Source organism: Ambystoma mexicanum, chromosome 5p (assembly GCF_040938575.1).
Source record: "Ambystoma mexicanum isolate Mex_15411 chromosome 5p, UKY_AmexF1_1, whole genome shotgun sequence".
Taxonomy (NCBI): Eukaryota; Metazoa; Chordata; class Amphibia; order Caudata; family Ambystomatidae; genus Ambystoma; species Ambystoma mexicanum.
In genome coordinates this window covers 1,073,799,949-1,073,872,037 of record NC_090930.1, presented here as the reverse complement: position 1 = coordinate 1,073,872,037, position 72,089 = coordinate 1,073,799,949, and the positions used below count along the sequence as shown (strand labels likewise).

Genomic DNA, 72,089 nt, shown 5'->3' with positions numbered 1-72,089 from the left:
TTGGGTCCCGCAGGGGTCAAGCCCGGCAACGCGGTCGCCGCGCGCGACCGCAGTATACTGAGTGGGAGCAAGACATGACTGCCAATTCAGAACGGCAGGGGGCAGCAATGGAGAACATCGCTGAGAGCATGGAGCGTGTGGCCCGATCTGTGCTCCCCCCTGCTAGGCAGGTGCTTCTCCAGCAGCAGGCGGCACGGTCCACGGCCGCTCGCTCAGGCTGGGCATGGTGGCCTCAGTCAGGGCACGCCAGGCTGAAATGTCGTCTCTGCGTCAAGCAATTGCTGCTCACTCAGAGGCGCACATGGATGCCCTGAGGGAGGAGTATGCTTCCCTCAAATCCACTCTGGGTGTCCTTATGATGTCCCAGAGGCAGCGGGCAGAGGAGAGGTTTGGACAGCTTGAGCGTACCATCTCGGCTGTGCTACAGGCTTGCCAGGAAGTGCAGCGGTTGTCCAGCCAGGCCTTGCAGGAGGAACTCCGTGTTACACGTGCTACCTTGCAAGAGGAAGCACGTGTATCACGTGAGGTTCTGCATGCAGACCTACGTCACATTGCCACACAGAACCAGGCTCACCCATCCGGCAGACTTGCTGCCGACGAGGGGCAAGCTGTGGCTAGGCGTGGCCAGGCTACTGTGCCACGTCCTCCTTTCCAGGATGAGCCAGACTCGGACGACCATATATCTCCCACATAGGTCGGGCTGTGCAGGCGTTGAGCCCATGGAGGTTTTTTTTTTGGCTCAGCCTCATCGCATGTGGGTGTTGAGCAGCACCCTGTACCTCCCCCCTCCTGGGTGCCTCCCCTCCCCCCCTTGTCGTATGTGGCCATTTTAGTTTAGTTAGTAAAGTTTCTGTTTGATAGTTAGTTTAATTAGGTAATGTAGGTTTTTCATAGTTAGTGTAATTAGTTAATATAGTTTAAAATTGCTTGTCTATTGTGGTTTCATGTGACGGTGCGGTGCTTTGTGGCTTTTGAAGGCATCCACGGTCTGTTCCAGCTGGGCACTTCAGGCTTGTCTTGTGTATGTGTTTGCTGCTTGGGGTCCTTGACTCACATATGCCACTCCTGCCTCCCTTATCCATGGGTTCGCAAGGATGGTTCGGTGTGACAACCTATTACACAAGGGCTTTGGACTGTCATATCTGTGGCATGTCTGGTGCTGTGTGACTTGTGTTGACCCCCCTAGTGGGGATGATTGCGGTGTTATTGTCCACTGTTCAGCTTTTGCTAGATGGGGTGTTTCATGATTAATGTGTACATTCATTGCTATGCATTGTGTAGTATGTTTCTTATCTTTACTGTACACGTGCTTGTTGCAATTCATGCCGTAGATAGTGTGTTCCACACTTTGGATGTGAATGACGGACTTATGGTGTGATTTCTGATGTAAGTCTCTGACATGGTCCAGTAATGAGATGCCTGAAGAGACACACACAGATGACTTTAAAGCATTAATGATGTGTTTCATGCACTTTCTGCAGGGGGATGAGCCTCCAGAGCACCTTTGCCAGCAGACATGGCCCATTGGACGTCTGAATTCTGGACACGTTTGTTGGTGCCCACATGCACATGTGTGCACAAGCAGAGGCACAGGGATTGCAGACCTACGTTCTAGAACTGCTGACATGTTCCAAGAAACTCCAGGCAAGGTGAGCAGCACAGGGGGGCCACAACACAGCAAAGCTTGCACCATGCGAGTTGCATATGCAGGCTTAGTCACAGCACTGAGGGTGAGCTTGGACGAATATTGGTGTTGAAGCACACAATGCAGCTCAGATGTGTTGGTGGACTGATGGCTGTTGATTGTAAGGTTGTCTGGGACACCTGCAGGGGCAGTGGCACATACCCTCCGGTACACCAAGGTCCATTGAGGCACTTGTATCAACCATGTAGCCTTCTGAGACATGGAAAGGGGCAACTCAAAGGGACATAGAGCAAGGGACATACTCGGGTGCAGTGCATTTCATTTCCATGTACATTTTGATACATGCACTGCCAACTTTGTTTCAGTCATTGTGGAACACTACTTGTTCTGAAGTCATGCCTTGATATATGGGTCTATCTGCTTACCCAGGGAACATTGCATGTTGTGTGAATTGTGACACATTGGTGTTCCATTTGCCACGCACCCACCGGCGGCTGACTTACTGCATTGACTGTGTATGACCCATCACAGGGGTAATGTTATATATGGGTACGAAGCATCTACGCCAGATTGTCTGTTTGTAGAGTAGTTTGTTGCTATGGGGCATGTTTGGTGGTGTGGTTTTGTGTTATGGGCACATACAGATTATTAACTGTGGCTCTCTTTGCAGTTCTCCTGTAACCGGACCTGAGAGTGCGCAGACAGGAGGCCAGCACTCAAAACCAGAGCTAAGTGTCTTGTTGTTTTTCTTTCAAACTGCTCTGCACAGGCCTGCTGGGGGGTGCACTAATGCATGGATGAATGTGTAATTCAATTTGGTATGTTTGTTTTCTCCTAATCACCCTGAATCCTATCCAATTTTAAACCCTGTACCCTCTACCCGGTGTTCCTGCTTCCCGTACCTATCCAAGCAACGTTCCCTAACCCTCTTTCCCCGCTGGGGTTGCGGATGCCTGTGTAAGCCCCAAACTTGCAGGCGCCAAAACCCTAGAGGGGGTGGTTGGTTTGTGCCACTCCTAAGCCTGGACTACAGAAGGCCATGACAATGATGTCCAAGTTTGTTCGGATTGTGTATGTGTTCATGCAGGTAGTACATTTTCGTGCATTCCCTACTTTCATGTGTCATTCCTCCTCCCCTCTCCTGCCACTCATTCCAGTTATCCAGTGTGCCAACACCTGTCCCGACTGCATATCCCTGACGCTCCTTCCCCACCAGGGTCTCAGAGACCTGTGTGAGTTTGACCTTGCAGGCACCCGGGACACGGTGGGGGTGGTTGTTTCGTGACACTCCCGCGCCTGTACACGGGACCTGTGACAGTACACATCCGTTCATGGTGCATCATTCTATGTTATGTACCACACATGGTTCACATCCTGTTGTGACATTGTTTTACTGTGCTACCTTGGTTGTTACATCATTGTGGTAGTACTTGGCCTTTGTGAGGTACTGCTACGTCAAGTCATCTACTGGAGGGTGTTCTGGTTCGTTTTTCTGGCTTGGATTTTGTGATTTTGCAAATGAGGGTGGACTCTGAGGGTGCAGGCACCTTTTTACACACAAGGTGGGAGATGGTGATGAAGGGGAAGGGTGATCCTGTGGCCAGGTGAAATTGAGGGTTGAAGGCTCCATGACCCAGGTGCAGTTGTTCAGTGGGTCATGGTCATTTGTGAGGGGGGGGGGGTTGTTGTTGATAGTTGCCTTGCCCTGCAGTGTGATGGGAACCCTGACATTGTAATGGTGGTATCCTATGTACATGTTGTGTTCTGCTGATCAATGCCTGTTCATGTGTTGTGTTTACCTTTCAGGTGTGAGGGGATAGTTGTGGTTTGATATGCTGGGGTGTGCACATGGTGAATGTTCACATGTGATGTGTAGAGGACACTGATGGTCACTTGATTGCATATGCATATGTCGAGTGCATGTCCTTACTGACCCACACACTTGCATTATGATGCACTACATGTACAACCACCCTTGCATATCCACGTGTACACTCTGTTTGCCTTCTGGTGCCCAGTGTGTCCCTGCAGCACATGTTCTGTGACCAATTATGGATCCTGTACATGCCTAATTTGCTTTTTGATGTGGTCTGTCGCTTAGATGTGATGCTCAGGGTGTGCATCACACACAATGGCTGTTCACTGTGCTGTGCGCTGAGCAGTGTGTTGCAGGAGTTGGACACAGCACACAGAAGCTGCAGTGTTGATTTTGCAATGCACAATGTGTATGTAGACAGGCATTCATTGTTATGTTACGTCTACAACTTTTGTAATGCATTTGGAAATGACTTATTTTGGGTGGGAGGTTGTTGGTCAGTCATTTCATCTGATTCCATGTCAGGCATCATTGTCTGATGCCACTGTTCATTTTTGACATGGCAATGTGTACCTTATTGGTACTGTGTTGGTGTATGGGTATTGCTTGCCATGTCATGTTGTGGTTTGGGAGGGTTTGAGTGACATAACAGTGATGGCCATGGCCTATTTTGCAGGTGTGTGTGATTCACACCTTGCATGTCAGGGTCATCCGCTTCTCAAAGTAACTAGCTGGGGGTAGATCTCTCTCCGCGGCAGAGGCCTCCCTCTGGAACAGCCTTCCTGCCTCACTGGAACTTGAGGAGAACCATCTCCGGTTCCGGAAGCACCTCAAGACCTTCCTCTTTGCTTCTGCTTTCTCTCTGCCTCTCGCTTGCAAAATTCTTCACTGGAACTGCACTGGATCTGCAACTGGGCCACTCTCACCGACCTCGGTCCCTGGCCCAGCCACTCTCCACTTGCACTGCCTCCCTGGCAACCCCTGCACTGCGGGACTGTCTCTCTATCCCTACAGCCCCCCCTTCCCAGCACTTGTCTGCACTTACCTTTGCAGTTGCCACCAGCTGGCCTATTTATTTGTTTTTTAGTCTACTTACCCTGTACTGCACTCCCCCCCTCCCCTTCCCCTTGCTGTTTTCCCTTCCCCCTACCCCTGCACTTGCACAATCTAAATGACACCTGGCCTAGTAGTATCGTTGTCTGTCTTCCCTTGTTCCCCCCTCCCTGCCTCATCGCACCTTGAAATACTTGTGTATAGGCACGTTACAAATGCCATATCATGTCATGTCATATTTGTGCCTTTTGGTCACACAGGATAGCTTGTGTTTAAGTAGCTAGGGATGCAGACAATGTGGCACTTCCATGGCAACTATCTCAGGGTGGTAGGGTTGTGACAGTTGACTGTCTCTTTGTCATCATCGATTGTCACCTGGTATGTGCCAGGCCTGTGTGCACTCCGCAGGGGTGGGAGTTTAGGTGAAAAATGTGGCCACAAGCTGGGTCCGGGCTTCCTCGCCACGTGCCCTGTCCCCTCCCATGGGCAGCGCCTGTGTCTGTGGTTGGGGATGTGGGGGCACCACCATGTCCACCGGTACGCCCTGCCGTGTTGCAACATTGTGCAGGACACATGCTGCCACAATGATCCTGCACACTACTGGGGGTGCATAGAGTAGCTGCCCGCCAGAGCGGTGAAGGGAGCGGAAACGTGACTTGAGCACTCCGAATGTGCGCTCCACTATGGCCCTGGTTGCAATATGGGCGGCGTTGTATCTTACCTGGGGTGGTGTGGTGGGGTTTCGGATTGGCGTCATCATGTGGTTGCTCAGAGGGTAGGCACTGTCCCCTGGGGAGGTGTAAATGGTTGTCATTATTGGGGTTTGTGTATTTGTGTATGTGTGTGTGTGACATGCATGCATGTGCAAGGGCATTTGTACTCACCTAGGAGCCATGTGTCGCCATGCTGCCCAGCTTCCAGGGCCCTGCTCAGGGCGGACATTCTGTATATGAAACTTTCATGGGTGGAGCCAGGGTAATTTGCATAGACAGAGTTGATGATTCGCTTTGCATCGCATACCACCTGTACATTGATGGAATGCCAGTGCTTGCGGTTTCGGTAGATGTGCTCAGTGGCCCTAGGTGGACGTAGGGCCACATGGGTGCAATCTATGGCACCAAGCACTTTGGGGAAGTGTGCCACCCTGAAAAAATCCAGGACAATTGCCTGCCTTTCTGCAGGTGTTCTGGGCAAGTATATGTGCCTGCAGACTGAGGGACACGCTGTCATGATTGCCAGTACCTGGTGTAGGCAGCGTGACTGCGTGGCCTGTGAGACCCCCCCCACTATAGCAGTAGTCCGCTGAAATGACCCAGTGGCCAAAAAATGCAGGACATTGAGCACCTTCTCCAAGGGGCTCAATGCTTGGGAGCAAAGGGTGGGGGATGTAAGGTCATCTTCCCACTCCCTGACCAGGTCTAGGATGATATGGGGTGGAAACCTATACCTGCCGTAGACCTGGTCGTCAGGCATCCCAAAAAGGCTTGTCCGTGGTGCGAAAATGCGTGCCCTGGCTATTCTCCTCCTCCTGCGGTGTCCCACGATCAGTGCTGCGACAAATGGGGCATTCATCGTAGCTGTATATACGTGTTTGTTGTTTGCGCGCACTTTTATACTGTGCGCGGGGACGCTTCCGCCTGCCTTCGTGTGGCGGACGCGTTGACGCCTGTGTGCGTCTTTTGCTGTGCGCGGGTTTCCCATATTCGAATCCATGAATACGGGTTGTTCGCGTGCGTGTGGGCGTTCCGTGTAGTTCCCTGCAGTACATCCCCAGTTACGCCTTCTTTTTCACACGTTATTCCCCATTCCACGTGTTACTCCCACTGTTCCGCCCACTTTGGTTGTGTGCGCCGCGCTATGTGCGCTTTTGCTGTGCGTGTAGCGCATGCCGTGTGTGCCTGCGTGCGCCATGGCAGGATTTGGCGCACAGACAGCGGGAAACACGCGCTGCGTCTTCCTTGAATCGCACGCGTGCGCGTGCGCTGGGTTTCTCACGCTTGCGCCATCTTGCGCCTGCTTGCGCTGGGATTTTCGGCACACGTTTGCTCCATGAATCGACCCCTGAATCTGTTGCCTCACGAAGGCTCATTATCAAAAACAGTACTGCAACACATGACAACATATTTGCATGCTACATACATGGGGAAGAAGCTACAAAAAAGGTTAGCTGTTTTAGAACTATGTATCAAAGTGAGAAAGAAGACCCGTCTGAGAAGGGGTGGATGCTGAATCAGCATAAAGTGGACTGTGGACTGTGATACAGAACGTCCAGGGTTTGAATCAAAGAGAGAAAGAGTAAAGGGTGTTTAGAATAGAATAACCTATGTGTTTGACCAAAAATAACACACAGGGGTTAAATGAAGAGGTGGAGTGGCACAAAATACAATAAGTACAGCCAGTTAAATGGTCAAACTGCCTGTTTCCATCAAAACATTATGATAAGGAATTTAAACCATTATCTCGAACTGGTGAGTTTTTTTAGGAGAGAACTTCAAGTTTTTTATGATGGCAGCCTTTGATAAATGACCACATATATGACCACATATATATAAAAAGATTTGAATAAGGCACAATGAATGGTCCACCTAGTCTCTTATATATGTATAGCCAAAATATCGGATGCAGTTGTATGTTCCTCCTCAAGATGGCCACTGTTTCTTTTTGTTACCAGATTCAGTGCCTCATATGTATATTTTTTAACGCTAAACAAGGATAAGAACTTCAGCACTATGAGAAGTTAAAACACACTTCTAAGGTAATCTTGCCCGGAGTTTCAATGGATAACACCCATATCGCCACGATATTAGTAATATTAATTAGGGGTATGTTTTTGTACCTTCTATTAAAAGATATCAAGATATGAGCATAAGAATCTTTATACTATTTTTAATAAGAAGGAACACCAAAACTGTTTTATAGTTCTCTGATGGGAGCTGTACTCCTGTGGATGAACAGTAAAACAGCTCTATTTCAAGATGGCCCTTGGGTTAGAAATAGCCCATGCACATTAGGTTTGGGGGCTTACCACATGATGATCACATGTATCTTGGGATTCCATTTCATATTCCAAAGGGGATTCAATCCACCATGACCAATGTTATTGGTGTGGGTAGAGGCTAATTTAGGCACAATATACAGTACCTGTAGGTAAGCAGAAAGCTGTATCACGAATTTGAAAATAATGGGTGTGTGTATATAAGCACGACGGTGTTTGAGGCTACTAGTTTGTATGGAATAGAAAGGAGGGTTAATGAGTTTCTCTAATGGTTTTAAGCATTGAAAGCCCAGAACACGCCCAATGATACCTAAAGACCAATACAGTCTACTATCAGAAAGTTTGTGTAATGGGAGCCGTGCAAAGTGACATAAAACAAATCTGTGAGTGAGTGAATCTTTAAGAATTATGGCAGCCTGTGTTGGACATGAAAAGTTGTGGACTATAAGAGTAGATATGGTTTCTAAATACACATATTGTGTATTTTCACAGATGGTGATGTGGACTAACGGAGAGGCGGCAATGTATATGCAGAATCCAGGAGAAACTGCCAAACCTTTTTGCGAGCAAGGGTTGGTTAAGGTATAATCTGCCCCATACATTTATAGCACTATGGCTATTCAAATGTTGGTTTCTGCAGTTGTGAACTGAACACATCTCTCAAGAGGAAGCCGTGGCCACAAAAATGTTTTCAATCAAAAATATATGTGAAATAAATGATTGTATTCCACTGTGGTTTGTGACTAGAAATATAACTCCTGAAGAATGTTCACCACCTAGTGGGCATATGAACATAAACATTTTGAACATGAGGTCGTAGAGTGTTCAAAGTACCTATTATCCAAACTTTGATCGGTTGATTTGTTATTTGGAAAATACATACTACTAACTGAATGTTTTAGTCACAGTAGCACTTTAGCTTTAGAGATAAATAACTGTTGCAATTTGCACAATCACTTTCAATGTCTGCATATGATCTGTTAACTTTGTGATTTATATATGTTTCTGAATTTTTGATAATTAAATAAAACTTTTTACGATTAAAGTTTAGAAAAAATATATATTGGTGTAACCCACATGTTAATGGGATGTTTGTTTGAGGAGCGTGTGACATTTTATGACTGCAATTTTCCTAAACGTACTTGACCTATCTCTTTCTGTGGAAAGGGGAGTAGAACAGCAGGGTGAAGGTGAATAATATTCATTATGCAAAGTATATAATAGGCCAATTAAGGCCAGGGCTTCTCCATTCTGAATGTAGTGGCACAGCAGCAACAGGGCAAAAAGAAGTACTAATCCCACTAAAGATGGGGCTTGTAAAATGAACAAGGGGATACTTTGGGCACAAAAGCAAAATGAGGTAGGAAGTACTAACTGGAAGGAAGAAAATAAGCCAAGCTGAAGTTGAACTACTGAAAGATTCAAGGGGATTCTAATGACTGAAGAGAATGACTTGGCCAAACTAATATATTACCCTAGAAACCTCTTTCACCAGTGTCCTAAAGCCAACTCTGAAGAAACATATAATTCCTTGTTAAACAAACTGTATGATATGATATGATATTTTAACAAGTGTTTTAGAGCATGACCAAGCAAAGGGAGGGAAACAAGGGAGAACAAAAACAATGATCTTACTAGTCCCAGTGACATTAAGAACGTGCAAGTGCATGGAAAAGTGAAAAGTGATGTCATCTTTGATGTCCTGAGTGTTAATCTTAGCAATGCACAGTGGTGGCACGAGTTATGGTTGCTTAGCTTATCATAACTGGCGAATTTCAGGTTTTTTTCAGTTTTACTTGGAACAATAACGTCCCTTTAACAACGTTTTTTTACTGAATTTCAAAGGTTTTTAGTAGCGGAAATTAACCATAATGTCCCTTTAACAACGTTTTTTTACTGAATTTCGTAGGTTTTTAGTAGCACAACTTAACAATAAGCTCCCTTTATCAACGTTTTTTTACTGAATATACATTTTCATAGTGTGAATTTGATAGATCTTTACTAGGATTCCCTTACTTTATATACATGTAACATAGAATATACCTAACCTCCCGCTAATGATTTTGATGTCCGCGGACTGTGCGTATATCCGTGATTAGACTAAAATGGAATATACCAAAACAAAAAAGATATGCCTCCAACATAATTACCTCACAGAAACTGCACAGCTAGGAGCAATAGCAGACCTACACAACAGTAAGAACACAGCTTACCAGAAACTAGTAAGTAAACGTAATTTTTCTTATATATTTCTAAACCTTTTGTATTAGGTACACTAAAAGTAATATATTTTTGTTTTTTACACAGAAATGTCCAGTACTATGGAATTGCTTGAGGAAAATTTCCCACGTGAGGAAATGTCTCAAGACAGTAATACTAATGGTAGACACTTCTCTTTATGAACAAATTAATAATCATTACTTTATGTGCACTTAACATATATATATATTTGTTTTTAACAGACCATACAAACATTGAAAATATTACACCAAAAGACACATTGAAAATACTCTGCAGCGCAGGGAACAAAAAATTGACATGCTGATGGAAAATTTAAATCTTTTGAAACATTTTGTGGAGGACCACATACAATAAAAAATTAAATACCATTGTCCCACATGTACCTGTTCCCCCTCTCCATGTCCCAGTTAACTATCCCCAAACCCTCACCACCAAGAAAAACGTTATGATGAGACTTCTATCCCTTCATCTCCTCCCATCCATCCTCTCCAAACCCCCGGTTCCCCTGTATTTGTGTCAGTTTCTGCTTCCCCCTCTCTTTCAGACATTTTGTATCTGTATATAATAAAAAAAATATCATGTGTCTTTTAATTCAATCCATTGTGTCTTATTTTTTTTAAAAAAAGTCAGTTGGGGTGTCCGCGTGTCTGGAATGTCCGTAATTAGCAAAATGGGGGTGTCCTAATGACACTATACCTGTCCGTACCGTTCGCAAGCAAGATGGAACTGTTCTTAGAACACACTCGGTGTCCTGGATGTCCGTAAGTGAACAAAATGGAGATGTCCGAAGGACACTATACCTGTACGTACCATTCGCAAGCAAGATGGAACTGTTCTCGGAACACGCGCGGTGTCCGGGAAGTCGGTAATTAAACAAAATGGAGGTGTCCTAAGGACACGATACCTGTCCGTACAGTCTGTAGAACATCTACGCCCATGCGCACCACACCCATACATCCTGCAAACACTGTTCCTGTCCGTAACTGTCCTTCTCACTTGTTTTGCACTTTTAATTTGTTTGAGGACCCAAACACTGTCCGTAGAACACCCGTGCACATGCGCATGACCGTTCCCGTGCATTTGGTGTCTTGCGGACACCCGTTCCCTTTGGGGACATGTTCCCGACGTCATCATGTGACTGATTTGCGGACACTGTCCGGTTCCCGAACATTTTAAAAGAACTTTTTCAGACAATCCAAATTATTTTACAGTAAACATTCACCATTGCACATGTCCCAGACAATGACCCTGGCTTTCCATATACTTTTTGGAACGTTTTGGACCTCTTGGGGGTTTGCAATCTGTCCGCGAAGCGCACCCCTCCACCCCTATAAAAGGCCACACCCCAGAGCTGATCTTCATTGTGCTTCTGGCTATTGCAGATTGACTTTTGCTGCCTTTGCTGCTCTTTTTGAGATTATCTCATCAACCCTGATGGCATCCATGGCTGCTGTTGCTACATCTCCCTCAGCACCACCACCACCTCCCCAAGGGCCTGCAGAGGGGAACAGGCGTGAGGATGTAGATGACGAGGATGAAGAGGATGAGGTAGAGGAAGTCCCTACTACCAGCAGTCGCCGGGAGTCTTGGGTGTGGCGGTTGTTTACCATTCATGGTAACGTACCAAAAGCACGTACGAACAAGGTCACCTGCAACCAGTGCAAAATGGTGCTTAGTCATGGGAGGCGTGGTTCGTACAGCTTTGATAAGACATCCATGAAGCGACACCCCATAGTCATTCCACAGTGGGGCCGTTCGCAAGGTTGTACCTTGTGATGAACGTAGTAGGTTGAGTTCCTCTGCCACATGCTCTGTTTCCACTCCTCTCACCACAAGAGCCACTCCTGTGGGAGAGCGCATCCCTCCAGCTGCCTCACAGGCCATTCACGATGCTGTTGACCTTTACATTTCGAGGGTCACAATATTGTGTATGTACTGCGATGCAGTACTCTGCAGGGGGGAGAGTCTTCGAAGTGCTTTCAAGACTGCGGTCAGGGAGCACCAGAAGACCTGCTACCTACCTAAGTAAGGCCCACCCTACATCTTCCTCTCTCCACCTGCCCTTTCTTATCCTCATGGTTGGTGTCCCTTCATTACCCTCCTTTCCCCTCCTCTCCTAGTGTGTCATGTGTAAAAAACAAAAAAAATATAAAAGAACAAAAATAAAAAAGGCTCTTTTACAGAGCCACCTTTCACAGTTTAAAAATAGAAGTGGCAAATAAACAGTGCAGGGCCCTGTGCATTTTTTAGACGTATGCGGACAGTTCTAGGACATATAAAGATTTAGGGTGCTGCCCTAGCAAAACCAATGCACTTTTCTCTGGGAGGAAGTGGTTGCTCTGAAAAGAGCCTTTTGGTGGTGTTTTTGTGTGTTTGAAAAACTTGAAATCGTCAACATCTACCGCAAAATAGATGACTGTAATTCCAAAAAAGGTTGCAATGCATTTTGTACATTTCTCAGAAAAATCTGATTGCCGGCATAAGTAAGATGGACTCCATCTCTGCGAAAAATGTATGTGCTATGAAACATAATATTTTCATTGTGAATAGAGGACATGCCAACATCTGTTAAAAAGGCACAAACAGCCTTATTGACATTGCTCCTCGCTTTCTCCATTTGTGGACCAAATGAAGAAGAACGCAGCCACATTTGCTTTTGCGCAATACGAGAAAAAATTACTTCGGAATTTGGAAACATGTCCATGGCCTTCCAAAGTCCTTCTTTCATTGAAAATTGCAATGAAATTCCAGACACATGTCCTAAACTGTTCCCTCCACAATGAATTATAATTATGTCTAGATGATGCTCTGTCTCTAAAGTAGCACAGAGAGGTACCAAGTCCAGCCACTTTATTCCACACACTCCATGCCAGTGCACTTCCACATGAGGGAATCCAAGATCTGCAGCTACTCCACAGCGTTCTGCATGCACCTCCAACCAATGCATCTATGAGTCTCCCAAAATCCAGATAATCTGATTTCGGAAACACACAGCCATACGTATCTGTTCTTCTCTCAGGAAAAAGACATTCTGACAAACTCTCTCCTTACACAACACACTTAGTAAACTTTACTGACCAATCATTTGCTCTGCTCATTCTCATTTGCATGCCTCTCCACCCCAAAATCCCTGTTTGTAATACGTGCTGTCCGCGGACTACCGCCATGTCGGCAGACATCTCGAAAATCTGAGCCTGGTGAATGTAAATTTAAATAGTGTTCCCCATTTCACCTTTGAGGTTGGCTCTGAAAAGAGCTGTTTTTTTATTTTTTTGCAGATGCTTGACAGACACCTGTTATTTAGTATTTTTTTTTCTTCTTACTTTACTACTAAAATCTTCAAATAACCTTCTCCAAAGCAACCCTTATATTCCAAAACAGCATAGTATTTCCCAAAAAAGATAAGGAAATGTCATCTTCTTTAAAATAAACAGCATTACTGGAATCAATATTCTCATTATTACAGAAAAACATACCAGCTCTAAGCATGAAAGCACACATGCCTCGGTTGATTGCACACCTACCAATGCTTTGCTGAGGACAAAAAACAGAACTATTGTCCCATATTGCACTAGGTAGTAATCCAGAAAAAAATAATTTGGCATTTGAAAGGATGTTCATTACTGCTTGAAAGTGTTCCAAATCTGCCAACAAAGTAGGGGCACTGACATAGCCCAAATGGAAAGCACCAAAACTACCATATGAAGACTATTCATCCTGCCCATATCTTCACAAACTTGTACAATTCCCTTTACATTGCAATCAGGCACAGTGCTCCACACCACCTCCACTCCTTTAATACACACAGTCTGTTTCAACACAAATCCACAACCTCAACATCTGATTGGCTGATGCTTGCAGTCCCCTTTCCATGCTGGATTAGCTGGAAAACCCCGGATGTGGCACGCCTTATCCGCGAACAGCCGCGTGTGCGTGGTGCGCGTAACTCTTAGACAGCCCTTCTACCATTTCCACTTCACTCTCTGTGCCATTCCCTCATGGGATACAGCTAAGTAGTCACACAACCATCCACCAATCACATCCAAGACCTCTACATCTAACACCATCATCAGAGTCCAGCACTTTAAATGTACTGTTGATCACTCTGAGTACAAGTCTCATATCATTGGAAAGCACCTACTACAAAACTACTGTACAAGTCTCCAATATTTCTAATTACAGCTGCATGCATATCCACATGCATGAATACAAACTACAGGTATGCATATTTTATTCACAGTACATGTACAACTCTTATGAATGCCACTAAACCTGTATAACCTATAAAATGAACGTATTGCAATTTTTCCCATGTGCTATAATCAACTGTCACTTCCAAAACTATCTGCTATCTACAACACTGCTTTCATACACTTAATATTCTTCTCATTTGCAAACCATGTTGAACTAACATATATATCTAAATAAAATAAAAGGATGCACATAGTCAAATGAAATGCATGCCTACACTATGTTCAGATATCAAACAAGAATACTACTACAAAAACATAAAAGTCAACGTCTAAATTAACATCAGTGCTATAAACACACAAAATTACTAACTTCTTTCTTTTACAATTGCAGTGAAGACCACTCTCCTGAAAATCAGCAGCATCTGAACTACAAACAACATATCCGAAGAAACCTGCTCATTCCATAAAAAAGAGTAATTACAATACTACCTTAATATTCTTACTGTTACTCAAACACACTCTGTGGTTCATTCATGTAACTTGTGCACCAAAAAAACAGAGATTTCTGAACCATTCTGCCCACAAATCCCCATTCATTAAACAGGTATTAGCAGGCAGAATGGCACACACATCCCTGTTTTCGGAACATAAATAGCATAACTCAACCCCTAGGATGTTAGTATTACAAAACAAAGAATTGTTTTAATTTTATACCATTAGATTTACTATTAGTGCTTCTCCTCACCACTAGCTCGCTTTCTACTGTCATCTGAACCGCAGTAAAGTAACACACAAATAGAAGAATAGCCTTCCCAACTAATTGTAGCTGCCAATGCACAATCACACACCCCCACATACATCTTTACCATCATACTCAGACACTCATGCACACAGCACACATACATTGCAGAACGGCCCAACCCATGCCTTCTTTTTTTTTCAACATTCCCCAAAGAATGCCTACCAAAAAGCAAGTCCCTAGAAAGCAACGCAGAAAAAGAGCAAATGAAATTAAAACTGTCCAAAATAAGCATGCATCTCTAGCAGAGTTTGTACAACAAATTCAAACAAAACAGCTAATACAGTCATTTAGCGAAACAAAACAAGCTTCCAGTACAGAAACTTTGCCTCCTATATCAAAATGTAAAATTAAACAGAAAATGATTAACAAGAATTCAGCTACCACTACTGCTAAAACTGCTCTTATAAATCTTGATATACTAGCAAGTAACCCTAACAAAAAAAGTATTTTAGCAAAAATGTTCAGCCACAGAGTCCTTCAGAATCTTATAAAAAGAGGAGACAAATCATGCACAACCCTTAAAACCTATCGTAGAAAATGTATCTTAGAAGCTTTGATAGACAGTGCAATCCTTCTCAAAAGAAAGTTATTTATTTTAGTGTTAAACAGAATGAAACCACTAACAAAACTAACTACTAAATTACAAAAAAAGACATCTCAATAAACGGAATGTCATCATATAATGTCAACAAAATAACTTCTTAAATATCTGTGGAGGTGAATAGAGTCACACCACGAGCACAGAACCATATTTTAATAAAGAAGCATACAAACACAACCAAACAAACACAATTGCCATACATAGCAGTGGACGAGGTTATGAAAAACGTAATAATAACATAATGCAACAAGAAATACTGCTTACAAAAATATCCCCAAAAAACTCAGGATTACCTCTGCATTCGACTGAACCAGAACGTCCAGTATACAAATGGACATGCACGTCAATGTGTACCATTCCCAGAAAAACTTTCAAATCAGTACGTGAACGACAAAGACAAAATCAAAATGAAACTGCTGCAAAATATGGATACCTGTCCAGAGCGCAAATACACAGGACTACAAGGACATTCATTAGCCTGCATTTCAGGACCTATTTGCAAAAGCACCTTCCATCATATCAAAATGATATCAACACATCATTCAACTATAAGACATCTAGTCTATAAACTGTACTATGCTAAAAGTCCTGCTTTAGCACTAGCCAATTTAAATAACAATCTTCTACATGGTACAGACAAAGACCTGCTCGAAGAAATCGAGCCTATCCAGAAAAAATATTTTGGAAGTGAAAGCCACTTACAAAATGCAATAGCGTTACAACAGACTAGCAACAATTGTACACATGGCAACCTTCTACTACACACATACAAAAAACAAATACTAAAATTTAAAAGTACATCTGCTGAAGTACCAAACCATGTGTGTGTGTGTTGCCGCAGGACTTTTTATAAAACTAACACAAAAACTATAGAGGTAACATACAAAATATGAGACAACGAAGATTCCAAATGGTTTGAATTAGCTCTCTAAAAACAAATACGAAATAACTGGACCATTAATAATTTGCAGTTACTGCACTACAAAACTTGTCAACAGCCAAACTCCTTCACGTGCTATCACAAATAACTTGGAATTGTTCCCACTACCAAAACCCCCGCAACAACTCAATTTATATGAGAGCATCATAATTCAAACAGTGCACCCATTTCAAGCAATAATATGCCTTCAACCAAAAACAGCTAAATTACCTCCCTCTGAATTGGTGAAAGGCATTCATGGCAAAGTAGTTTATTTACCATTAGATCTCAAAGAAAATGTGCACACTCTGGGAGTGCAACGTCCAATAGAGCAATCTTCAATTGTCTTAGTAAATGGTGTACCTACAAAAGACAAAATAATTTGGCAACAACTCGTAGACTTACATAAATTTAGAAAAGCCTTGCAATATCCAAAAGACAATAATGAATACTACAAAGAAATAAATATTGAAGCAAACTTAAGGGAAACAACTGAAATAATTCAAGAGTCACCAGAAACTGGTCAATTTGAACTTCTAGATCCTGCTACAGTATCCAAAATTTTAGACCATTATACAATTCATCCATTACACTCTAATGACACCATAGATGATGCACTAGAAACGTACCAAACGCGACAAACCAAAGGATCACCAACAGCATATGGGAGAAAAGTACAGAAGCACATGCTTTTCCTCTACTCTTTCCTACTGGCAAAGGAGGAAGGTACGATGATAGACCTATTCAGATAACAGCATCAGAATACCGTTCATTACGAATGTATTCTGAAGATCCCAGATTTAGACAAAATGTGGAATACATATTCCACCTACTCTTTGAAAGTGAGCTAGCAATTCTATGTTACGGAGTTGCACACACATTGAAATCAGGAACCCACTTTCAAAATATGTCAGCTACGCAATCAATACAAAAAGTGCAAGAAAAAGATGAGATTTTACAATCAAGCATTACAAATCTGTTAGCAAACATGCGTGGTACGAAAGAGTACTGGTTCCAACGTCACGGAGATGTACGTTGTATGATAATAAACATTGTCCCACCCACTTGGTTTGTTACATTAAGTTGTGCAGAATATGCATGGGAAGAGTTTCATGATTTCCTACACATATCAAACAAAACAAAACTAACATAGATATACTAACACCTGGAGAACTTTGCTCTGTAGATCCTGTTAATATTTCAAGATGTTTCATTGCCATGCTACACTTTATTTGTAATAAAACTGTTCCTCCCCTTGGAAAAGTGCAACACTTCCTTTGGAGAAAAGAATACCAAGCCAGAGGAGCACCACATATCCACATGCTTTTATGGATTAAAGATGCTCCTAAATTTGGTCAAGACAGTGATGCCACCTTTTTACAGTTCATCAAAAAATATGTCACTTGTGAAATTCCATCGGAAGCAAAAATCTATCTTCATGCACAAATTGTACAATTTCAAAGACACAAATGTGGCAAATATTGTCGTTGCAAATACAAAAACAAAGGGAAATACTACACCAAATGCCACTTTGGTTGCCTAGACCAGTTACAGAAACAGGTGAAGTGAACAACTTCATGTCTTCAGTTAGACATAGTGTTAAAGGTAAATCACCTAAGAACAAATATTACATAAAATGAACAGAAGAAGCAAAATATATCAATGATTACAATGCAATCATTGCCCTCTTATGGAATGCAAACATAGATGTGCAGTGCAATTCAGACAATTCCACTGCAGTTGCACGATATGCTCTCTCATAGAGAATGTGGCTCCTGTGAAGCTGCAGATCGTTTAACCGGTACTGCTTTGTATGGATAATCTGAAAATATAGTATGGCTAAGTCTTGGTCCTGCTAAATCTAGAAAAAGAGTTCTCAAATCATACGACGACATAGAAACAATAGCCAAAAATGAACCAAACAGCCAAGACACTTTGAAAAACAATTTACTAGACACATACTACCCAAACAGGAGTACCACTTTGGAAACCATGTGTCTATACCACATAACCCAAAACTTCACATACAAAAATAATATAGAACCCGATAAAAAAAGGTAGATATAGAGTGACAAATTGTGAAGGAAGCTTAGTGAAACTTACCAAACCAAGCTTAATTAATCATATCAAATTGTCATTAAAAACTCCTCAACATAAATAACTATATTACATGTCCCTGCTACAACTTTTTAAACCATAGAGAAAAGAAGAAGAGATACTAGAAAACTATGACTCCTATGAAAATGCTTTCAAAGCAAATGAAAGCACTATCACTGAGTAAACTTTACACAGTACAAAACAATGTTGCACAATGAACAGCAACACGAAGAAGAACTCCAGGCCCAACTAGATAAGGACACTCCTGACAGTAGTCAACCTTCTGTAACAGGAAGCCAAGAACCACTGGGACAGCCACTAATAGCAAATGAGGCAGAATTAGCTATGACAGAAGTAGAGAACACCATGTGTCACTATGAAGAAGATACAGAAGACTTAACTGTACTACAATCAAAATTGAACAAAGAGCAGCGTACCATTTTTCAAGAAGTAACAAAACAAATTGCACACGGTGTACATCATGAAAATATAGAATGTACCTGCCAACATTACAAACCTATACTACTATACATCAGTGGTCAAGCTGGTTCAGGAAAAACATTCTTAATCAAAATCATCAGCAAGTTCCTTCAACAATTGACAAACAACAAACTGTCAGCTGTTGTAACTGCCCCCACAGGTTTAGTTGCCTACAACATAGGCGATGTCACTTTACACCGATTACTACTCCTTCCAGTAGAACACCAAAACAAATTAGGCTATTACAACCTTTCTGCAGAAGCTGCAATGGAACTACGCAGAGTGTTAAAACAAATGAAAATGCTACTAATAGATGAAGTGAGCATGGTCTCCAACCTAATGCTGGCTTTGATTCATCTCAGATTACAAGAAGTACATAAAACATACTACAAAGAGCTCTTTGGAGGTAAACACATTATTGTTTTTGGAGGTCTTCTTCAATTGACACCAGTGAAAGGTGAACCTATTTTTAAAACCTTAGGACACAAACTCTGCCGTAAAACTGTTGGCAGCATAGGAAATGTCAACCTTTGGCAGCATTTCCAATACAGAGAATTAACAGAAAACATGTGCCAATCTGCAGACATCACTTACGCCAACATTTTAAAAAGTATTAGAGTTGGTGTACTATCTGAAGAAGCACAAGCAATATTAAAAACCCGGCACATCCATGCACTTTATGGCCATAACTCATGTGCTACTGATGTCATGGAACAATTAGCACACAATAATGTCAATTGTATGTCCTTAATGCCAACTCTTGCAAGCTGTTCCAAATCCAATGAAACAATGTTGAAAAAAGAAATGCAACCAATAATTGAAATTTGCTCCACAGACAAACTGGACGTACATGGTATGACACTACCCATGTGTCAACAAGTCACAACAAGACTAAATACCTTAGAAAATTCTATCTCCAACACAGCTGGTTTGGAGAAAATATTAAAATTATCCTTAAACTGTAGAGTAATGCTTCAACGTAACCTTGACGTGGAGCAAGGACTAGTTAATGGAGCACTGGGTACAGTTGTTGGCTTTCAAACATACCCATGTGACAACAACATTCAGTTTGTCAATATTCTCTTTGACAAACTTTCAGAAGTAAAAAGGATAGGGCACTCAACAGCTCGATTCCTTCTTTTCAAAGACAGGTGTGTACGTAGAGAGCAATTTTCTCTAACTCTAGCATACAAAGTCACCATTGACAAATCATAAGGACTTACCCTAGATAAAGCATTGATAGATATTGGGAACACAGTCTTTAAAGAAGGCATGAGCTACGTAGCACTTTCAAGCTTACATACACTTGACGGTCTATTTCTAATCAACTTTGATGCAAGTAAAGTAAACACTGATATTCCTTGCATTTTAGAATACAATAGACTACGTTCACTATACACCCCCATCTAAAAACATATCCTGTTCCATAAAAAGGAAAACGTTGTAAAAGAAAACTACTTCAAACAGAAATGCAACATGATCTCACTGCAAATCCTCCAACGACAGTAAAAGAAGCTAATACTTCAAATATTACCACAACCAAAGAATAATCTATTACTCAAAGTAACTCAGGTACTTCTTCAAAGAAACAACACACACTCCAAAAAAATGACTTGCACACAGAACTATCTGGTCAATTCAAATGTTCAAATATAACTGGTGTAAATTGCTATGCAAATGTAGCAATCAATATTCTATTTCAATTGCCACCAATTGTTGACAACATTTACTTACACAGTACAGACCAATTGTGTTTGCAAATGTTAGTGCTTCATAAAAACGCAACCAACAATCCTGACAACACATATAGTGTTCATGGAATAAGACAAGAGTTGGACTACTGTGCTGGAAGGGTGAAATTCACTATAAACTCACAAGAAGATCCACAAGAATTTCAAATGTTCTTACTACAAGTACTGTAAAACAAAAACATTCCTAGAAATGAAATGTTCCATATTTCATACATATGGAAACATCCATGCACTCTCTGCAACAATGTGGCACAGGAACAAATCCCTAATGAGCGCTTTCTGTGTGTATCCATACCTAATTGTGAATCCGTTCCATTTCAGCAATGTGTACAAAATGCGAACCATGGCGGATTATGTACTACCTGCAATTCAGATAATCGCTCCACCTTACTAATACAAACACATGGTAAATACGTAATACTAATGCTTCTACATTACAATGCAGATGGTACCAAAAACAACTGCAAGCTGACTGGATTCACACATGGTCAAGTATCACTTGGTAAGAAAACCTTCACAAAAATAGGTATAATCAACCACGCAGGAGCCACAACCAATGCAGGTCACTACACTGCATATATAAAAAAGAAATGTGCATGGTTTGAATGTAATGATAGTACCAATACTCTAAAGCAGAGATTACCAGCAAATCTTACAAATGCTTATTTAATCTTCTTAAAACCAAAATGTAATAACTAATCTGTAATTTAACATTAACAAAACTTCAATTAGAAAACTATAAACAGTTAGAATACGCCAAGAGGTATCTAACTGCCCCAAGATGCTATAACAACCAAACAGATAAATCAATACCACTAAATTATAAGAAGAAATAAACAGTTAGAATACGCCAACAGGTATCCAACTGCCCCAAGATTCTGCAACAGCCAAACAGATAAATCAAAACCACTAAATTATAAGAAGAAATAAACAGTTAGAATACGCCAACATGTATCTAACTGCTCCAAAAATCTGCAACAAGCCAACAGATAGATCAGCAGCTTGAGAATATGAATAAAAAAACTATAACCAGTTCAAATTCAACAACAGGTATCCAACAATCTGCAACAAGCTAAAAGATAAAACATTAGCCAGAAACAACAAGTGAACACTGAAATCAAACAAACAAATATACTGTAGCATACCAAAAAAATGTTTTTTTAATCAAACATGGATTTTCTTTCCCACAGACCCAATGATTTAAAAAACAAACACAGAAACTGGGAAAATTGCACAGTACACTGGTTTGTAAATATGAGGGTCGAAAAAAAGCTGAAAAGTATATTATGCAATGTAATAAGTCTTTATGAAATACCTACACTAACATGATCTTTTCTTTTATCACAGAAATTGAAAAAGAATATCTGCTCCAGTTACCCAACTCATGAAAAAAATATATCCAATCACAAAAAATCAAACAGTAAGTATGTTCTAATAGAACGCATAAATACTGCTGCATAACAGAACCATTGAAGCAAACATCTAACCATACACCACAATACAAAGTGTTTACTTCCATGGATATGTTATACTGCAGTGCTTGTTACCAAACTCTACAATCTTAATGACATGACGTAGCCAAAACTTCACATACAAACAATACAAATCAAACAGTACACAAACTGTAGTTTTGCACATATTTGATAGATATTTGATTCTGTGGGTGTGATCTATGGGTGTGATATGGTGTGTTGGTTGTGGCCAGGGCCTAGAGTCTTGGGTGCATGGCCTACGGCCTTTAGCCATGCACCCAAGATTCTAGGTCCTGCCCACAACCACCGCAGCATATCACACCCATAGATCACACCCATAGAATCAAACATCTTAACTATACCATGTGGGCATTTCTTATGTCTGCGGACATCGCGCGTGTCCTTAGAACAGTTTCAACTTGCCTGCGGACAGTACGGACGGGAATACCGTCCTTAGGATACCACCATTTTGGTTAATTACGGACATCCCGGACACCAAATGTGTTCTAAGAACAGTTTCATTTTGCTTGCGTACAGCACGGACAGGTATAGTGTCCTTAGGACACCCCCATTTTGGATAATTACGGATATCCCGGACACTGCACGTGTTCTTAGAACAGTTTCAACTTGCCTCCGGACAGTACGGACAGGAATAGTGTTAGGACACCCCCTATTTTAAATGATTACGGACATCCCAGACAGGGCAGCTGTCCGCGGACAAGACGAACACAACGGTGGTGCCTGCCACCTTAATAAATACAGCATTTGACCCATCTCTTACTCCCCCACCCTCCCCAAACACTCTTACACACCAACACACTTGCCAAAGCTGTATTTCGCCCCTGTTTGTCCACGCGCTGTCCGCAGATGTCCGCGGATCCAAGATGGCGGGCGCATCGGAACAATCTGACGCACTTCACGCTCTTCACCATCCAACCTACGAACCCGTCACATGTCCGCAGACATGACGTGAGCCGATCAGCCAATCGTTTTCCTGTCCGCGGAGCGAACAGGGAAGTGTGTCTGCGGAGCGGACATCGATATCACTAACTTTGTTAGACCTACTTTTTGGTCGTTTTAAAAAAAACTACTTGATGGATTGTCACGAAATTTACAAAAGCCCCCTTTCGGGACCAAGCCGCTGCTTCTGCATCAAATTTGGTGAAAATCCGTCCAGCGGTTTGTGCTGTAGGCGTGCGCAAAGTTTTTTCCCCATTCAGTCTATGGGAAAAAAAGACATTTTGGGAACCCCCCTATAACTTTGCCCACCCTGGACCAAACCTAACCAAACTTTGAAAGTGAGCCATATACTTTTTTTGCAAAGTTTGGTGAGGGAGAGCAAAGTTATAAGCCCCCCAAAAAGTGCTCTTCCTATGGGATTAGCAACTTAACCATAACTACACAGCCACTACCGTGCCGTTTGATGAATCTGCACAAATGTTTGGAAAAAGATTTTAGACCCAGATTTTAATGTTTTTGCAAAGTTTGGTAAGATTTAGTCAAGAGAGGCCCAAATTAGAGTGGGGTTTGAACATTTTTTTCGATGGCTTATAACTTTGTTGTCGTTTGATGAATTTGCACACATTTTTCAGAAACATTATAGACCTAACTTTGAATGTTTGTGGAAAGTCTAAATAGATTTTGTTAAGTGGAGGCTAACTGATATGACTATTTTATGTATGTACATTTTGACACTTTTGAAAAAATAAAACATTGACGGATTTGTAGCAAACTCGTGCAAGGGGTATTAGCATGGACCTGAAAACATGGTTTTGCAAATGAGTCTGTGTTTGCATTTTTTAAAAAGGGTCATAATGTAGGTACAACACATAGTGATATACTTTTGGAGACTGAGGTATAGCCTGTGCACATGGGCAGTGGCCAGATTGTCTGAGTTATGGCCAAAGACAACGACCTGGACAATGAGCTGGACAATCTGGCTACTGGCCATGACCATTGGGGACTGGCAACAGGCATGGACACTATGGACCGGCTATGTGTTAAAGTTCTTTGAAATCGGGATAGGTTGCAATGTGAAAACAAATTCTGCTTGCGGATTCAGCCCGTTGTGCTGAGCATCATCAAGGACCTCAAAGCATGGTTGTGCAAATCCGCCCTGTATTTTATTTTTTCTAAAGTGTTAAAATGTAAGTACAGAAAATAGTGATATAACCTTGGTGCCTAGGCAATGGGCCTGGGCCTGAGCAAGGACAAATGTATACTCTGATTTGCTTACTGGGGCAGGTGGCATGGCCAAAGCCCTAGTTTTTAATGGGAAAGAATATTCTGCTTGTGTCTATAGCTTGAAATGTTGGAGTGGAGTTGCGCGAGGAGTATGAGCAAGGACCTGACAGCATGCTTTTGCAAATTTGTCTTGTACTTTATTTTTCCAAAGTGTCTAAATGTAAGTATAAAAAGGAGCGATATAACTTTACTGCATGGACAGTGGGCGTGGCTCTCGGCAAGGACAAATTCCTACTTTGATTTACTTATTGGGGCATGAGGAAAAGAAGCCTGCAAAATATATTTGGGGTTGTTTCGTGGATCAAAGAGTGCTTGCAAAGCGTGGGGGAGTGGACAAAAGTTGATATAAAGCTCTTTTTATGAGTGAACAAAAAGGTGATGGTGTATGTGCTGTGAATTGTTGTGTTGGTAGATGTTATTGGGATTGGGGGCGGGCATGGTGGTCTGATTTGGTTTTGTTATTTGAATGTGTATTGTAAACTTATATGGTTTAATTGTATTGTGGTGGTTTTGACCAGGGGCCAGATGCTAGGAGGTATGGCCATAGGCCATGCCCCCAAGAATCTGGCCACTGGCCACATACCCTATAGTAATATGTGTATAGTTATTATCGGTAGTAATTAGGGGAGTATTCAGTATTTGTAATAGGATGTAATTATGTAATTTAAGTGTATATGGTATTTTTGATTGTAGTACAATTGAGGATAGTGCTTATTGATCTGTCCTCTGCCTTTGACATAGCGAACAGTTTTATGTTTATTGAACGCCTCCATGATACCTTTGGGTTCACAGACCGGCCACTGGACTGGCTGACCTCTTTCCTGACTCTAACTCAATATACTTCTAATGATGCACCGGACACTTCATAGATTAGTGTATTCCTCGATTTATTCTGATCACTTTTAAGCCCTTCTAGGTTCACACCTGTTTCGGCTCCATGGCCTTTATCAAAACCGGGCTACATTATAAAATAATACATACAAAACCAATATTGTATAAAAATAGCAACTACCATTGGCATTTAAAGAATGCCTCTTTAGGTGTTGTACATAATTGGAAATATTTAGGATTTGTAATAAATGGAAGGATTAATATTGCAAAAAGAAATGTTCGAGTCTCAGAGGTGTATAGCCTTACATATGACTTATGTAGCCGAAATGGAAAAATAGATAATGAATATGGTTGACTATCTTTAGTACCTTTGACAAAGTACTATACAACTAAAATTATCCCATGTTTATTATTTGGTGTGGAATCAGCCAAAATATGACTAGATAGTAATGGCATACAATAGAGGCAAAACCTTGGAGTTTACCTATTTGTGTCCCAAAGAAGGTTGTCCATTACTAATTTGGATTTATGTCACTAACAGCAATTATTGATTGGAAAACATTGGGGGTCATTACGACCCAGGCGCAAAGGGATACCGGGCACCGGTAATGACACTGGTGCCAGTATTCCCATTGCGCCCTATTCCGAGGTCCCTTTGCGGGTCTTTCCTTAACGCCTGGTTTTAGAAGACGTTAAGGACGGGACACGCAAAGGGATACCGGGGTCAATAATGGTACCGTAATTTACCGTAATTGCCGCCTTCCCCCTTCCCATTGAGCCCCATGGGGCTGCAAAGGTCAGAATAGACCGGTAAGCCTCCATACCACCAAGCCGGTGGCGGTACCGGTATTGGTGGTAGTCATGGCGCTAATAGCGCCATGACTAGCACCAACCTCGGAATGAGGGCCATTGTCTCTAGATAGACACATTTTAGACCCTCACAAAAATGTGTTATTCATGGATTTAAAAGAGATGAGTGAAAACAAAAATCGTCACGTCGTAAACAAATCTCTACTGTCTGGTCAGGCACCATTAATCGAGTTGGAGATATCGCTAGAAAATGTGATATTAAATCCTTTTAAGATTAAGAAGAAAGTGTGGACACATGACTGGGTGAATACCAGGAAAAGAATCACTAAGTAAACATTGTTTCTGTATATATGGAAGAGAAATGCTTGAACATAGAGCTACATACTTAATTTATTTCCCAGATATAAAATGGGTTAAAGGTTAATGAGCATGCGCTTAAATGTGTTCCCTACCATGGAAATTAGTGCCACTAGATTGAAAATGGCAAATGGTGAATTGCTCTTGACTTTATTTTAAGAGGGAACAATTAGAGACATTTGAAAAAAATGTAATTGATTTGCAAGTATCAAGAGAACATTATTTTCATAATTTTGCTCCTGAGATAACATTACTAACAGCTCCTGTTTTTTGGACAAAGATGTTAAATTTAAATCAAATCTTTTTAATAATTGCAGCACTTAAAAATATAATTACTTTTGGTAATAAGGAAGGAAACATTAACTAAACTAACAATATGTTTTATTATATCACTGATTTTAATATTGTATTGAGAAATCGACTGTGATTAACTTTAATGTGAAGAGATCAGAGTGTTTTTGATAGTATGTTTTTATTTTCTGTGGGATTTTGTTTTCATGCTCTATTTAATATAATAGATACATGTATGTTTGAGTATGATTAAATTGATATATTTTGTATGTATTGTGTAAGGTTTTGTTTAACCAAAGCACAATCAAAAAATATATTTTTAGAAGAGAAGGAAGTGGTGGGAGAGAGGGATATGGTGAACCTTATTTGGGGGAAAGCATGGTATCATGGGTAATTTAAAGATTATGGTGGTGTAATCAGAGAGAGGCTAAACCGTCAGTTTAGCAAGAGTCGTTTGCAAAGCCAAGAAAATTATTGTGGGCAAGGAGAAAGTCTTTGTAGGCAGACAGATGAGTAGAGGAATGATATTTAGGTCGCAGAATAGGTAAAGATGAATAGTTACCTTCAGCTGTTGGATGCAGGGGAGATCCATGGTTGAAGGCAGGGTTAGGAGAGGTGAAAGAACAAGAATTATAGTAACAGTCAAAGGAGGTAGCAAGTGTGTTATGGATCTCTATAAAGGCAGGTTCATATAGTGGCCAAGTAAAGGGGGTAGGACATGAAGGGAATACTTAGATCTCCTTCACTAAGGTGACATACAATCAGGTTTGAACTACCCTTTGGCGATTGATGGAGTTGTGGTTTAGGAATGTGGTTTGGAAGAAAGATGAAACTTCAAAGCGGAATATAGTGGCATCAATGATGCATAGGTAGAGTGTATTTATCACGATTGTAGTGAGTTGATGTTTGTTTTGAAATTGTACCATTAACAATGTTATGTTTTTGTGTATATACCTTTCTGTGTTTTACACACAGGATAATGATGAGTCATAGAAAATGTATTGTGACTATATAATTAATTAATATTCCGTTCTACTTGATTAATAATAATAACAACAATATTGCATTACCAACTTTTTAGTATCATATTATGCTTGTGTTTTTTTGTGTTGTTACAGCACATCAGTACCCTCATTCTTAACTGCTCAGATATATCCAACATCCCAGGGTTGTCCCGGGAGGATAGCTTAATGGCAACGTGCGCGCCTTGGAAGCAAGACGACACAAAGCAACACAGGTTCGATCCCCGGGTCCGCGCTTAGAAACCTCTGGGTGTTTAAGCGTGTTATAAATACACAACTAAGACAACAAAAAAAAACTATTACGCAACTGAAAAAACAAACAATTCCTGTAACAGCGCCTCGATGCCTGCGGGCTGTGTGAGCGCTTTAAAAATGAAACAAAAAAAAAACAAATGGGTCAATTCTCATTCAGCAACAGCCATGGGAGCCTCCCAAACAGTGGATAGATTTGAAAGAGGCTTTTCTTCATTACATGACCACGTTAGTGGCCATGTAGTTATGGTTAAGTTGGTGTTTCCATAGGAAGAGCACTTTTTGGGCAGCTTATAACTTTGCTCCCCCTGGACGAATCCTCACCAAAATTTGCAAAAAAAGTATATGGCCCACTCAGCAAAGTTTGGTGAGGATTCGTCCAGGGGGGGCAAAGTTATAGGGGGGGGTTCCAAAACTTTTTTTTTCCCATAGACTGAATGGGGAAAAATATTTGCTCGCGCCTACAGCCCAAACCATTGGATGGATTTTCACCAAATTTGGACCAGGAGTACCGGCTTGGTCCCGAAAGTGTGCTTTTGCAGATTTGGTGAAAATCCGTCCAGTATTTTTTTTAAAAAATGACCAAAAAGTAGGTCATAAAAAATTAGTGATATCTGTATTCGGTCTGCGGACACACTTCCCTATTCGCTCCGCGGACAGTGTCCTGATTGGCCAATCAGTTTATGTGGTGTCCGCGGAAAGGCGATGTGTTCGCTGATTGGATGATGTGGAGCGTGAAGCGCGTCAGATTTTCAGTAGCGCCCGCCATCTTGGATTCACGGACGTCCGCGGACAGCGCAGTGAAACTTGTTTCAAAATTTGTATTTAGTAGAGTGTGTTGGTGTGTAGGAGTGTTTGGGGAGGGTGGGAGAGTATGAGATAGGTTGAAAGTTGTGTTTTTATGTGGTAGACGTTCTTGTTGTGTTCGATTTGTCTGCAGACATCACTGGTGTTCTGAAATGTTCTAAATAAACTGAATGGGTGGGTGTTCTTAGGACTCAATATGTGTCCGTTTTGTTTGCAAGCAAGCTGAAACTGTTCTAAGAACACTCGAGGTGTCCGGAAATGTTCGTAAATAAACAAAATGGGGGTGTCCTGAGGACGCTGTCCGTATTGTTCTTGTGAAGTTGAAAATGTTCTAAGAACTCACGCAGTGTCATGAAATGTTTCTAAATAAACAAAATGGGGGTGTTCTGAGGACGCTGTCCGTATTATGTTCGTAAATAAACAAAATGGGGATGTCCTGAGGACGCTGTCCGTATTGTTCATTGTCAAGTTGAAAGTGTTCTAAGAACTCTCGTGTTGTCCTAAAATGTTTGTAAGGGGTGTCCTGAAGACGCTGTCCGTATTGTTCGATGGCAAGTTGAATGTGTTATAAGAACACTCGCGGTGTCCTGAAATGTTCGTAAATAAACAAAATGGGGGTGTTCTGAGGATGCTGTCCGTATGTGATGAGTGGTGCAATTCAAACTCTTTCTCCCCCGCAAGCACACTCTCCTCACCTGAGCTGTCTGAGTTGTCAGTCTCTTGTAGGCGTCGTTGTGCAAGGTAGTCTCTTCCCTTCTTATGATGAATGTGCTTGTCACGGAGGGAAGCCACAGTGACTGCTGGATAAACAGCTGTCCCGTGACTCCCTTTCCGGAACCAAGCCAGAAATCAGGGAAAAACCCAAAAGTGAAAAAACCCTTGAGTTTAGTGTTGACTCTTCCAATCCCGATGATAGGATAATCGCTGATGAGAACAATGGAGCAAGGCGGAAGCTCCTTGTGGCAGTTTGAAGATATGGCACTGGTTCCAGGAAGAGGAAAAGGGTATGCAGCAAGCACAGCTCAGAAGAGCCCAGCAGAAAGAGAGTACAGGAAGGATTCCCGAAATCAGAAGAGAGAGAGAGAGGAACGGAATAAGGTACGCCGGATTACCGCGGCGGTAGGAAATTGAAGAGAGGAGTAGCGTTCCGAGGAAAGAACCAGGAACATAGGCAGACAGGAAAACCCTCTGGCAGATCCGAAAGGTGGACGGCAGAGGATTGGAGCGAGGAAACCCGAAAACAGGAAAGCGTCCAAAGTGGGTTGCAACGCAGCGTCTACCAGGAGGTGGGGAGTTAAATACTCCCAGCGGCGCTACGTCACGTAACTGGGGCTGGTAGCAAGAACGCAGAGAAAGGACTAAAACACCCTACCTCTGTGTCTCCAGCTCCAACGTGGAAACATCCGTCAATTTCGGCTATGGCCGTGACGGCGGATGACAGGATGCCCTTCCTTAGACCACAAGCACCCCGGATTCCCCAGGTGCAAGCGGTGGAATCTGGCAAGGAACCGAGGGGCATGTACCTGAGAAGCCGGTTCCCAGGAGTCCTCCGGGTAACCCTTCCATGACAAGAGGTATTCCAACCTACCACAGTAAAACCTAGAATCTCTAACAGCAGAAACCTCATACTCATCCTGGGTGGATGTAGGCACAGGAATTTGCCGGAGAGAGACCGGTGGTGGGAATCTGGATAGTAAGTTTTGAGGAGAGCGGAATGAAAAACAGGGTGAATGTGTTTAAGAGAAGGGGTGAGTTGAAGACGATAGGTCACAGGATTGATTTTGGAGAGAATGGAAAAAGGACCCAGGAAGCGTGGAGACAGTTTGGAAGGTCTTGTCCATCAGAGAAGGTACTTTGTGGACAACCACACCTTGTCTCCTGTCCTCCAGAAAGGGCATTCTCTACGGTGTTTGTCAGCTCCAACCTTATTCCTTTGTCTGCTATATTTCAACCCTTGCAATGCGCTGGTCTGTGCCTCTTGGATATCTCTCAAAACCTCTTCAGCAGCTGGTGAGTTAGAAAATCAGGGTATCTCTGGTATTAGAAATCTTGGGTGGACTCCGTAAATGCAAAAAAATGGAGAAAGGCCTGTGGCGGAGTGTTTGGAATTATTGTAGGAGAACTCTGCCGTGGGAAGTAGAGAGACCCAATTGTCTTGATGCTGGGAAATGAAACATCTCAGATATTGTTCTAGAGTGGCGTTGAGACGCTCAGTTTGGCCATTAGATAGCGGATGGAAACTGGAAGTTTAGTTTAGTTTAGTTTATTATTTGTATGGGGCGCCATACCCTGTGGCATCAGGGCGCAAGCAGACAAGTAGATGCTCAACTTAGTTACAAGTACATGAAAGTGGGAAGAAGGTACAGAAATATGCTGAGCTTGGTTAGAGATATGCTCGGCTAGTTGCAGGTACATGATGGAAGCAAAAAAGTGCAATCATCAACAATGTTACTAACAATGTTACAGTAGGCATGTATGTGCAAAGGCGAGATCAAGGAACAAAGGAGCATGAAAGAAAGGGCTCTTTCTACCCCTAATCGGGTACACAAGGCTGTCCAGAATTTTGAAATGTACTGACTTCCCCAATCAGAAATTATCTTGTCAGGGAGACCATGTAATTTGAAAATGTCTCGGGCAAAGGTCTCTGCCATCTTGGGTGCGGTAGGTAATCTCGGAAGGGGGGAGAAATGTGCCAATTTGGAAACAGCATCCACCGTAACCATGATACAAGTACATGATTCGGACTCCGGAATATCCACTATAAAGTCCGTGGAGATGAGTCCCCACGGGCGAGTCGGCTTCTCCACCTGAGTGAGGAGTCCTAGAGGTTTGCCCGAGGCATACTTGGCCTTGGCACAAATTGGACAAGATTTCACGTATTCAAACACCTCGTTTCTTATGTTGGGCCAGAGAAACGACCTCAAGATGAGTTCTAAGGTGGCGTCTCCGCTTCTGTGTCCCACCATACGTGAGTCATGACACCATCTCAGGATCTTCCTGCGTAGCGGTCCTTCTGGGATATACCACTTCTTCTTATAAAACACCCATCCATCCTTTACTTGAAAGGGGGAATCGGAAAGGAAGGAGATTTGAGGCAATTCTTGTGTGACAGCAGCCTTCACCTCTTGAAGAAAAGAACCCACCATTGCCAGGATCTGGTTTCGGTGGAACAGGGCTCGGTCTTTACAGACACTATTTCAGTATGGGAGTCCGTACGAGACAAAGCGTCAGCTAGTCGATTAAGCGACCCCGGAATGTATGTGATCTGGAAGTCGTACTATGAAAACAGATAAACCCATCTTGCCTGTCTGGAGTTTGAACATTCCATCTCCTTTAAGGCCTTCAGATTCTTGTAATCTGTGCAGATGAGGAACTGGTGGCGGGCACCCATGAGGAGGTGCCGCCATTCTTCACAAGCCAATTTCATCGCCAGTAACTCCTTTTCAGGAACGGAATAATTGAGTTGGCTGGGTGAGAGAGTCTTAGATAGGTAGGCGACCAGGTGTTCTGCATCCTGAAAAGTCTGAAGTAACATGGCCCCAACAACAATGGTGGATGCGTCCGTCTCAAGAATAAACGGTAGAGTTTGATCCGGATGTTGCAGAATCAGGGCTGAGCAGAAAAGGCTTTTCAGATGACAGAAGCTCTCCTCCGCCTCAGTGGACCAGGAAAACGGGTAGGCCTCCTTCTTGAGCAATCGTGTAATGGGAAACACCACTTCTGAAAAGTTTGGAATGAATCTCCTATAATAATTCGAAAGTCCCAAGAACCGCTGCACCTCCTGAACAGAAGTAGGGGCCGACCAATCGAAAATGGCGTGTACCTTGTCTGGGTCCATGGCGATCCCTTCTTCAGAAAGTACATATCCCAAATATTGCACCGAAGGTACAGCGAATTTGCATTTTTCTGTCTTGACCAGTAGATTGTTCTTCTGCAGGCGATTCAGAACTTGCTTGACTTGTTCGATGTGATCCTCCATGTTAGATGAAAAAATCAAGATATCATCCAGATAAATGATGACTGATATCGAAAGCATGTCGGAAAACATTCTGTCCATAAATCTTTGGAATACTGCTGGTGCATTCACCAATCCAAACGGCATTATCTTATATTCAAACAAGCCCAGAAGGGTACGGAATGCTGTTTTCCATTTGTCTCCTTGGGCAATCCGTAGCAGATGGTATGCGTTTCGAAGATCAAGCTTGGTAAATACTCTAGCCCCTTGTACAGCCTCAATGATGTCAGTGATAAGGGGCATCGGATACCTATCACGAATGGTAACCTTATTTAGATCCCGGTAGTATATCCAGGGTCTAAGATCGGTGGAGTCTCTTTTCTTAATGAAAAAAAAGGGGCTCCTGCAGGGGACTTTGATGGTTGTATAAGGCCATTCTCCAAATTGGTATCTAAGTATTTCCGAAGAACCTGTTTCTCCATCTGCGTGAGAGAGAACATCCGACCAAATGGAACCAGGGCATTGGGTTCCAAGTCGATGGTACAGTCCTCTGGCCGATGAGGCGGCAATTTGGCATGAAGGCACTCTTGAAACACTTCGGAAAATCCTGAGCAAAAACTGGGTAATGCATGGACTCCCACGTGATTGTTGGAAAAAATCTTAACCGGCTGTAGATCTCCCCGACGCTTCAACCGAAAACAGTTGGTAGCGCAATACGGGGAATTGAAACTCAGCTGATTCTCGGACCAGTTTATCAATGGATTATGTTTACGGAGCCATGTGATGCCCAATATAATGGAAAAATGGGCAGCCCTGATGATGTCAAAACATAAGATTTCCTTGTGTTGGTCTATTATCAAGGAAAGTTCCTCTGTGGTATGAGTAATAGGACCAGAAGACAATGGTGTCCCATCCACTCCTTCAACCTTCTGACCTTCCTTCTGTGGTATTCGGCGGAGACCTACCTTGTCTGCCCACAGAGAGTCAACGAAATTACCCGCTGCTCCACAATCCACTAAGGCTAAGGTCTTAACTTGTCTGCTCTCTAGGTCAAGATGTACAGGAATCACCATGAGTCTGGAGTCCCCTTTAGACTTGGAAGAGGAAACTGAAAGAGAGATGTAGGGACGGTGAGAAATGTTGGTAGACACCCGGTCGTTTATCCCTACTGACGCCGAGGGTATTCGTTTCCCGATTTCTTGTTTGGCAATTCTGTGCAGTCTTTGAGAAGGTGTTGGTCTGAACCACAGTAGGCACATAATCCTTTTTCTCTTCTGCTACGTATTTCAGCAGCGGATAACGGTGCTCTGGTGGCGCCGATCTGCATTGGTTCTTCGGAAGAAGTAGCAGTAGAGCAACCAGGGAGTGAGTGTGCAGAGGGTTCTGTAGTATAACCAGGGCTTCTTTGTTTGCGACGCTCCACCCTTCTTTCCTGTAGACGATACTCTATGTGAAGAGCAGCCGCTAGCAGGTCTGAAAAAGTTGGTGAACGAGGAGACCTGGCCAGCTCATCCTTGATTTCTTCCTTCAATCCTCTCCTGAATATGGCATATTGTGCTGTCTCAGGCCATCCCGCTCCAGCTGCCAAGATTTTGAAGGAGGAGATGTAAGACAATACGTCTAGAGAGCCTTGTTTGACATCCAGTAAATCTTCGCAGGCGGTAAAGGACAGGTCTGGCCGTTCAAAAGTCTGCTTCAGTAGATTCTGAAAGCCTGGAAAATCCTGCAAAATGGTGTTTCCACTGGTCACCAATGTTGTAGCCCAGGACAGAGCGTTTCCTGTCATATTTGAAATTAGGAAACCCACCCGGGCTTAATCTGTAGCGAAGTTACGAGGCCTAAAGGTGAAATAAACCATGCATGCTTCCAGAAACTCCTTCACCTTTTTGGGAGATCCATCGAATTTCCCAGAGGATAGCGCCATGGGTGGTAATTCCGGGGGGGCAGGTTCTCTAGCTGATACCATCTTTTTAAGCAGAGCATTCTCGGTCTTTTAATTGTAACTCCCGAGACATTGCTTGAAAAGCATTCCACAGCTCTTGAACCTGATCCTCCGCAGACATCTTTGAAGCTTTTGACATTGCAATCTGTGATGTGAGGTGCAATTCAAACTCTTTCTCCCTCGCAAGCACACTCTCCTCACCTGAGCTGTCTGAGTTGTCGGTCTCTTGTAGGCGTCGTTGTGCAAGGTAGTCTCTTCCCTTCTTATGATGAATGTGCTTCTCACGGAGGGAAGCCACAGTGACTGCTTGATAAACAGCTGTCCCGTGACTCCCTTTCCGGAACCAAGCCAGAAATCAGGGAAAAACCCAAAAGGGAAAAAACCCTGGGGTGTAGTGTTGACTCTTCCAATCCGGATGATAGGATAATCGCTGATGAGAACAATGGAGCAAGGCGGATAGCAGAGTAGAAGATGTCCAAACAGTCAAAAACAAGGAGTTGCAGAGTCAGGGGAGACGGAAGCTCCTTGTTGCAGTTTGAAGATATGGCACTGGTTCCAGGAAGAGGAAAAGGGTATGCAGCAAGCACAGCTCAGAAGAGCCCAGCAGAAAGAGAGTACGGTAAGGATTCCCGAAATCAGAAGAGAGAGAGGAACGGAATAAAGTACACCGGAGTACCGCCCGGAGCGGCGGTAGGAAATTGAAGTGAGGAGTAGCGTTCCGAGGAAAGAAGCAGGAGCACAGGCGGACAGGAAAACCCTCTGGCAGATCCGAAAGGTGGATGGCAGAGGATCGGAGCGAGGAAACCCGGAAACAGGAAAGCGTCCAAAGTGGGTTGCAATGCAGCATCTACCAGGAGGCGGGGAGTTAAATACTCCCAGCGGCGTTGCGTCACGTAACTGGGGCTGGTAGCAAGAACACAGAGAAAGGACTAAAACACCCTATCTCTGTGTCTCCAGCTCCAAAACGCAGAAATATCCGCCAATTTTGGCTATGGCAAGTTGAAAGTGTTCTAAGAACTCTCACGTTGCCCTGAAATGTTCGTAGGGGGTGTCCTGAAGACTTTGTCTGTATTGTTCTCTGGCAAGTTGAATGTGTTCTAAGAACACTCGCAGTGTCCTGAAATGTTCACAAATACACAAAATGGGGGTGTCCTGAGCATGCTGTCCGTATTATTCTCTGGCAAGTTGAATGTGTTCTAAGAACACTCGCGGTGTCCTGAAATGTTCGCAAATAAACAAAATGGGGGTGTTCTGGGGACGAAGTTCATATTGTTCGTTGTCAAGTTGAAAGTGTTCTAAGAGCTCTCGCAGTGTCCTGAAATGTTCGTAAATAAACAAAATGGGGGTGTTCCTAGGACGCTGTCCGTATTGTTCGTTGTCAAGTTGAAAGTGTTCTTGGAACTCTCGCGTTGTCCTGAAATGTTCGTAGGGGGTGTCCTGAAGATGCTGTCCGTATTGTTCGCTGGCAAGTTGAAGTGTTCTAAGAACACTCATAATGTCCGCGGATATTAAAAGTTTCCATAGGCCATAGTTGATATATTTGACTCTATGGGTGTGATATGCTGTGGTGGTTGTGGCCAGGGCATAGAGTGTTGGGTGCACGGCCATTTGGCCATGCACCCAACACTCTATGCCCTGGCCACAACCACTGCAGCATATCACACTTATAGTTGCTTATAACTTTGGGTCAAAAACAAATTTATAAGGAACAAAGTTATAAGATACTATGGGTGTAATATGCTGCGATGGTTGTGGCCAGGGCATAGAGTGTATAATATACTTACTGTTTGGTTTAGTAACTGGAGTACATGTATTTCTTGTTCATTTCTGTGATAAAAAAAAATAGCATGTTAGTATTAGTATTTTGTAATGACTTATTACATTGTATAATCAACTTTTTTTTTCTTTTGACCCTATATATTTAGTAGATTACAAACCAGAGTACTGTGCAATTTGCTCAGTTTCTGTGTTTGTTGCTAAAATCATTGGGTCTGTGGGAGAAAAAAAAATCCATGTTGGATTAAAAAAAAAAAAATGTTTCCGTTATGCTACAGTTTATTTGTTTGTTTGTTGTCAGAGTTCACTTGTTGTTTCTGGATAATGCTTTATACATTGGCTTGTTGCATTTTTTGGAGCAGTAACATATTATTTATTTGTTTGGATATTGTAAAATTTTGGAGCAGTTAGATTCGAGTAGGCATATTCTAACTGTCTATTTTTTAATATATTTTAGTGGTATTGATTTATCTGTTTGGATATTTTTAAATTTTGGGACAGTTAGATACCAATTGGCGTATTCTAACTGTCTATTTTTTGATATATTTTAGTGGTACTGATTTATCTGTTTGGATATTTTTAAATGTTGGGACAACTAGATACCAATTGGTGCATGCTAACTCGCTATTTTTTGCTCTAATTTAGTGGTATTCATTTACCTGATTAGTTGTTGTCAAATCTTTGGGAAGTTAGATAGCTTTTGGAATATTATATTTAGTTATCAAATTTTGGTTTTAAGAACATTAAATAAGCGTTTGTAAGATTTGCTGGTAATCTCTGCTTTAGAGTAATGGTACTATCATTACATTCAAACCACTGCATGAAAATGACAGTTTACCAAAGTTCTCAGATTGGTAAACCAATGCGTAACCTCAACTTTGCAACAGTTTACACAGCTATTGTAAACATTTTGCAAACATAATGTCTACTTGTAGTTTACACAACATTTGAATGAGTGTACACTATGTTTGCAAACATTGTACAACAATGTAAACTATGTGCAAAACCTTGAGTTTACAATGGTTTGCTTGTTTGTAAACCATACCCAACCTATGGTTTGAAAGGTTTACAAACGTTCTGTAAACCATTAACAAAAGATTTACATAGTTTACAACAATGTTGCAAGCATAGCCTCACAGGTTTGGCAAATGGTTTCACTCATTCTCCTGTGGGGAAGTACTTTGTATGGCTCATGCCACATTGGTGACTGGCAGCAAAAGAGGAAAAACATGAATCTTGGCACTGATGAAGCCAGTCCTCTATACTAGAAGAAATTACATTATTTGCTCAGGATCACACACTTGGTTCAACAATGATGCTGGGATTTTAACCTACTCTACACATTGGGCACTTGAACAAATAAAAACCCCTTATGTACATGTTTGCTCTTAGGAAGCACTCTGTTTTCGTTTAATCCGTACATGTTTTGCAGTAGCTTGAAGTGCTCTGCATTTAATTCTTTCCAGAAAATCTTCCCCAGTGTACATATGCCCTTATCGATTTCTTTATATTTGTCTGGTTATCTAGTAGAATTGATTGCAGTATGATATTTGTGTAAAGAATGGAGGGGGGTGTCTTTGATACTATCACCGATATGGTTAGGGTAGAGGCGCAGAGGCAATGGACAAGCAACCAAGGCTGAGACTCTAGGGCAGTGATGCAGGCTGGTTCTTAAGTACAGTCAATCCCCACACCCCCACAAAGGAATGTCTACACAATAGATAACATTAGGCTTAGGTGAATAGCTACAAATAAATAAAAAACACTTTGCACTCAGAAAAACTCTACTTCAATAGTTAAAACAATAGATACAATACTAGATGGTACCATGGTTATTCCTATCTTATGCAATAGGCGTAAATTGGCATATGTCATATGTCATAAAATGCACTAAACGTATTAAGCACTGTTTAACTTCAAACCACAAATGTAGAAATGTAGGCAATTACTTTAGAACACTGGCGGAATATTCTTTACAATAAAAAGGCAATACTATGTGGAGCCCCTCCCACCCAACCTGGGCAACCAGCAATAAAAGATAAGTCATTTATTTTATTTATTGTGCATTTGTAAGGTGCTTATACATCGAGTAAATGGTATTTAAAAGCACCCACAGGGCAACAGGGAGGGAAAATGGGAATGAAAGGCAAATATAACAATGAAAGCGAGAGGTCCTACTAGCCCTTGTGAGCACTCAGAGTGTGCAAGTGCAAAGAGAGAGAGAGCTGAGAGGGCAAATGCTAGGAGTAACAAGTAGGGAAGTGCTAGGGAGTAAGTTGCAAGCTGTTAAGTGACTGGCAGAGATCATTTGGTGAGTGGTCGACTGCCAATCAATAAGTGCAGACCTGTGATAGCACAGGCCTGTAGGCGCCTAAAGCAAGTGCTGGAAGTGGGCGGAGCCTGAAAGCAATTGGGGGTTGAGGCCATGACCCAGATGGACACAAAAGGGCCCTGGTCACCAATCTCAGTGACTGTGGGATTTAGCAAAGGGGGGAGGAGGAGAGGGGGAGAGGTGAAAAGGAGTGTCTTGAGGAGCTTCTGGATTTTGAGGAGACCAGGCTCAAGATGAAGAGGAAGGGTGATGCTGATCCATAAGAGGAAGCCAGCTGAGGAAAGAGATTATCCACCAGCCCGCTGTTTGGCGAATCGCTTGACATGCAGAGAGTTGGTGCCCGAGGTACGTTCAGATCTGCAGGGAGTGTACTTAGTGAGAGAGTGGGTGCAGAGATATTAAAACACACCAGGATTCGTTATACTTTGCTTATGAATAAGAGCCCAGTCCTTAAATGTTCAATAATTGTCTGTTCTTGCTTCTACAAGTCCCACCACCACAAAGCACCTGGGAAGCAGCAGGAGGGTCAGGCCCAAGACAAATCCAGGACCCTTGTGTTACCCCTGCATGAGGAAGTCCCTTTTCCTAATCCTAATACCTTGGGTCTGTTGGAAGGCGAAGTAGTAGAGTCTCTCAGCTTTACTCGACGATACCCTTCGAGGATGGTCCCCCTCTAGAAGAAAAAGTCACTGGGTCATCGATGTTGTCAAGAAGGGGAAGGGAACTAAGTAGTGCTGGAATGGCAGCAGTGATGGTTCGTCGTGGTGGTCTCCTTGGTGGGGTTGCTACGCTAACTGTTGCCTGAGTGTGATTGAGTGGGGGCGACTGAGTGACTGGACATGATTTAGTGACAGTGTGCCTGAGCGAGCATGGCTGACTATATGTTTAAAACAGTGATTTAGTGTAAAAGATTGTTATTATTACAGAAGCTATCAACCTCAGGCTGTCCATTCCCTCCGGCATTGCAGTATCCAGCAGCATTCCTTTCACCTTGTTGCCGTTCTACTCCGGTTTCGACTACACTCGCATCTTGCTAACAAAGAGAGTTTATTAGCTTTTTGTACATGGATATTTAGTGTTTATGCTCCTCACTGACTGCCTATCTTTGTTTTTCCATGTAGAGGCCAATAAATATCTCCTATGATGAGTTGCTCTTTTGTTTTATCTAAGATTTTTCACAGAATAAAACCACAGTGAGGGATTGATGGTTGGAACATATCGCCATTATAATGTACGCAACCCACAGGCGCTTCAGATGGGGTTTCCCATCTTTAGTCAAGGGAGCACCAAACATCATTTTGAAATGGCCTCCCATAAGCCCCCATGCATCTTAAGCTGGTCAGCTTTCTGCCCAATCACGTATACAGGGAAGCGTTTGCATGGCCCCCCAGGCTTTCGGCTATATGTGCCCTGGGGTTTAAGTGAGAGAATAATTAGGTCAACTGCCTTTGTCTAAACTACCTGATTGTCCCTTGAAGACACATTTCAAGGGGACCCCTTGATTTCCCATTCCACATCAAAACCATATCAGACATTACATCAATATCACAACAACATTTTATCCTCATCAAAACCACACCCACATCACAACCATCACAACCACCATATTCTTCATTACTCCTAGTCTTGTTCTTTCTTGTCACAGTACTTATAACCCACTGCGTACTGCTCAGTGGAGGTGTCTGGTTCTATATGATTATGAAGTATGGAACTACAGGTTTATGGGTGTGCAGAATAATGTATGTGATGACCGATAGAGGAGGAACAACAAAAAAGATTGAAGAAGGGTACTGTTAAAGGAGGTGGGGCCTCAATGAGTAAGTACTGCGACGAGGAAGAACATGACTAGGAGTAATGAGTAATGAGGATTATGAGAAAGCAAATGACGGTTAGAAAGAAGCCCCCACAGAGTGAACCACCAGTGAAGGCAAGTGGCAGTGCGTAGCACCATCACACAGCATGTGCCTATCAGACTGAGGGGGTGGTAAGATAGCTCAGCAGGTTGAGCACTCGCTGCTGTGATCTGAGTGTGACAGGTTCGAATCATGGCAAGGCCAACTCAGCCTTTCATCCTTTCGAGGTCGATAAAGGAGTACCAATTTCGGTAGGGTGATATTGTATGTAAATATGTGCTCTGTGTAGCGCTTTGGATTAAGGAGCTATATAAATAACACATCATTATCATTATCAGTCTCCATGTCATTCAGTGTTCAACTTGCACTGCAGGAATACAAATGTATTGCCCAGGCTGCTGCTACAGAGCAGTGGCAAATGTTGCCTACCAGTTCTGATTGCCTTCTGTGAAGTTAGGTAATGGTGTTAACTTACCATTCAGAATTATACATTTTTAACATCTGAACATATTTCCATGTGCTCTCTGGTGGGTTGTGTATTTTAGAATGCTTCAATGGTGCCAACAATATATGTTTTGTATTTTGCTGTGATGTAATTGTTATGCAAATTATTATTTATGAAACTTTAAATCTACATCTTTTTGGTCACAGAATGTTGGCAAGTATGCAACAACACTGCTAAACTGTTCACATTCTCAATTGTGTTAGGCACGGTGTGATTCTGACTCTAACTGAATTCAGTCCTCTTTCTCGATCCATGATTTATGTAGCAACCTTCACTCAGGAATCAGTTCTCTTTCTGTGTCCATGCTGCATATACTTTCCGTGCAGGGCGCCAAAACATTATGAACTGCGAGTGCAAGGGGACCACAACAATCAACCTTGAACATTCCATCTGAAGACTTTGAGAAACAAATGGATGTTTCATCTTCATGCGCGACAGCGATGACACAAGGTAAAGGTCAGCCTTGCGCACTCTGTTATGGCTTCTTAAATGCCTTTCTCCATGGGTTTCTCTCTTGAACGAGGGACGCATTCCCCTGGGTGCAGTCTTTCAAGCCTTTTTTCTCAAGGGGCCGTCTTCCTTCTTTCACAGCGGCGCAGGGAATTTCAACTCCCTCCAAGTCGCTGTATACAGCTTGACTAGTTATTTGGAACATTCCAACTGGAGCAATTAAGAAACACATGAATGTGTCATATACACGCACTGCGGCTATGACACAAGGTAAAGATCTAGCCTCTCGCGCTTTGCTCAGCCTCCTTGAATGCTTTCTGTGTTGTTTTTCCTGCAAGGAATAATGCTTTTCCCCCAAGAGCAGTTTCAACTTTTTGGCTCAAACAAGCCGTGTTTCTTTTTTTCTTCACAGCAACGTGAGAAACTTGAGCTTACTTTGAGTTGCACTGATTCATTGCACACAGCCTAATGGGAAATCTTGCCATAACATAATTACAACTACACATGGCAACAAAGACAACAGGTAAGGTTTTTTTTTCTCCAAGCCTGCCCTGTCTGTTTTTCTATGCCCTCTCTTTTCGAATTAAAAGATTTATGCACCTTTAGAGGTGAGATGCAATCAAGCCGATAGTGGTTTGGTTTGATTTTTTTTTCAGTTAAAGGATAGTTCCGGGACTTTTTTTTTATTGTCCCTACGGTTCGGCCATGTGTTTTTAAGCATAACTCGGTAGATCGTAGAAAACTTTCCTATGGACCTTACCCGACTTTTCGTCCATTAACGCACTCGAAATCAGCCGCCATTTTCTGATAATCCTATCACTTGCCGCATCGCCCTGGCTCACCTGCTTTTGCGGCACTAAATCAAATCCCCCGCCCCTGAGCCTGACATCAGCAGATGCGTACCGCCCATTTCCCAACGCCAAAGCACGTTTCGTGTCAACAATCGCTGCGCCTCAGCTAATGAAGTGTCGCCATGGAAATGGCAGGACGCCTCTTTCCTCTATAAGTATAAACACACCGTTTCACAACACACAGCAGCAGATTTTCGATTCCATTACTCTCTCTGTGTTACTTTGAGTATTCTGTGACTCGTTTCTGTGCTCTGGTCAGCTACCTTCGCCGCTTCTAGGCCTTGTGAACACCTGTACCATCTCTGTAAATTATTTTACTTTCTTTACCACACAATGGCTACAATGATGCCGTATATGTACGAGCCCGAGTACACCGAGGAAGAACTACTGGAAAGGCAAGCACGCGAAAACGATGGGGATTCGGACGGCAGTTGGGAGGACCAGTCAACGGATGAAGAGCCTGGACCATGTCGCATGGACCGCGTCTCCACCTGGTGCACGTGCAATCGGTGCGAGCTAATGCCAACTGAGGAGGAGAACTGCTGCTGCCGTGAAAATTCCGGGTGCTTGGCCTACATTTCGGAAGGCGAGCCAAGTCCGCAATGCATCACCGAGCTGCCAGAGTTCAGGGAAGCCTGCCTCTCACGGACCGTGTTGAGGATGATGATGGTGCTTATGCACGAACTTCGCGGCACTGTTCGTCCGCGTAATCCGAGTAACGAGTAAGTATACTCTGGTTTTGATGTCAGTGATGCCACTACTATGTCATGGTCGTCTCCCACATATAAAATTACATCTACATATCATTCGAATGCATGTAAATTGGTTCCATATTGTGCATTTTCTAGATATAATTTTTTTCAAAGCAGAATGATAAGAAAGTTTTGTCATTTTAATACAGTTTGCATCTTTCATTTTCACAGGTTGTACAGGCTGGTGGCCTATCGTTGCTTCACTTGGTGGCTTCACGGGAGGCTCGGACACCGCGTTCGGAGAGTAATACCTGCCTGTGCGGTACTTGCCATTAGACAACATTTCCCCAGCGACAGTGGACAATACCGCGGATTTTCCCTGGATGTGCTGCAACCGGAACTTTACAATGTGTAATGTTTATTATTTATGTTCAATTTAAATTAAGATCTAAAATAAAACCCAACATATATTTTAACAATGGTTGTTTTCATTTTTTAAATGAATCTAGTGTGTCTCCATTGAATAGTCTTCCTGTGCCTTGTCTTGTCACACCACATGTCTCCGGCCAGCATCCTCCCTCACGCTGGCCGCCCACCTTCAATCCACATAACCTTTGAACCCATATGCAGCAGACATACATATGTTATTTTGCGGGTTGGCATCAAGCCTCCCGGCCTTGCCTCCTCCCCCAAAAATACTTACCACACCACTTTGTTCAAGCGTTGGCAATAAAAGCACGTTGGATTTTATTGATACAGAACATGGTTATAGGTAAATAATCAATATGGTTGATCATAATAAATCATCCTTTTGGGCACCGGGTACAGAGATGACCCCCTATGGCCCGTGCCGCCTTGCCACCACAGGCCAGCCTGCTGCTGACTAACTGCCTAGGCATCCTGGGTCTCCAGGATGAACTGCACCCATATATTCTCCTGGGAGGCTGAGGTATTTATAAACTCACCCCCCTGCCTTCCATGTACTAGATCCTTCAGCCTGCCTCTTACATGCAGTTAGATGGCCTCTCCTTGGTGAGGCCCTGCGGCAAACGAGTCTTGTCTGCACGACCAGCGCCCTAATCCACACCCCCCCGCCCTATCAAAGGCAGTTCGCACCGGGGTACTTGCGCTGCCAAGTGGAGCTGTCAGGGAGCGATAAAGGCCAAGAGGTGCCAAAGACCATGTACACTTCAAAGTGGTCTATAGAGCATGGGTTGTTGTTCCCATGTCTACCTCCAGACCCCGTGTCTCCTGCCAAGCATCCCCCCTCACGCTGGACGGCCCCCTGCAATCCACATAAGTGTGTCTCCATTCATGAGTCTTCCTGTGTCTTGTCTGCACGACCACCGCCCCAATCCACCCCCCGCCCTATCAAAGGCAGTTCGCACCGGGGTACTTGCGCTGCCAAGTGGAGCTGTCAGGGAGCGATAAAGGCCAAGAGGTGCCAAAGACCATGTACACTTCAAAGTGGTCTATAGAGCATGGGTTGTTGTTCCCATGTCTACCTCCAGACCCCGTGTCTCCTGCCAAGCATCCCCCCTCACGCTGGACGGCCCCCTGCAATCCACATAAGTGTGTCTCCATTCACGAGTCTTCCTGTGTCTTGTCTGCACGACCACCGCCCCGATCCACCCCCCGCCCTATCAAAGGCAGTTCGCACCGGGGTACTTGCGCTGCCAAGTGGAGCTGTCAGGGAGCGATAAAGGCCAAGAGGTGCCAAAGACCATGTACACTTCAAAGTGGTCTATAGAGCATGGGTTGTTGTTCCCATGTCTACCTCCAGACCCCGTGTCTCCTGCCAAGCATCCCCCCTCACGCTGGACGGCCCCCTGCAAACCGCATAATGCCACGACATATACACGTCATTCATTCACAAACACACCCCTGTTTCTAATTCTTTATAACCCACTTCATATTTCTAATGAGCACTTCTTTGCGCTTTGCTAGTCAACCCGTGAAGGTGCTGGTTATCTGCTCTTCGTCTCTGTGAACTTCCGTGACCACTTCGAGGAAACTCCTCAGTTTGCAACCTGTGAACTGCTCCCTGTTGTACGACAAGAAAGTACTCTGATCCCTGCATCTAACTGTTTGTTCGTCAAGGTAAGGCCATGTACCATAATCATTTTGCGTCCAATTTCTTTTCGTTCAAGACAGTACATGCAAGGAACTAGTCACATGTTCTGAGTTTACATTGGTATTCATAGAGAATTGTTGATCTTTACTTTTCAGAACTTTCCACAATGTCTGCCTGTTCCATTGGCGGTTGCCCTTCGAAGACCCATAATAAATCTGAAGGTACTATAATGCATGTTTTCCCTAAGACAATAGATCAGATAAGAGAATGGGTCCGATATTGCGGATATCCACCGTCTGAGCTTGAAAGTAGAGTCCTAGAAGTCTTTGCGGACAAGAGGGGTGATCGATACCGCATCTGCAGCAGGCACTTTAGCTCAGACATGTACTCCACATCATTGCTAATAAAGAAGAACACACCGCAAGCGAGGCGAAAATTGCTCTCAACCGCTATTCCCACTCTATTCGTCCACATCCCTCCACTGGTGAGTCAAGTTTACGTATTTATCTCTCGGCCTTGCGGTAGTGTGTAGCATTAGCTAACAATAATTTCCCCATTTATGTATCCACTCAATATGAAGGCGGAAGATTCTCCATCCGTGTCGTTATTGCAGTCATCAGCCACTTCAAGCGCCTATCGGGTAATCTTACTTGGCTATTCTGCCACTGACTTGTTTTAGGCATGTAAATCAATAGTTTTAATTTATCGTGTAATTATTTTACCTAATGGTACACCCTGGTACTCCTCCTCAGCTAGTCTTTCTTTTTAGTTATAATTATTGTTATCCAAAATAATGCAAGTACTGTCTTTCAGGGAGATGCTGAGGAGTCCAACGTATTGACGACTACCGTTGATGTCACTCAGATGCTCGGGGTACGTTTCCGGACAGTTCCATCGATGGAGATCATCAGATCTTGCATTCTTGTAGCGTGATTGTTACACACAATGTTTCTTTCGTTTTTAGCCATTGATATGTCCTTCTGTCGTCGCCCTCCTATGTGTCTTCTTTTTTCAATATTGTGTTCATTACTAATGAAAGTCCTATGTTTCAGGGAGTCGATGGAGCATTAGTCCAAGAAGAAGGGAGAGCATGCAGTTACGGGTCGGCGCAACAGCTTGCAGAAGTGTGCACCGCAGTTACATCGTCCCTTGATGTTCTTATGCATTTTGAGGTATGGATACTGACAGTTCGATCAAGCGAAATCATATGACGTGATTACATCCGCTATACTTCCTTCTTTATTAACGCAAGTACTATGTTTCAGGGAGATGACGGAGCTTCTTCTACAAGAACATCACCCCTAGTAGTTGATGCAGATCTCTGGGTGGTGACACTTCCAACGATCGAGCAAATAGAATCATATTTAGATATCCATTATTTATTTTAGACAACTGATCATTTGTGCAGGTCTATTTAGATGAGCCGTTGACGCCTGCACAAAGTTTCTGTTCTTTTTATCAAAATAGAAAACCATACTAATGCAATTACTGTGTTTCAGGGAGTTACTGAAGCATCATCTTCAATAATATCATCAATGGAAGTCTATGAGGAGCCCGAGGTATGGATCTTGACAGTTCCATCTAACTAGATCAACTATGCGTGAATAATTGTCGTTTGAATGTTCTACACAAAGCGTTCATTCGTGTTTTGCTATTGAGATGTACGTGGGTATTGGTCCCCAAGTACATTTTGTGTTTTCGATATTATTATACATACTAATGAAAGTTCTATGTTTCAGGGAGTCGATGGACCGTCAGTGCGTGATGGATGTGCTTATCATGAAAATATAGTCGTTGCAGCGCAAGAGGAAGTGGAGACATGCACACACGAGTCGGAGCAACAGCGTCCTGATGTTGAAGTTCGAGGCAAGAAAGTTTCAAAGAAAAGAAAGCAAAAGAAGGTTAGTGTCCTGGTCACTATATTATGTTGTTTTTCACTGTTAATAGTTCAATACTGTAAGTTGTGTTTAAACTGAACATCCCTTTTCCAATCTGTCCTCTAGTTGCGAGTGGGTGTACGAACTAGATCTACACAGACAGTGAAGCGAACGAGAGATGTTGCTTGTCAAACCTTTTGGCAGGGACTTGAGACTGGAGATGCATCGTGCCAATGGGAAGAATATGAAGTGATTGACAACGGAGCTATACCACCACCAGCCATTGATAGTGAATGTCCTCCTGGTAGTTCGGATGCAGTCGGAGATCAATTTACAGAATCCACACCCGCAAAAACTAAGACCGCGAGAAAGTTGAAGAAATTGTTTTATTCACCCATCGCCGGAGAAGGAACAGATGTTGCAATGGAAGAGAATGAAGTGGACGACAATGAAACACCATCAATATCACTGAACATAGCGGAAGACGATATCAGAGATTCTACCTTTCATGTGAGTGACATGTCCTCAACGTTACAGGCCGAACCAGCTGGGATGCAGAGTGACAGTATAAGGAAAGAGGCCAAATTCATTGTATTCGATAGTTGTTTGATTGATATTATTATTCGGATGAAATGTGGGCATTCGGTTGGTGGGGAAGTATGTGGGGAGCCATTGATTAATGTGACTCGTGCAATTCGAGGCACTAACTTTAAAATACATGCCACCTGTACAAAATATCATCCTTTCTCATGGTCTGCACAACCCATGCTGGGGCAACTGCCAGCAGGCAATCTACTTTGTGCAGCGGCTGCACTTTTTAGTGGTTCAAGTTTTAAAAAGTTAGAGTCTTTCTTTCAGTTTGTGGGAATCCATTTCATTGCGAAAACTCAGTTCTACAAATACCAAACAGATTATCTATTTCCAGCCATTAGCGAAGCTTGGAGAATGGAAAAAATGTCTATTGATAGTACATTCGCGGGCAAACGGTTCAGGCTAGCCGGTGATGGACAGTGCGACAGCCCAGGATTTTCAGCCAAGTACTGCACCTACCACTTTCAGGACATGGAAAGTAAGAAAATTGTGAGTTCGGTGGTCGTGCAGGTGTCACAAAGTACATCCTCAGTGGCCATGGAGAAAGTTGGCTTTGTAGCATCATTGCAAGAACTACAATCGCGGGGAATGGTGATCGACCTGATAGCCACCGACAGACACGTTTCAATTGCCAAGACAATGAGAGAAGAGTACAAAAACATAAATCACCAATTTGACGTTTGGCATCTTGCAAAAACAATCAATAAAAAAATGTCGGCTGCAGGTAAAAAAAAGATATGCAAGGTATTTCACAGTGGTCCAAGTCAATCAGCAACCATCTTTGGTGGAGCTCAAAAACATGTGGAGGGTCGTTGGAAATTCTACTGGAAAAATGGCGGTCAGTAATGCTACACTGTACCAACGTTCACCGCTGGAACACAAACCAACATTTTCACAATTGTGAACATGGCCATTTGTCCACAGAGGAGGCACGGAAGAAGAAGTGGTTGATTCCTTCATCACCCACTCACAAAGCCATTGAAAAGATTGTATTTGATAAAACTATAACAAAAGCTTTGACGGGACTCAAGGAATTCTGCCACACAGGAGATTTGGAGGTGTTCCACAATATGTGCCTAAAGTACAGGCCAAAACGATTGCATTTTGGCATGGAGGGCATGATAAATCGGACTCTTCTAGCGGTCTTGGCACATAACCATAATGTTGGCCGTCAACAAAGTAGGACGACCGGAACTTTAGGGACGCTTCGCTACAATAAGGCCTTCACTAAAAGAAGTAAACAATGGGTGATCAAACCAGTGTTTGAGGATATGCAATATGAGTTTATTGAGAGACTTATTGTTGACGTCCTAGATAGGCACATAAATGGAGTTGTGAACGAACCTGTGCAGGGGACAACTGCATTGCCACCCAACATTGCCTCTGTTCCATGTCCACCTAAAGAAGAGCTCATTGAGAAATACACATCACGGTTTAAATGATTGTAATTTGATTGTCTGTTCTCTCGAGTCTCCTCATGTCGCAGGCCCATTGAATATGTGTATCTATGTAATGTGTAAATAAAAGTGATTGCTCAGTGTACATGCAATGTGTCTATCCAACCTTGTTCATTTGCGCATTAAATTAAACCAAACAGTAATATAAATCATTTTTCAAAAAATATAGAATGTCTCCGTATTTATGGTTCTCTGGGGCTGCAAAGCATGCAGACAAAATGCAAAGATGGAGTGTAAATTTCAAGTCCTGTGTGATGGCCTTACACTGAATGTAGCTAACTAGGAATGTGTGCTCGTTCAAAGTGAAGGTCAGCTGCTTTGATTTTTTCTCGGGTGCCGGAATGGCCCACGACTCAGTATAAGGTTCTATTGTTATTTGACCTTGACAGGCCGGGACCATCCCGAAAGAATTCTTTTTGGGGGTGTGGGGCAATAACGTCAGAAATGATAATGAATATAATTTCAGAAACGAAAGCCATTTAATGTTCGTTCATTAGAAGAAATAACATCGGCATAGAAGGAGTGGTATTTCAGGGCTGCCCTACGCACAGACACAATGGAAAATGCAAATATAATGTAAGTAACTCTTTAGATGAGTTTATACCGCAATTTAATTACTATACAGTAGCTTTAAAGACGGGTTAAGTTGTACTTGTTCGTTCTATGTGGCATATTGTTTTGTACCGCGCACTATCTTAAGGAGAACCATCTCCTTTTACGGAAGCACCTCAAAACCTTCCTCTTTGCTTCTGCTTTCTCTCTCCCTCTCCCCTGCTACAACTGGTTCACTGTCTGCGACCTCGGTCCTGGGCCCTTCCACTCTCCACCTGCACTGCCTCCCTGTCAACCCCTGCACTGGGGGACTGTCTCAGTATCCTACAGCCCCCCCTTGACTTATATTACCCAGTTGCACTGTCCTAGCTATGAAATAATTTCCCGACCTAATATATAAAATGAAAAATTTTAATAAAGATCTCATGGTGAGACTAATTTCATTTTTTATGTTTTTCAAACAGGTACATCATCCATTATTGCATGTGTCACGAGTACCAGACACTGGTGGATGGTTTTTTTAACCGCCAGTTGCTTCTCCGCGTGAACAACGTTACCACCCTGACCATTTTATGGGACGATCGCCAAGTACAAGTATGCCCTTACGCGGTACTAACGGCTAGATGCAACATACAGACCGTTGTGGTGGCCTAGTGCCTCGTTGTTGGAACAGCCATGCGATTATCAGTGCGACCGAAGAGCTTATTTTATCGTAAACCAACACCCTGTGTACTGCACACGAACATCGCTTGCCTCAAGGCGAACTATTTTGGATCGAGAGCAAAGAAAAATGCAAATCGCAGAATATTCTCTAAACATTTGATGTCCAATAAATGTACTTTGCCAAATGTACAATCTTGCCGTTTGCTTTTAAACCACAGTTTCATATTCCGAATTGTGGCGCTGTATTGTGAGATGATCTAAGACCCTGTGTACAGCAAAGAAACATCGCGTGCCTCAAAACGAACTTTTTGGAACGTGAGCAAATAAAAATGCAAATCGCTGAATATTCTCTAAACATTTGATGTCGAATAAATGTACTTTGCCAAATGTACAATCTTGCCGTTTGCTTTTAAACCACAGTTTCATATTCCGAATTGTGGCGCTGTATTGTGAGATGATCTAAGACCCTGTGTACAGCAAAGGAACATCGCGTGCCTCAAAACGAACTTTTTGGAACGTGAGCAAATAAAAATGAAAATCGCTGAATATTCTCAAAACATTTGATGTCAAATAAATGTACTTTACCAAATTTACAATCTTGAAGTTTAATTTAAAAGTACAGTTTCATATTCCCAATTGTGGCGCGCTGTGTTGTGTGAGCTCATCTATGTTGATTTCCGGGTTCTGTGTGGAGTCGCGTAGAAGACGCCTGGGCGCTTTTGCCTACGCAGCTCAGTCACGTCACGGATAGAGGCGGGGAATATGAATGTTTTGATAAAGTCTGTTTCAGGGGCGGGGGATTTGATTTAGTGCCGCAAAAGCAGGTGAGCCAGGGCGATGCGGCAAGTGATAGGATTATCAGAAAATGGCGGCTGATTTCGAGTGCGTTAATGGACGAAAAGTCGGGTAAGGTCCATAGGAAAGTTTTCTACGATCTACCGAGTTATGCTTAAAAACACATGGCCGAACCGTAGGGACAATAAAAAAAAAGTCCCGGAACTATCCTTTAAGAGACAGGTTTTGATTGACTGACAGCGCTTTCTGATCCAGCACTTAGCAAATAGAATCACGGTGCAGAGTGGTGCCGGGTTCGACCGCAGGATTCCATTTTTGCTGTTAGTCTGCTTAATTAACAGCGTAAAAATTAAAAACAGGTACATTTTGAATGCACAGTATTTGTTGTTCGAGTGTCTGCAAATGGTTAACTATGTACACTAATGTGAAAAATCTTTTTGCCATAGTGTCATCTGTCAAGGATTTCTAACAGCAATCCAGCACTTACAGCAGCTGTTTTCAGGTAAACCTATTGCCTCATATGGCATGGGTGGCCACCACCAATGCATGGGTGCTTTCCTTCCCCTGCACCCTTCATTTCTCGCCTTGGGTGATTATCAGTGACTTTTAGATTGAGCTATCACGCATCCACCTATTCTCAATCTTTTAGGGTGGTTTATCTATCTTACAGCCAACATTTCTACTGGCTGGTTGTTCTCTCCTTCTCTCTTTTCTCCCCTGGCTTGCTCTCTTCTTGGGGCGGACCGCTTGAGCTGGGGTTCTGTGGGCACAGAGCAGTGGATCATTTTAATTTGTTAAACTGTTCATTTAGCAATCCTAGGGTTGAAGTGATTGTTCTCTTCTTTCCTTTTCCTCCTCTTTCTTTCCTCCTTTTTTGAAATCATTAAGCTTGCAATGGGTGCACAGTTGCCCGTCATGCTTCTGTCTGTGGACGAATAATTCTAATCTTGTGAATTTTCCATCACAGCACAAATTAGCCACTTTCACCACTTTCCATCCACTTCGTCCTGAGGAGGCTGGTCCGCAAATCACATTGAGGACCTTTGGTTAAGCCAAAAACTCGAGTCGACGAAGACCCTGGATACATATATATCTCTAAGAAGTAGAGATTTTGCAACAATACAAGTAATGGTTATATAACCTGTACATAGTAAAATTAAAACTGTCATCCACAATCGCTACCGCGGGTGGCGGCTCCTTCCACGTTGGAGGCTGCAACCCGGCAGGTAGGGCAGTGCAGTCCCTTCTTTGTGTCTGGTCAAGGGTCATTGGCCTATCGTAGCACTGCCGGAAGTTATCTGCCCCTCAAGCCTGGCAGTCGCTGCGCTTCAACCCTTTGCTGGCCCTTGCTCCAGCCGCTCTGGTTCTTGCGCTCTCCCAGCTGTGTCCTCTGCTCGCCTCGGCGTGCAGCGGGTTATTTCTGGCGGCTCGTTCCTTTTCCTTGGGAACGTGCTTCCTCTCCTTCTCTGTCGGCCGGTTCGTTTTTCTGGTGGCGGCCCTCCCTCTTCCAGTCTCTCCCTCGCCGACCTCTCGGCACTTTCACGCTTCCTCCTCCTTGTCTCGGTCGCAGCTCCGGCGGCGGGCGTTTTTCTCCTCTTTGCCGCTTTTTTCTCTCGTGGTTCTCCAGTTTTTCCCTTTCTTCTTTCTGTTGTATTCTCTCCTGTAGGTCCTCTCTTTTTCTACCGCGCCTGTGTTTCCCTAGGGCCGGTTGCTCAGTGGCTTCCTTCTCACCTCGGCTGGTGGATCCCATTTTTCTAGGGATCCTCTCCTCTCCTGCTCCCTTTCATCAGAGTTTTGTCGTATTGGACTTATTTCCTGTGTTCAACCCTGTGGATCTCGTCTCTGCTTCCAGTCCTACTGCTACATTTGGATCTTCACCTACTTCATTGCCAGAAGTCTCCTAAGGGTTTTTTTCCCACGTGTGGGGTTTTTCCCTTTTGTCCGGCCTGTTCCCGGAAAAGGGGCCCCAGGACGGCTGTCTATTCAGCAGTCACTGTGGCTTCTCACCGAGACAGGCAAATGCTACCTAAAAAAGAACGGGACTACCTGAGCCGGTGGAATCTACGTAACTCAGGTCACTCTGAAGACTCAGGTGAGGAGAGTGTGGAGGGACGGGAAGATGAAGGGGTTCGACAGCTTAAGCAGTCACAGATTGAAACGCCCAGAAAGACCAAGATGTCAGCCGAAGAACAAGTTCAGGAGTTATGGAAGGCTTTCTAAGCCATGTCACTGGAATTACAGGGGGTCAAGACTGAGAATGCCCTTCTCAAACAGATGGTAGCGGTCAGGGAACCATCACATCCCCCAGAATTGCTCCCTATGGCTCTTTCTTCAGGAAAATTTGATGGCTCACCTAAGAAGGTAAAGGAATTCTTGGAGGCCTGTAATGTTTACTTCACCTTCAGACCGCACACCTTCTCCACGGACCAAGCCAGAGTGGGGTTTCTTATCTCCAATATGACGGGGAATGCTTTGGTCTGGGCTACTCCGCTAGTGACAAACAGTAATGCCATCCTACAGGACTTCTCTGGGTTCCAGAACCTACTGAAACAGACCATCGAGCGACCCAAACTATCTTTTACTGCATGTGAGGACTTGCTGGATGTATGACAGGGTGCTCTAGATGTGCTATCATACATCTCCTCCTTTAAGACTCTGGCAGCAGGGGCGGGATGGCCCGAACAAGCTCAGTATGCTGTATTCCGGAGAGGGTTGAGAGATGAGATCAAGGATGAGCTAGCCAGATCTCCACGCTCTCCCACATTTCCAGATTTACTTGCTGCCGCTCTCCACATCGAGTTCCGTCTCCAAGAGAGAAGGGCAGAACGCCGGAAGCAAAGAGGATCAGGTAATCCCGTGGACCCTCCTTCACACTCCCCCTCTGGACGTTTCTCTTCTACTCAGGCCGAAGAACCGATGCAAATCCGAGCCACAAGGGCACCCTTGTCATCTGCTGAGAGGCGGCGAAGAAGAGAAAAAGGTTTGTGCCCCTATTGTGGTTCCGACCAACATGTTCTAAAGGACTGCTCTGAGGTACCAGAAAGGAAGGCGGGAAATGATTACCCTCAGCGTCAATAGGGACTGGTAGCCGGGGGTACTCAGATCTTCTTCAGCGTCCCTACGTCACACTTTCGGTGTCGGCTTCAGAATCCCAAGAGGATTCTAGACTGATGGTACTATCCGTTACCTTGAACCTCAAAGGGGTACCGGCGGAAACGTTAGCCTTATTGGATTGCGGCGCGGCAGGGAACTTTGTGGACATTCTGTGGGCCGACAAGATGGGTCTCACTCGGATAGTCCGGAAGGTGGGTCAGAAAGTGGAAGGAGTCGACGGTACACCTTTGTCGTCCGGACTAATCACTCATACTACCGAACAACTCTCCTTGGTCATCAACCAACACACAGAGGTCCTGCAATTCGACATTATTAGAGCCGCGCATTTCCCCATAATCCTAGACATTCCTTGGCTGCGTAGGCATAACCTGTATATCAACTGGACGGAAAATCGACTGAGTTTTTGTTCCACATACTGTTCGGTCAACTGTCTTCCTCCCGATACCAGGGAAGATCAACAGTCTGTTAGGGTTCTCTCCAAGGATCATGTGGGTATTCACGCTCTTCCAAATTTTTGTGCAAAATTCTCCGGGGTCTTCCAAGAGAATCTCCACGCTCGGCTACCTCCTCATCGGCCAGAAGACTGCTCAATCGATCTCAAACCTAATGCATTGGTTCCATTTGGGCGCATGTTCTCTCTTTCTCAGGCCGAAAAGAAGGTATTAAGGGGCTATCTGGATACCAACTTGGAGAATGGTCTTATTCGACCTTCGAAGTCACCTGCTGGCGCCTCCCTGTTCTTCATCAAGAAGAAAGACACGACTGATCTCAGACCCTGTATCGATTACCGGGGCCTTAATAAGGTTACAATTCGTGATCGGTATCCTATGCCACTCATAACTGACATTATTGAGGCGGTACAAGGGGCTCGAATCTTCACCAAATTGGATCTCAGGAACGCATATCATCTGCTTCGCATCACCGAGGGGGACGAACGTAAGACAGCTTTTCGCACCCCATACGGTCTTTTTGAGTATAGAGTGATGCCTTTTGGCTTGGTGAACGCACCGGCTGCATTCCAGAGATTCATGGATAGGTTATTTTCAGATCTGCTGTCGGTCTCGGTCATAATATACCTCGACGACATCCTGATTTTCTCCCCTAACATGAAGGAACATATCCAACACGTCACGTCTTCAGGAAAATCAGTTGCTAGTCAAGGGCGAGAAGTGCAAGTTTGCGGTATCCTCGGTTCACTACCTCGGATTCATTCTTTCCGAAGAAGGGGTGGCCATGTACCAAACCAAGGTGGATGCTATTCTTGATTGGCCAGCCCCTACTTCGGTTCAGGAAGTCCAAAGATTCTTGGGATTAGCAAATTACTACCGTAGATTCATCTCGAATTTTTCGGAGGTTGTATACCCGATTACGCGCCTACTCAAGAAGGAGGCGGTTCAGTTTTTTTGGTCGGACGAGGCCGAGAAGAGTTTCGGTTATCTCAAGAGTTTGTTCTGTACTGCTCCCATTCTTCAGCATCCTGATCAATCACGGCCATTTATTTTGGAGACCGACACATCAGCTGTCGCAGTAGGAGCGGTTCTGCACCAGACCATCCAAGGTGTGGAACACCCTATGGCACACATGTCAAAAACTCTTTCTCCCAGCCAGCTCAACTATTCTGTACTGGAGAAAGAACTACTGGCCATGGAACTTGCCTGTGAAGAGTGGCGCCATCTCCTACTAGGAGCCAGACATCCGTTTCTGATTAGGACAGACCATAAGAACCTCAAGGTACTACGAGAGTTGGAGTGTTCAAATTCCAGACAGGCCAGGTGGGCCCATCTTTCTGCACAGTTTGAATTCCAAGTCTCGTATATCCCGGGATCACAGAATAGTCTGGCGGATGCCTTGTCGCGTAAAGACTCCACCAAGGAACACATGGCAATCAAGAAGGAGTCCATGTTCAACCGCAATCAAATCCTGGCTTTTGTTGGTTCTTTCCTTAAAGAGGTGAAGACTACCCTCATTCAGGAAAAGCCCAACTACCCCCACGTCTTACCTCTCCCTTTCAACAAAGAGGAGACTGGCTTTTCTACAAACAGAAATTTTACATTCCTGAAGGTCCTCTTCGTTCTAGAATCCTTAAGTGGAGTCATGACTCTCGCTCGGCCGGCCATAGAGGGGCCGAGAATACCCTTGAGCTCCTCTCTAGAACGTTTCTTTGGCCAAACGCTAGAAAGGAGACATATGAGTATGTCAAGGCTTGTCCAATTTGTTCCAGAGCCAAATATCGCCTGGGAAAACCTTTGGGTCTGCTCACTCAGTTCGAACTTCCTACTCGCCCATGGGATCTTATATCTACCGATTTCATTGTCGATCTGCCGGTCTCGGAATCCTGTACCTGCATTATGGTTACGGTAGATGCTTTTTCTAAACTGGCACATTTCTCTCTCCTTCCAGGTCCGCCCACTGCTGCTAAAATGGCAGAGGTTTTTTCTCGGGACATATTCAAGTTACACGGTCTCCCCGATAAGATAATATCGGATCGGGGAAGACAGTATATCTCGAAGTTTTGGATTGCCTTCTGCAACCGTTTGTGCATTGAAAGAGCTCTGTCTTCAGGGTTTCACCCAGAGACCAATGGTCAGACGGAACGCCTGAATGCGACCCTGGAACAATACCTAAGGTGTTACATAACTCAACATCAAGACAACTGGGTCTCTCTGCTTCCTACGGTGGAGTTCTCGTACAACGATACCAGGCATTCCGCCACAGGACTCTCTCCTTTCTTCTGCACTTATGGTGTTCACCCTCGTGCTGTGTTTCCAGAGGTTCCCAGTTATACCAACTCCCCGACGGTGGAGGAGGTATTAGGGAATATTAAGGAGGCCCAGACTTCAGCTATTCGGAGTCTAGAGGTCAGCAGACAACGGACAAAATCCTGTGCCAATCAACATCGAAAAGAATGTCCAGCATGGAAGCCAGGTGATCAGGTGTGGTTGTCCACCCGGTTTCTGCCCAGATGGACACGGCCTTCTAAACTGTCTCCTCGTTTTCTGGGACCTTTCACTATTCTCTCTAAAGTCAATCCAGTCACCTATCGCCTCCGGCTTCCTTCCTCTCTTCGCCGCATTCACCCTGTATTTCATTCCTCTCTTCTCAAACCTTACTGTCCCGACCTTCACCATAGAACCATTCCCAGATCTACCCTGGCACGTTCCTCGGACCCTGATGAGTATGAGGTATCTCATGTCCGTGATTCCAGGTATTATCGCGGACGTCTTGAGTACCTCCTGTCCTGGAAGGGATACCCTGAGTCAGAGGACTCATGGGAACCGGCTTCTCAGGTTCATGCACCAAGGTTGCTGGCTACTTTTCACTGCCGTTATCCAGGGAAGCCCGGTGCGGTTAGGTGGGGAGGGGGTCATACTGTCATCTGCAATTGCTACCGGGGGTGGCGGCTCCTTCCACGTTGGAGGCTGCAACCCGGCAGGTAGGGCAGTGCAGTCCCTTCTTTGTGTCTGGTCTCGGGTCATTGGCCTATCGTAGCACTGCCGGAAGTTATCTGCCCCTCAAGCCCAGCAGTCGCTGCGTTTCAACCCTTTGCTGGCCCTTGCTCCAGCGGCTCTGGTTCTTGCGCTCTCCCAGCTGTGTCCTCTGCTCGCCTCGGCGTGCGGCGGGTTATTTCTGCGGGCTCGTTCCTTTTCCTTGGGAACGAGCTTCCTCTCCTTCTCTGTCGGCTGGTTTGTTTTTCTGGCGGCGGCCCTCCCTCTTCCAGTCTCTCCCTCGCCGACCCTTCGGCACTTTCTCGCTTCCTCCTCCTAGTCTCGGTCGCTGCTCCGGCGGCGGGCGTTTTTCTCCTCTTTGCCGCTTTTTTCTCTCGCGGTTCTCCAGTTTTTCCCTTTCTTCTTTCTGTTGTATTCTCTCCTGTAGGTCCTCTCTTTTTCTACCGCGCCTGTGTTTCCCTAGGGCCGGTTGCTCAGTGGCTTCCTTCTCACCTCGGCTGGTGGATCCCGTTTTTCTAGGGATCCTCTCCTCTCCTGCTCCCTTTCATCGGAGTTTTGTCGTATTGGACTTATTTCCTGTGTTCAACCCTGTGGATCTCGTCTCTGCTTCCAGTCCTACTGCTACATTTGGATCTTCACCTACTTCATTGCCAGAAGTCTCCTAAGGGTTTTTTTCCCACGTGTGGGTTTTTTCCCTTTTGTCCGGCCTGTTTCCGGAAAAGGGGCCCCAGGACAGCTGTCTATTCAGCAGTCACTGTGGCTTCTCACCGAGACAGGCAAGTGCTACCTAAAAAAGAACGGGACTACCTGAGCCGGCGGAATCTACGAAACTCAGGTCACTCTGAAGACTCAGGTGAGGAGAGTGTGGAGGGACGGGAAGACGAAGGGGTTCGACAGCTTAAGCAGTCACAAAAACAGTGAAAAATGTAGACATTTACAGACAAATTTGTTTTTTGGTTATATGTGTCCAGTTTGTTCAGTGACATACAACTCTATATGATTTTAATGTGTGTTGTTTTTTTTATCACGATTGGTTATGCTATGTATGTGTGTGGCATGTATAAGTGGTGTGAAAGCAATAGGTGTGTTTGAAAAAATGGTATGACAGCAGTGTCAAACTTACATTGCCAATTAGTACTGCAAATTTGGTTTCAGGTGAATTATGTTATGTGATTTCAAATTGTTTGAATAATTCAAATAAGAATAAATCATTTTTTTTTGTTTTATACCGATTGAAAACATTTTCTTTTGTTGTTGAAAATTTTGATATATTTGGCTAGAGGGCATTGCTATTTTTGTGTATGTTCATTGACCTAGTTCTAGGTTATTTAGTGCCCTAGCCTCTGTTAAGCTTTTTGCTTGCACCCCCCCGCTTGTGTTGAACTGTTCAAAATCTGCAAGGAACTCGCTAATCCTACTGCAGTCTCCACTTCTCTTCTGCCATCCCAGGCTCTCTGTACTGCACAGGCCTCACACTACAAAACCAAAACTCAGGACATTGTGTGCTCACTCTCCTCTTCTCCCCTCGCTTTTTTCTCAGCCGCTAAAAAAACTTTGTTAAAGGGACGTTATGGTTAAGTTGCGCTACTAAAAACCTGTGAAATTCAGTGAAAAAACGTTGTTAAAGGGACGTTATGGTTCCAAGTAAAACCGAAAAACCCTTGAAATTCACCAGTTATGGTAAGCTAAGCAACCATAACTCGCGCCACCACCGTGCACTGCTAAGCCTAACACCCAAGACATCAAAGATGACATCACCTTAATGACATTTTCAGGCTGCATGCGCTTCCCCAAAAGATTGTTTCCGATAGGGGAAGTCAATATACCTCCAGATTCTGGGCTGCTTTGTGTAACATATTGGGTATCGAGAGAGCTCTTTCGTCAGGATTTCACCCCCAGACAAACGGACAGACCGAAAGGTTAAACGGAACCGTAGAACAATACTTGAGGTGTTTCATTAACCAGCAGCAGGACAACTGGGTAGACCTGCTCCCCACAGCAGAGTTTGCGTACAATAACGCAGTTCATACTGCTACTGGTGTTAGCCCTTTCTATTGTACCTATGGGTTCAACCCACAGTCCATTATACCTGCTTTTTGGGAGGAGTCTAACATCCCTTCGTTGGAGACCACACTCGGGCAGATCAAGGAAGCCCACAACACTGCCAGTCAGAGTCTTCTAAAGGCTAGAAGACTCTACAAGGAGCAATCCGATAAACATCGGAAACAGGAACCAGCCTGGGATAAAGGCTCTAAGGTCATGCTGTCCACCAAGTTCCTGCCTCGTTGGGTCCGACCTTCTAAGCTGTCACCCCGATACATCGGACCATTCGAATTAACATCAAGGATCAATCCAGTGGCATACCGTCTCAAGTTGCCAAAAGGACTCGGGCGGATTCACCCTGTGTTTCACTCATCTCTACTACGCCCTTTTTTGTCTGATGTTCGGAAGCAAGCAGCCCCCAAGTTATGGACTTTGCCTGTTCCGGCCTCTGAGGAATATGAAGTTTCTCAGATTCGAGACTCCCGGTATCACCGGGGACGTCTTGAATACCTCGTACACTGGAAGGGTTATCCTTCCTCGGAGGATACCTGGGAACCACATTTTCACATCCATTCTCCCCGATTATTACGCAAGTTTCACCGACTCCATCCTGGAAGGCTGGGAGGAAGAAGCCTTCGGAGGAGGCATACTGTCACAGCTGCTGGCGACTGGCGTCTGTGGAGAAGGTGGAAACAAGGACGCCATTACAATGTTCCGTCACGTTTTCTCCCTTCTGTGTGCCACGGTCTAGTTGTCTCCCAAGATGGCCGCTGCCGTTCGTATATCATCATACGGCAGTCGGCGGCTCTGCACGTTGCAACTGATTTGTTTTCCTGTTCCGTTGCCTGCGCTAGTTTGCCATCCTATTGTGACTACATTTCGCCCTCTGGCGACTGTTTTCCATTCCTCCCTTCTGCCCACTTGCTCTCCCGTTTTTTCTCTCCGCTATTCCCATTGCCTCCCGTTGCCTCCTCCCCTGTTGCTCCTTCCTTCGCTCTCTTGGTTCTCTCCTGGCTTCCCTGGTATTCTCTACTCTCTTCCGCCCAGGCGCTGTGTTGTTTCACCTGCTTTCCTGCTGCCACTGACCGCCAGTCAGCACGGGTACGTTGGCCTCATGGTCCCCATATCCCCGGCAGAGAAGTTACCAGACATCGCTGCGGATCCGGCGGATTTCCATCACACCTGCACCCACTCCTGACCAAGGGTTTTTTTTTTCTGTCCAACTGCTTTTTTCCCCTCTGGCTGTCGCGGAGGGGAGTCACGGTTGGTCTCTCTATCTTGGAGTCACGGTGGCTTCCTTACGAGGCAGACCCTATCTACTAAAAAAGAAAAAAACGTACATCGGACTTTCCCGCAGAAAGAAGTTGGACTATTCTACCTCATCAGGTGAGGAGTAGGAGGAGGGGAGAACAGGGGAACGCAGTAATACCAGTGAAGAAGAAGATATTGCAGACCCTCTAGCAGACCCCGTAGATCATTGTGTTAGTCCTGATACCAATGCACAATCACACACCATTACATACATCTTTATCATCTTACTCAAACACTCATGCACACAGCACACATACATTGTAGAACACCCCAACCCATACCTTCATTTTTTTTCAACAGACCCTAAAGAATGGCTACCAAAAGTCAAGTCCGTAGAAAGCAACGCAGAAGTAGAGCAAATGAAAATAAAAGTGTCCAACATAAGCATCCATATCTAGCGGAATGTGTAAAAGAAGTTGAAACAAAACAGCTAATACAGTCATTTAGTGAAACAAAAGAAGTTTCAATTGGAAAAACTTTGCCTCCTCTATCAAAATGTAAAACAAAGCAGAAAACAATTAACAAAAAATCTGCTATCACTACAGATAAAACTGCTTCTATAAATCTTGATAAAGTTCAAAGTAAGCATACCAAGAAAAGTATTTTAGCCAAAATGTTCCGTCACAGAGTCCTTCAAAATCTTATAAAAACAGGAAAGAAACCAGGTTCAACCCTTAAATCCTATCGTAGGAAATTAATCTTAGAAGCGTTGATAGACAGTGCAATTCTTCTCAAAACAAAGTTATTTATTTTACTGTTAAACAAAATGAAACCACTAACAAAACTAATAACTAAATTACAAAAAAGACTTCTCAATAAACGAAATGTCAACAGAAAGAACTTCTTAAGTATATGCGGAGGTGAATGGAATCACACTACGAGCACAGAACCATACTTTAATGAAGAAGCGTGCAAACAAAAGCAAACAAATACAAGTGCCATACATAGCAGTGGTCGAGGTTATGAAAAAGTGAATAATACCATAATGGAACAAGAAGTACTCCTTACAAAAATATGACCTGAAAACTTAGAATTACCCCTCCATTCAACTGAATCAGAACATCTAGTGTACAAATGGCCATGCACATCAATGTGTAACATTCCCAAACAATTTTTCAAGTCTTTACGCCAATTCCTCAATCAATATGTAAAAAGCAAAGACAAAATCAAAATTAAACTACTGCAAAATATGGATACCTGTCCAGTGCGCAAGTACACAGCACTACAAGGACATTCATTGGCCTGCATTACAGGACCTACTTGTAAAACCAACTTCCATAATATAAAAAGGATATCAACACATCATTCAACTATAAGAAATCTAGTCTATATACTGTACTATGCTAAAAGTCCTGCTTTACCACTAGCAAATTTAAATAACATTCTTCTACATGGTACAGCAAAAGACCTACTTGAAGAAATTGACTATATCCAGAAAAAATATTTTGGAAGTGAAAGCCACTTACAGAATGAAATAGCTTTAAACCAAATTAGCAACATTTCTACAAATGGCAACCTTTTACTCAACAGATACAAAAAAGAAATAATAACATTTAAAAGTACATCAGCTGAAGTACCAAACCATGTGTGTGTATGTTGCCGCAGAACTTTTTATAACAGTAACACAAAAACTATAGACCTATCATACAAAATAGAAGACAATGAAGATTCTAAATGGTTTGAATTAGCTCTCTACCTTATAGCAGAAAACAAATACGAAATAACTGACCCCTTAATAATTTGCAGTTACTGCACAACAAAACTTGACAACAACCAAACTCCTTCATGTGCTATCACAAATAATTTGGAATTATACCCACTACCAAAACCCCTACAACAACTTAATTTATGTGAGAGCATCATAATTCAAACAGTGAACCCATTTCAAGCAATAATACGCCTTCAACCAAAAACAGCAAAATGATCTCCCTCTGAATTGGTAAAAGGCATTAGTGGAAAAGTAGTTCATTTACCATTAGATCTAAAAGAAAATGTGCATAATCTACGAGTGCAACGTCCAATGCAGCAATCTTTAATTATCTTAGTAAATGGAGCACCTACAAAAGACAAACAAATATGGCAACAGCTGGTAGATTTACATAAATTAGGCAAGCCTTGCAATATCTTAGAGAATAATGAATATTACAAAGAAATTAATATTGAAGAAAACTTGAAGGATACAACTGAAATAATTCAAGAAACACAAGAAACTGGTCAATTTGAGCTCCTAGATCCTGCTACAATATCAAACACTTTAGACCATTATACAATTCATCCATTGCATTCTAATGACACCATAGAAAATGCGTCAAACAAAAGGATCCCCAATCAGCATATGGGAAAAAAGTATAGAAGCACGTGCTTTTCCTCTACTCTTTCCTACTGGCAAAGGAGGAAGGTACGATGATAGACCATTTCAAATATCAGCATCAGAATACCGCTCATTACGGATGTATTCTGAAGATCCCAGATTTAGACAAAATTCTCTGAAAGTGAACTAGAAACTTTATGTTACGGAGTTGCACACATATTAAAATCAGGATCACACTTTCAAAATATGACAGCTACACAATTATTACAAAAGTGCAACAAAAGGATGAGGTTTTACAATCAAATATTACAAATCTATTAGCATATATGCATCGTACTAAAGAGTACTGGTTTCAACGTCATGGAGATGTACGTTGTATGATCAGAAACCTTGGCCCACCCACTTGGTTTGTTACATTAAGTTGTGCAGAATATGCATGGGAAGATTTACATGATTTCCTACGCATATCAAACAAAAACAAAACAAACATAGATATACTAACACAAGGAGAACTTTGTTCTTTGGATCCTGTTAATGTTTCAAGATATTTTCACCATCGCTACATTGCTATGCTACATTTTATTTGTAATAAAACTGTTCCTCCCCTTGGAGAAGTGCAACACTTCTTTTGGAGAAAAGAATACCAAGCCAGAGGAGCGCCACATATCCACATGCTTTTATGGATTAAAGATGCTCCTAAATTTGGTCAAGACCATGGTGCCACTGTTTTACAGTCTATTGACAAATATTTCACTTGTGAAATTCCATCAGGAGCCACAAATAGTGATCTTCATGTACAAATTTTACAATTTCAAAGACACAAATGTGGAAAATATAGTCGTGGCAAATACAAAAACAAAGGGAAATATTACACCAAATGCCGATTTGGTTTCCCTAGACCAGTTACAAATACAGGTCAAGTGAACAACCTCATGTCTTCAGTTAGACATAGTGTTAAAGGTAAGTCACCTAAAAATACATATTACATAAAAAGAAGAAGAAAAGTATATCAATGATTATAATGCAATTATTGCCCACTTATGGAATGCAAACATAGATGTGCAGTACATTGCAGACAATTCTACTGCAGTTGCATGATATGTCACAGCATACTTAACCAAAGCAGAAAAGACAGAGCTCCAAGACCTCTGGAATGACCTGCCATCAGATAAAACAGTGTCTCAGAAATTATACAACTTGGGCATAAAAATGCTCTCCCAAAGAGAATGTGGATCATATGAAGCAGCTGATCATTTATCTGGTACTGCATTGTATGGTAAATCTGAAAATATAGTATGTCTAAGTCTTGGTCCAGCTAAATCTAGAAAAAGAGTTCTAAAATCATACAGATATATAGAAACAATAGCCAAACGTGATCCCAACAGCCAAGACATTTTAAAAAACTATTTATTGGACACATATTACCCAAACAGAAGTAATACTTTGGAAACCATGTGTCTATACCACATAGCCCAAAACTACACATACACAAATAATATAAAACCTGATGAAAACAAAAGTAAATACAGAGTGACAAACTGTGAAGGCAGCTTAGTTAAACTCACTAAACCAAATGTAATTAATCATATCAAATTGTCATTAAACACTCCTCAAAATAAAGAAGTATATTACATGTCCCTGCTACAACTCTGTAAACCATGGAGAAAAGAAGAAGAAATACTATATAACTATGACTCATATGAAGATGCTTTCAAAGCAAATGAAAGCACTATAACTGATGTAAACTTTAGACAATACAAAACAATGTTTCACAATGAACAGCAACACGAGGAAGAACTCCAAGCCCAACTAGATAAGGACACTCCTGACAGTAGTCAACCTTCTGTAACAGGAAGCCAAGAACCACTGGAAGAACCACTAATAATAAATGAGGCAGAATTAGCTATGATAGAAGTAGAAAACACCATGTGTCAGTATGAAGATAAAGAAGACTTAACTATAGTACAATCAAAACCAAACAATGAACAACTTAGCATTTTTCAAGAAGTAACAAAACAAATTGCACATGGTGTACAAAATGAAAATAAAGAATGTTCCTGTTATAATTGTAAACCTATACTACTGTACGTCAGTGGTGAAGCTGGTTCTGGCAAAACATTCCTAATCAAAATCATCAGTAAGTTCCTTCAGCAATTGACAAACAACAAACTGTCAGCTGTTGTTACTGCCCCCACAGGTTTTGCTGCCTACAACATAGGTGGTGTCACTTTACACCGATTACTACTATTGCCAGTAGAACACCAGAACAAATTAGACTATTACAAACTTTCTGCAGAAGCTGCAATGGAACTACGCAGAGTATTGAAACAAATGAAAATGATACTAATAGATGAAGTGAGCATGGTCTCCAACCTAATGTTTGTTTTGATTCACCTCAGTTTACAAGAAGTACTCAAAACAAACTATGAAGAGCTCTTTTCAGGAAAACACATTATTGTTTTCGGAGATCTTCTTCAATTGACACCAGTAAAAGGGGAGCCTATTTTTAAAACATTAGGACACCAACTCTGCCGTAAAACTGTTGGCAGCATTGGAAATGTCAACCTTTGGCAATATTTCCAATACAGAGAATTAACAGAAAACATGCGGAAATCTGCAGATCTCACTTATGCCAACATCTTAAAGTATCAGAGTTGGTATACTTTCTAAAGAAGCAGAAGCAATATTGAAAACCCGGCAAATGAATGCACTTTATGGCGATAATGCATGTGCTACAGATGTTGTGGAACAATTAGCCCTCAAAAATGTCAATTGTATGGCCTTAATGCCAACTCTTGCAAGCTGTTTCAAATTCAATGAAATAATGTTAAGTAAAGAAATGCAACCAATAATGTAAATTAGCGCCACAGACAAACTAGATGTACATGGTATGACACTACGCATGTGTGACCAAGCCACAACGAGACTAAATAGTTTAGAAAAATCAATCTCAAACACAGCAGGCTTAGAAAAGATATTAAAATGATCCTTAAATTGCAGAGTAATGCTTAAACGTATCCTTGACGTGGACCAAGGACTAGTTAATGGAGCAATGGGTACAGTTGTTGGCTTTCGAACACACCCACGTGACAACAAAATTCAGTTTGTCAATATACTCTTTGACAAACTTTCAGAAGTAAAAAGGATAGGATGCTCAGCAGCTCGACTCCTTCTCTTCAAAGACATGTATGTACGGAGAGAACAATTTTCCTAACTCTTGCACACGCAGTCACGATTCATAAATCACAAGGTCTGACCTAGACAAAGCAATGATAGATATTGGTAACACAGTCTTTAAAGAAGGCATGAGCTACGTAGCACTATCATGCTTACGTACACTTGATGGTCTATTTCTAATCAACTTTGATGCAAGTAAAATAAACGCTGATATTCCTTGCATTTTAGAATACAATAGACTTCGCTCACTATACACCCCCATCTAAGCACATATTCTGTTCCACAAAAAGTAAAACGTTATAAAAGAAAAATAAATCAAACAGAAATGCAACAGGATGTCACTGCAAATCCTCCAAAGAGAGTAAAAAAAAAGTAATACTTCATCAAGTACCACAAGCAAAAAAGAATCAAGTAGGGAAAGTAAACCATGTACTTCTTCAAAGGAGGAAAACAAACTCCAAAAAAAGCAGTCAGATACAGAACTACCTGGTCCATTTAAACTCTGAAATATCAAATATAGTTGGTGTAAGTTGCTACGCAAATGTAGCAATGAATATTCTTTTTCAATTACCACCAATTGTTGACAACATTTACTTACACAGTACAGACCCATTGTGTATGCAAATGTGAGTACTTCACAGAAATGCAGCAAACAATCCTGATAACACGTATAGTGTTTATGGAATAAGACAACAATTGGACTACTGTGCTGGAATGGTGAATAGTCTGGCGGATGCCTTGTCGCGTAAAGACTCCACCAAGGAACACATGGCAATCAAGAAGGAGTCCATGTTCAACCGCAATCAAATCCTGGCTTTTGTTGGTTCTTTCCTTAAAGAGGTGAAGACTACCCTCATTCAGGAAAAGCCCAACTACCCCCACGTCTTACCTCTCCCTTTCAACAAAGAGGAGACTGGCTTTTCTACAAACAGAAATTTTACATTCCTGAAGGTCCTCTTCGTTCTAGAATCCTTAAGTGGAGTCATGACTCTCGCTCGGCCGGCCATAGAGGGGCCGAGAATACCTTTGAGCTCCTCTCTAGAACGTTTCTTTGGCCAAACGCTAGAAAGGAGACATATGAGTATGTCAAGGCTTGTCCAATTTGTTCCAGAGCCAAATATCGCCTGGGAAAACCTTTGGGTCTGCTCACTCAGTTCGAACTTCCTACTCGCCCATGGGTTCTTATATCTACCGATTTCATTGTCGATCTGCCGGTCTCGGAATCCTGTACCTGCATTATGGTTACGGTAGATGCTTTTTCTAAACTGGCACATTTCTCTCTCCTTCCAGGTCCGCCCACTGCTGCTAAAATGGCAGAGGTTTTTTCTCGGGACATATTCAAGTTACACGGTCTCCCCGATAAGATAATATCGGATCGGGGAAGACAGTATATCTCGAAGTTTTGGATTGCCTTCTGCAACCGTTTGTGCATTGAAAGAGCTCTGTCTTCAGGGTTTCACCCAGAGACCAATGGTCAGACGGAACGCCTGAATGCGACCCTGGAACAATACCTAAGGTGTTACATAACTCAACATCAAGACAACTGGGTCTCTCTGCTTCCTACGGTGGAGTTCTCGTACAACGATACCAGGCATTCCGCCACAGGACTCTCTCCTTTCTTCTGCACTTATGGTGTTCACCCTCGTGCTGTGTTTCCAGAGGTTCCCAGTTATACCAACTCCCCGACGGTGGAGGAGGTATTAGGGAATATTAAGGAGGCCCAGACTTCAGCTATTCGGAGTCTAGAGGTCAGCAGACAACGGACAAAATCCTGTGCCAATCAACATCGAAAAGAATGTCCAGCATGGAAGCCAGGTGATCAGGTGTGGTTGTCCACCCGGTTTCTGCCCAGATGGACACGGCCTTCTAAACTGTCTCCTCGTTTTCTGGGACCTTTCACTATTCTCTCTAAAGTCAATCCAGTCACCTATCGCCTCCGGCTTCCTTCCTCTCTTCGCCGCATTCACCCTGTATTTCATTCCTCTCTTCTCAAACCTTACTGTCCCGACCTTCACCATAGAACCATTCCCAGATCTACCCTGGCACGTTCCTCGGACCCTGATGAGTATGAGGTATCTCATGTCCGTGATTCCAGGTATTATCGCGGACGTCTTGAGTACCTCCTGTCCTGGAAGGGATACCCTGAGTCAGAGGACTCATGGGAACCGGCTTCTCAGGTTCATGCACCAAGGTTGCTGGCTACTTTTCACTGCCGTTATCCAGGGAAGCCCGGTGCGGTTAGGTGGGGAGGGGGTCATACTGTCATCTGCAATTGCTACCGGGGGTGGCGGCTCCTTCCACGTTGGAGGCTGCAACCCGGCAGGTAGGGCAGTGCAGTCCCTTCTTTGTGTCTGGTCTCGGGTCATTGGCCTATCGTAGCACTGCCGGAAGTTATCTGCCCCTCAAGCCCAGCAGTCGCTGCGTTTCAACCCTTTGCTGGCCCTTGCTCCAGCGGCTCTGGTTCTTGCGCTCTCCCAGCTGTGTCCTCTGCTCGCCTCGGCGTGCGGCGGGTTATTTCTGCGGGCTCGTTCCTTTTCCTTGGGAACGAGCTTCCTCTCCTTCTCTGTCGGCTGGTTTGTTTTTCTGGCGGCGGCCCTCCCTCTTCCAGTCTCTCCCTCGCCGACCCTTCGGCACTTTCTCGCTTCCTCCTCCTAGTCTCGGTCGCTGCTCCGGCGGCGGGCGTTTTTCTCCTCTTTGCCGCTTTTTTCTCTCGCGGTTCTCCAGTTTTTCCCTTTCTTCTTTCTGTTGTATTCTCTCCTGTAGGTCCTCTCTTTTTCTACCGCGCCTGTGTTTCCCTAGGGCCGGTTGCTCAGTGGCTTCCTTCTCACCTCGGCTGGTGGATCCCGTTTTTCTAGGGATCCTCTCCTCTCCTGCTCCCTTTCATCGGAGTTTTGTCGTATTGGACTTATTTCCTGTGTTCAACCCTGTGGATCTCGTCTCTGCTTCCAGTCCTACTGCTACATTTGGATCTTCACCTACTTCATTGCCAGAAGTCTCCTAAGGGTTTTTTTCCCACGTGTGGGTTTTTTCCCTTTTGTCCGGCCTGTTTCCGGAAAAGGGGCCCCAGGACAGCTGTCTATTCAGCAGTCACTGTGGCTTCTCACCGAGACAGGCAAGTGCTACCTAAAAAAGAACGGGACTACCTGAGCCGGCGGAATCTACGAAACTCAGGTCACTCTGAAGACTCAGGTGAGGAGAGTGTGGAGGGACGGGAAGACGAAGGGGTTCGACAGCTTAAGCAGTCACAAAAACAGTGAAAAATGTAGACATTTACAGACAAATTTGTTTTTTGGTTATATGTGTCCAGTTTGTTCAGTGACATACAACTCTATATGATTTTAATGTGTGTTGTTTTTTTTATCACGATTGGTTATGCTATGTATGTGTGTGGCATGTATAAGTGGTGTGAAAGCAATAGGTGTGTTTGAAAAAATGGTATGACAGCAGTGTCAAACTTACATTGCCAATTAGTACTGCAAATTTGGTTTCAGGTGAATTATGTTATGTGATTTCAAATTGTTTGAATAATTCAAATAAGAATAAATCATTTTTTTTTGTTTTATACCGATTGAAAACATTTTCTTTTGTTGTTGAAAATTTTGATATATTTGGCTAGAGGGCATTGCTATTTTTGTGTATGTTCATTGACCTAGTTCTAGGTTATTTAGTGCCCTAGCCTCTGTTAAGCTTTTTGCTTGCACCCCCCCGCTTGTGTTGAACTGTTCAAAATCTGCAAGGAACTCGCTAATCCTACTGCAGTCTCCACTTCTCTTCTGCCATCCCAGGCTCTCTGTACTGCACAGGCCTCACACTACAAAACCAAAACTCAGGACATTGTGTGCTCACTCTCCTCTTCTCCCCTCGCTTTTTTCTCAGCCGCTAAAAAAACTTTGTTAAAGGGACGTTATGGTTAAGTTGCGCTACTAAAAACCTGTGAAATTCAGTGAAAAAACGTTGTTAAAGGGACGTTATGGTTCCAAGTAAAACCGAAAAACCCTTGAAATTCACCAGTTATGGTAAGCTAAGCAACCATAACTCGCGCCACCACCGTGCACTGCTAAGCCTAACACCCAAGACATCAAAGATGACATCACCTTAATGACATTTTCAGGCTGCATGCGCTTCCCCAAAAGATTGTTTCCGATAGGGGAAGTCAATATACCTCCAGATTCTGGGCTGCTTTGTGTAACATATTGGGTATCGAGAGAGCTCTTTCGTCAGGATTTCACCCCCAGACAAACGGACAGACCGAAAGGTTAAACGGAACCGTAGAACAATACTTGAGGTGTTTCATTAACCAGCAGCAGGACAACTGGGTAGACCTGCTCCCCACAGCAGAGTTTGCGTACAATAACGCAGTTCATACTGCTACTGGTGTTAGCCCTTTCTATTGTACCTATGGGTTCAACCCACAGTCCATTATACCTGCTTTTTGGGAGGAGTCTAACATCCCTTCGTTGGAGACCACACTCGGGCAGATCAAGGAAGCCCACAACACTGCCAGTCAGAGTCTTCTAAAGGCTAGAAGACGCTACAAGGAGCAATCCGATAAACATCGGAAACAGGAACCAGCCTGGGATAAAGGCTCTAAGGTCATGCTGTCCACCAAGTTCCTGCCTCGTTGGGTCCGACCTTCTAAGCTGTCACCCCGATACATCGGACCATTCGAATTAACATCAAGGATCAATCCAGTGGCATACCGTCTCAAGTTGCCAAAAGGACTCGGGCGGATTCACCCTGTGTTTCACTCATCTCTACTACGCCCTTTTTTGTCTGATGTTCGGAAGCAAGCAGCCCCCAAGTTATGGACTTTGCCTGTTCTGGCCTCTGAGGAATATGAAGTTTCTCAGATTCGAGACTCCCGGTATCACCGGGGACGTCTTGAATACCTCGTACACTGGAAGGGTTATCCTTCCTCGGAGGATACCTGGGAACCACATTTTCACATCCATTCTCCCCGATTATTACGCAAGTTTCACCGACTCCATCCTGGAAGGCTGGGAGGAAGAAGCCTTCGGAGGAGGCATACTGTCACAGCTGCTGGCGACTGGCGTCTGTGGAGAAGGTGGAAACAAGGACGCCATTACAATGTTCCGTCACGTTTTCTCCCTTCTGTGTGCCACGGTCTAGTTGTCTCCCAAGATGGCCGCTGCCGTTCGTATATCATCATACGGCAGTCGGCGGCTCTGCACGTTGCAACTGATTTGTTTTCCTGTTCCGTTGCCTGCGCTAGTTTGCCATCCTATTGTGACTACATTTCGCCCTCTGGCGACTGTTTTCCATTCCTCCCTTCTGCCCACTTGCTCTCCCGTTTTTTCTCTCCGCTATTCCCATTGCCTCCCGTTGCCTCCTCCCCTGTTGCTCCTTCCTTCGCTCTCTTGGTTCTCTCCTGGCTTCCCTGGTATTCTCTACTCTCTTCCGCCCAGGCGCTGTGTTGTTTCACCTGCTTTCCTGCTGCCACTGACCGCCAGTCAGCACGGGTACGTTGGCCTCATGGTCCCCATATCCCCGGCAGAGAAGTTACCAGACATCGCTGCGGATCCGGCGGATTTCCATCACACCTGCACCCACTCCTGACCAAGGGTTTTTTTTTTCTGTCCAACTGCTTTTTTCCCCTCTGGCTGTCGCGGAGGGGAGTCACGG

General features: G+C 43.5%; 1 long non-coding RNA gene across 1 annotated transcript; it reads left to right on the top strand.

The window, feature by feature from the left end:
* Positions 1-41,902: 41,902 nt before the first annotated feature.
* Positions 41,903-52,164, top strand: LOC138481744 (uncharacterized). The gene is made up of 3 exons (XR_011274375.1): positions 41,903-42,015; positions 51,491-51,546; positions 52,012-52,164. It is a non-coding gene; the product is annotated as an uncharacterized lncRNA (long non-coding RNA).
* Positions 52,165-72,089: the final 19,925 nt, after the last annotated feature.